At 41.0% G+C, this 72,089-nt stretch overlaps 1 long non-coding RNA gene across 2 annotated transcripts; it reads left to right on the top strand.

Annotated features, from left to right (window-relative positions):
- Positions 1–28,913: 28,913 nt before the first annotated feature.
- Positions 28,914–54,231, top strand: LOC129699656 (uncharacterized). Of its 2 annotated transcripts, none has more exons than XR_008723899.1 (3): positions 28,914–29,396; positions 48,110–48,177; positions 48,397–54,231. It is a non-coding gene; the product is annotated as an uncharacterized LOC129699656 (long non-coding RNA). The 2 variants fall into 2 exon arrangements; XR_008723900.1 differs by lacking the exon at positions 28,914–29,396 and adding an exon at positions 29,693–30,242.
- Positions 54,232–72,089: the final 17,858 nt, after the last annotated feature.

Below are 72,089 nucleotides of genomic sequence, written 5' to 3'. Positions count from 1 at the left end.
AACATGTTGCAACAATGTTGGGCAACAACAGACACAAGAGAGTTTGGATTATGTAGATCCTGGGGAGTGCTTACACAAGAGTGGTTCCCATGGCTAATTTTTTAGGCCACCTTTTCCAGTCAATATTTATCTCTCCATTAGCACTGTGAAAACAGATTACCATGTTGCTGATTGCAGGACTCTGCAGTGTGCAAATTTTCTAAGGGGCCTGTCCCACTTACGTGATTTTTTCGGCGACTGCCGGTACCCGTCGTATTCGCAGCAGGTCACCGAAAATTTTCAAAATGTTGAAAATCCAGCGATGACCAGAAAAAGGTACGACTCTTTGGGCGACTACTAACGACATTACAGGCATTACATGTCGATCTGCAGTTCCTTCCTACATATCTACAGTGCCCTCCATAATGTTTGGGACAAAAACCCATCATTAATTTATTTGCCTCCACAATTTGAGATTTGCAATAGAAAAAATCACATGTGGTGCACATTGTCAGATTTTATTAAAGGGTATTTTTATACATTTTGGTTTCATCAAGTAGCAATTACAACTGTGTTTGTACATAGTCCCCCCATTTCAGGGCACCATAATGTTTGGGACACATGGCTTCATAGGCGTTTGTAATTGCTCAGGTATGTTTAAATGCCTCCTTAATGCGGGTATAAGAGAGCTCTCAGCACCTAGTCTTTCCTCCAGTCTTTCCATCACCTTTGGAAACGTTTATTGCTGTTTATCAACATAGGACCAAGGTTGTGCCAATGAAAGTCAAAGAAGCCATTATGAGACTGAGAAACAAGAATAAAACTGGTAGAAACATCAGCCAAACCTTAGGCTTACCAAAATCAACTGTTGGGCACATCATTAAGAAGAAAGAGAGCACTGGTGAGCTTACTAATCGCAAAGGGACTGACAGGTCAAGGAAGACCTCCACAGCGGACGAAAGAAGAATTCCCCCTATAATAAAGAAAAAAACCCAAACACCTGTCCAACAGATCAGAAACACTCTTCAGGAGTCAGGTGTGGATTTGTCAATGACCACTGTCCGCAGAAGACTTCATGAACAGAAATACAGAGGCTGCATTGCAAGATGCAAACCACTGGTTAGTCACAAAAATAGGATGGCCAGGTTACAGTTTGCCAAGAAGTTCTTAAAAGAGCAACCACAGTTCTGGAAAATAGTCTTGTGGACAGATGAGACAAAGGTTAACTTATATCAGAGTGATGACAAGAGAAAATTATGGAGGAGAAAAGGAACTGCCCAAGATCCAATGCATACCACCACATCTGTGAAACACGGTGGTGGGGGTGTTATGGCCTGGGCATGTATGACTGCTGAAGGTAATGGCTCACTTATCTTTATTGATGATACAACTGCTGATGGTAGTAGCATAATGAATTCTGAAGTGTATAGACACATCCTGTCTGCTCAAGTACAAACAAATGCATCAAAACTTATTGGCCAACGGTTCATTATATAGCAAAGCAATGATCCCAAACATACTGCTCAAGCAACAAAGGAGTTTTTCAAAGCTAAAAATGGTCAATTCTTGAGTGGCCAAGTCAATCACTCGATCTGAACCCAATCGAGCATGCCTTTTATATGCCAAAGAGAAAAGTGAAGGGGACTAGCCCCCAAAATAACATAAGCTAAAGATGGTTGCAATACAGGCCTGGCAGAGCACCACCAGAGAAGACACTGGTGATGTCCATGAATCGCAGACTTCAAGCAGTCATTCCATGCAAAGGATATGCAACAAAACACTAAACATGACTACTTTCATTTACATGACATTGCTGTGTCTCAAACATTATGGTGCCCTGAAATGGGGGGACTATGTATAAACACTGCTGTAATTTCTACATGGTGAAACCAAAATGTATAAAAATGGCCTTTATTAAAATCTGACAATGTGCACTTTAACCACATGTGATTTTTTCTATTACAAATCTCAAATTATGTAGTACAGAGGCAAATAAATAAATAATGGGTCTTTGTCCCAAACATTATGGAGGGCACTGTATAACTGAGTACACCTCCAATATAATTCATTACCTTTAATGTAGCTTTGGACATCCTGAGATGATGATAAGTGCTCTTGAAAAGCTATTAGTTGTGTGGCCTGTTCAGGCACATAAACATTGTCATGACGGAGATGCACTTGTCTGCATGTGTGTGCATGTGGGCAAGGTAGTTCAGGTGGTGTTGAAGAGACCTATGAACAAATAGTTCTATGGTGTTCAATCACAAGGGGCAGCAGATGCTGGAATCTAGAGCAACAATCAATCTGCTAGATTAACTCAATGGGTTGACTGTAGGGTTGCCAACTTTCTCACTCCCAAATAAGGGACAAAAGGTCAAAATAAGGGACAAATTCCCGACAGCAATTCATTGATCGACTCGGCCGTGGCTGGGTGAATGATGAGAAGGCCCGGGTGCTGGACTGCACACAAAGCCCATCCGTGGACCAGCTGAGGAGTTTTGGCCCGGGCGCTGGGGGTGCATGACATCGTGCGCAAAGTCCAGCACCCCATCGAACTCATGAACCAATGATCGGCCATGAGAAGGAGGGGTGGCGGTGTCGACGGTAAGCGGAGGTCAGAAGGTCAGACAGCTGGCTGGCCTGCCGACCGACGGGGCCACAGGCGAGGCACTGCTGCTGCAATCCATGGACTACACTACGTCGGGACAGGTGAGGCGGAACCAGACGCGGTGCTCCGACCCGACAGTCCCCTCGACCCGAGTCGTAGCAGTCAAATACGGGACAAGGGCGGTCCAGATTACTTTGTGTGGCTGAATCAAATGGGGACTTTCTTGAGGAAAAGGTTTATTCAAAGCAGGAGAATTATTTGGCAAATTGGCTACAAAACTGGAACTGGAGAGGAAGGTCAGAAGTACTTACTCAAATTTAGGAAAGATGGAATTCTGTGTACCATTGGTGGGACAATTGTTACATCTATGGCTGAGGAATCCAGCACCGTTTTAAAACTGAGGGCCAAACTGGAAGCATGGTTAATAAAGTGGATAAATGCCTCAGATTACAGCTTGACATATATAAACACACGGAATGTGTGTATAATGAACAAATTAACCAGGAGAAGCAAGTGTGAGATGTTTCATATTGGTAGGAAGAGAAGTGATGCAGATAATAAAAGGATGTATCTATGTTGTGGGGTCACGGAGAAGCAAAATGGTTTATTTAACCTTCTACTATGATGGCAAATGAAACTATTCCCACCTGCCTGCAAGTAGTCCATATCCCTCTATGTGTCTGTCTAAATGCTTATGCCCCTCTGTCCTGGGCCTCCTCCACTGTAAGCGTGAGATCACACGCAAATTGGAGGAACAGCACCTCATAAGTCGCTTGGGCATCTTACAACCCAGCAGTATGAATATTGATTTCTCTAATTTCAAGTAACCCTTGACAATACATGATTAAAATCAATCCATTTACAGTGTATAGATACATGATAAATCTCACCTATTCCTTTTCTCCGGAGATGCTGCCTGACCCGCTGAGTTACCCCAGCATTTTGTGTCTAACTTTGGTGTAAACCAACATCTGCAGTTCCATCCGACATTAAATGTTGCTATCATATTTTCTTCTACCATCTTCCTGGCAGCACATTCCAGGAAACTCCCACTCTCCTTCTAATGTGCCTTGCACATCTCCTTTAAACTTTCCTCCCTCACCTTAAACCTATGCCCATTAATATTTGAGATTTCCTCCCCGAGAGAATTACTGATTCTCTACCCTATCGTTACCCCTTATAATTTTACATACTTCTATTCACCCCAGAGAAAACAACCCAAGTTTGATCAACCTCTCCTTATAGTTTACAGATTTGAATTCAAGTAAACTCTTTTCCATCCGTTCCAAGTGTGATGACCAGAACTGAAAACAATATTCCAAAGGTGGCCAAAGAAATGTTTTATACAGCTGCAACATGTCTTCCCAACATTTACACTCAATACCCTGTCTGACGAAGGCTAGCATGTCGCGCACCTTATTTACCACCCTAACCAACCATGTGGCCATATCCAGGGAGCTATGTTCTTGCACCCCAAGATCCCACTATACATCAATACTCCTAAGGGTCCTGCTATTTATTGTAATTTTTCTTACATTTGCCCCCCCCTCTACTGAAGTCTGAAGAAGGGTCTCGACTCATTTATCCCTTTTCTCCAGAGATGCTGCCTGACCTGTTGAGCTACTCCAGCTTTATGTGTCTGTTTTTGGTTTAAACCAGCATCTGCAGTTCCTTCTTACAATTATTATTGTCTCAACAACCTCTGCAATAATCACCCACATATCATTTCCCTTCCTGGTTTTCTGTGGCATTTCAATATTAGGTGAATACTTTGTTACTTCGATACTGGATTGGAGAGAGCCATGTTTTTATGCTTAACGCATTCCAATTTGGGAAGGAGAAGAAGAAGAAGAATTTGATGTACTTGGGGTGGGGGTTGGTAAATGGAATAGGAGAAGAAGAATAAACATAATTGAGAAGTGCCCTAACACGATGTCCACCTTTTCAATCATGTTGGAGACACATTAAGGACCTTAAATATTCCTCCTGGTGCCTAATGACATATAACAAACACTTTGACACTTCTTCCATAATTTCCATCCTATGCACAGTAATGGTCTGAATGCTCTTCAGTCTTAAGAAGGGTCCCAACCCAAAACATCACCTATTCAGGGATCTCAAGGGATGCTGCTTGACCACTTGAGTTACTCCAGCACTTAGTTTAGTTGAGTTTAGTTGAGTTGAGGAGTTTAATGTCATGTGTACCGAGGTACAGTGAAAAGTTTTTGTTGTGCGCTAACCAGTCAGCAGTTTAATGATTACAATTGAGCCATCCACAGTGTACAGATACATGATCAAGGGAGAAATGTGAATAATGTTTAGTGCAAGATAAAGTACAGTGAAGTCCGATTAAAGATAGTTCAATGGTCTCCAATGTGTCTTTTTTTGTAAACCAGCATCTGTGGTTCCTTGTTTCTGCCCAATAGTGATATATGGGTCACCCAGAGAGATGCAGATTTGCACCATACGTGTCGCCTGCATGATTTAAAGGGATATTCCCAAGCAGGTGCCGGGAAACCTAACAAGAAAGTCTCTTTATGATGGTTACTCACTGATCTCTCATTCAAGACCGTCACCCTGAAGTAAGGTCTTATTCTGCATTGTAACCTCCTTTACATCCATGTGAGAGAGCAGGGATGCTTTATAGTCATAGATTCATACAACGTGGAAACAGGCCCTTTGGCCCAACTTGCCTATGCCGACCAACATGCCCCATCTACACTAGTCCCACCTGCCTGTGTTTGGACCATATGATTCTAAACCAGCCCTCTCCATGTACTTGTCCAAATATCTTTTAATTGTTGTAATAGTACCGCCCTCAACTACCTCCGCTGGCAGCTCATGCTATACACCCACCACCCTTTGTGTGAAAATGTTGCCCATCAGGAACCTATTAAATAATTCCCCCCTCACTTTAAACCTATGTCCTCTGGCACCCCTCATCTTCCTGCGCTCCAAGGAATAAAACAATGGAATGAACCCTTGCTTCAAAGCATGATATCTCTGAAAGTGTAGCTCTCCATCACTGAAACATTGGCCTAAATTATTTTGTGCCTGAACTTTTAGAATTGAATATGATCCCAGGAATGAGTGGGTTAACTTATGATGAGCGTTTGATGGCCCTGGGCCTATATTCGCTGGAGTTTAGAAGAATGAGGAGGGAACCTCATTGAACTATACCGAATTATGAAAGGCTTGGATAGAGTGGATATTTCCACTAGTGGGAGAGTCTAGGACAAGAGGTCATAGCCTCAGAATTAAAGAATGTTCCTTTAGAAAGGATATGAGAAGGAATTTCTTCAGTCAGAAGATGGTGAATCTGTGGAATTCTTTGCCATATAAGGTTGTGGAGGTCGTCAATGGATATTTTACAAAGCAGAGTTAGATAGATTCTTGATTAGTGCAGGTGTCAGGACTTATGGGGAGAAGGCACGAGAGTGGGGTTAGGAGGGAGAGGTAGATCAGCCATGATTGAATTGCGGAGTAGACTTGATAGACCAAATGGCCTAATTCTGCTCCTATTACTTATGACCTTATGACCCTATAACTCTAACCTAGAAATGGTGAGGCATGAGTGGAGCACAGCAAGCCACCGTTAGCATAACTGAGAAACAGCAACTCTTGAGGACCTGCTTACGGTTTTAATATTATAAAAGATTTGAATACATAAACATTAAGAAAATGTTTCCAATTTGTGGAGAAAACAGGTATGCTGTCCCAATTATAACATAATAAATACAGCAAGAATTTCAGGAGAAATGTATCTATTCAGACAGCTTTAGATTTTACTTTAGACTTTAAAGATACAGTGCAGAAACTGGCCCATCTGCCCGCCGAGTCCACGCTGACCAACAATCATCCTGTACACTAACACTATCCCACACATTAGGGACAATTTATCATTCTTTACCAATGCCAATTATTCTACAAACCTGTACATCTTTGGAATGTGAGAGGGAAACCGGATCACCAGGAGAAAACCCACATGGTCATAAATTGATAGTATAAATTGATAGATGTTTAGTTTAGTTTAGTTTGGTATAGTTTAGATTAGTTTAGTTTGATTTGGTTTAGTTTAGTTTAGAGATACAGCGTGGAAAGAGGACTTTCACGCCACCGTCCGCACTGACCAGTGTTCCCCACACGCTAGGGGGATTTACGCTTATACAAAGCCATTTAACCTACAAATCTGCTTGTCTTTGGAGTGTGGGAGGAAACCAAAGATCTCGGAGAAACCCCACGTTGTCATGGGGAGAACGTACCATCTCTGTACAGACAAGCACCCGTAGTCGGGATCGAACCCAGGTCTCCGGCACTGCAAGCGCTGTAAGGCAACAACTCTACTACTGCACCACCGTGCCGCCCTGAAAGTAAGATTAAAGTAATTCCCACAGATCTGTTGGCCCAGAAGCCAATAGCCAAGTAATGGCAGGATTTTCATGCATAATTTTTAATCCAATTTTTAAGCAGAAATAAATTATGATAAATGGTCTTCTGTGTTTTAAGTTTCTATAATGATATAAATCATGCTGCAATTTATTGTATGGTTTGCTTGAGGCAATGGCAAAACAAAAATACCATGTGTACCTACTTTCTCTTCAAAAAAAAACCTTGCCATAAACAAAACAGTGAGGACTGCTGAACACCAACTCCATGGAAACCCAAGGGTATGGAAGTTTGAAGAAGGGTCCTGACCCAAAATGTTGCCTATCCATTCTCTCCCCAGATGCTGCTTGACACTCTGAGCTCCTCCAACACTTTTTGTTTTGTGAAGAGAATGAAAGTTTGTGAAGACACAATGACATTATTTACTAATAGTCGACATTGAATTAATACACATCTTTTAATTTTAAAGTAAATTTGGCTGAAAATGTTGAAAATACTCAGCAGGTCAGACAGCCAGAGGCAGTTTCAATTCTGCTAGTTCTGCTTTACTCTCCACACCCCAGCCGCAGTCAGTTATGGGTAGGTTTTGTAGCCTTAAGGAACACACGTCAGCCGAAGATCACTGTAAGCTTGGGTTGTCGAGTATTAGCTACGACTGTCGGAACCTGATAGACACATGACTTGTATTAGTCATTGTACTCTTTAAATAAGGCCCAACTGCATTGGGTCACTGTGCACACTCCGAATACCAAGCCAATAACCAAGCTTATCAACAGACTTCTATCCTCAAAGACATTGATCTTAGAAGCCTGTTAGACATCAATTGCCTTCAAACATATGAGGTTTGAAGATTCTTACTCAATCACCTATGATGAAGGCCAATTGAAACTACCAGAAATAAATGACATGGGAAAGAAGGAATTGAGTGAATGAATTGCAAAGGATGAAATGAAGCAGAGAAATTATGTTTTAAATATTTGTCACATTTCAGATAGGTTGGCCTAAGTATTTTGGCAAAGTTAAAACGTGAAAGGGAGTAAGTCAGTCAGTTGAAGGCTCATTGGTACAAACTATTTTTTAAATGTTTTATTTTTTTTTAGTATGGTTGTATAGTAAATCGAATTTCGCTGTACCTTAATTGGTACATGTGACAATAAACTGACCTTGAAACCTTGACCTTGAAATCTATTGTCCTAATTATAGTTATCTCTGGCTAAATTTCTACAAGACTTTATTTGCAGAGGTGCTCATTATTAGGTATAAAAGGACATAATGACAAGCACCATTCTTAAATCCCTAATCTCCAACTGGACCATATGGTTGAAAATAGACCAATAAATACGATGCTTTTTCTAAGCATTTTGATTCTGTTTAATGCCCAAACATCACTAAAGATGGTTAAATAGGTAAAACAAAATTCTGCAGAAAATGTTAACCCTTTAATTATTTAGAGTTTTGAGATACAGTGTGGAAATAACGCCAGTGGTCTGATTGGGTTTGGTCACGTTTTAACTTACTTTCTGAGTGGAAACTGATACTGAGGGGCTGTTAGACTACTAGAGGTGCTGCATTTTGAGTAAGGTGTTGAACTCAAGATCATTATCATTGCTAAAGTCGATGTGAGTGTTATCTAAAAAAACCCAGTAATATTTCAATTTTTATACTTAATTAGGTCCCATTTAGCATTTTCACAGAAGATCCAAGCATTTCTGTGCTTTGACTCCAATACCCCATACTCATCCACTTTGGATTAGAATTGACAACAATGAGATCCAATTATCAGCAGCAGGGCCCCACCCCAAAATGATATTTAGCGGATATAAGACTGGGGAACTAAGACATTTTCTAAATTATTCAGCCATCACTTGATCCAAAACTGGAGGGTTTACGAAGTCTGAATTTGACTGTCAATAAAGTACAAGAACATTGAAAAAAAAATCCCACCTCACCTTTAACACACTAATACATCAAACCCACCGGTGGACCACACAGGAGTATAGCATGGTCTCGCCTTCCTCCCACCCCCCCAACCCCCACACATACACCCAGACTGCCAGAGATTGGATACACGCAGACTGCAAAACCAACAGGATTCATAGGATTTTCTCCACTGAATGTTAGTCCATCAGTTATTATGTCTAAAAGAAAAACATAGATATTCTCCTTTGATTGCATCTAGTCCATTCACTGCAGTGAAACAATAAAATCAATATTATTCTAAATGGAATATTCTCTATCTGCACGTGGTTTGCAATTTTCTTTTCAATGGACATTCTTCACCTGTGTCCTGTATTCAAAGCTGACCAAACCCAAATTTTAACCATAAATTGACCATAAATTGACCATTGTTGGCTCGCAACAATAGCTTTTCACTGTACCTATTACACGTGACAATAAACTAAACTAAAATAAATTAATTTGTAAACTCCGTTTGATTTCAACTTTTTTGCAGACAGAAACCTTGAAATTGTTTCCGCTTTTGTTCAGATGCCACATTTAACGTTGGTTCTGAAAAATACTTCTGAAGATGAAAAAATGGTGTATTACCCCAGTTTGAGCTTCCGACTGACAGTGAGAGCAGAGGCTAGGGCGAGGTGCAAAACAGTCAATTTCATATCAAGCTTGGAAGTGGATTGTAGTGCATAATTCCAATTAAAAGAATAGCAGGAATAAATTGTTAAAGATGTACTCAGAAGCTATAAATTTGTTGCATTTATACATCAGAGGGAACTTTTAAGGGGGTGGTTATTCCTAGCTCCATTATTAACTTCACAAGTTTGTCCAATGTGCAGCTGAGCCACCCAGACTAGTCGCAGAGGAAGCTCCCAAACACAAATCCTCTGTCTGTGTTGAGTTAACTGATCGCAACCTGGGTGGCAGTTAAGTGCTGTAATTGGCTTAAATACCCCTGGGGTTATGAAGGGGTAAATCAGCCAGGTCATCAGTCCTGTTTATTACCCAGCAACGCCTGCTGTGGCTGATGTACAGACCTAGGTGAAGATAACTTCTGCTGTGCCGCCTCGTATGATTGATGAGTTTGTGATAATGATGATCAAGGCCCATGCATGCACACTAGTCACCTGGGAGAGGATGCCTGTGGAATTGTACCCAGCCCGCCGAAAATCACCATGGGGAAAAATTGAACGAAATGAGAACTTTCTATTTTCTTGGCATAAGACAAAAGGTTTCAGGGAAAAATTGATAGAGCTTGTTAATAAATTAGTGCAACTAACGTGTCTGATTATTTTTCATTATGTGCCATGTGTGTGCTTGCAGGCAAGTTTGTGTGCATGTTTGTGTTTATGTTCCCTGTTAGGCTGTAATTAATCTGAAAACCCTTTAAAGAATTTTAGGCAGTTGGTAAAACTCCGGCATATCAGGATATGTAAAATGAGGCCTGTTCTGTGTCACCTTAATTGCTGAATCATGTTCACAATTACTTATCCTCTAAATAAAATGTCAACACCATGAAGAATATTAGTTACCTCCTGCTTGTGGAAGAACTGTTGGTCAACTAGCCTTCTTACGCCAACTCTAGAAGTGCATTACTGCAGAGTCCAATTATTACATTTAACTACAAATAGCTATCCAACTTAATGAAAACCAAAAGGCAAAATTCATAGTTCGCCTCATGAATAATTTCAAATCTCTCATGTAATGACCTAATTTGGTCCGTATATTGATGCTATTAAATCACACTGACTAAAAAATGATGATGGTTGCCATAACTTTCCCAGTGTGGTGCTAAACAAATCAAACGCATATAGAATATCCCACAGGTGAGAGTCAGTAACACCGCAGTAATTTAATTGAAGGGTCCAGCTGATGCCATAAATTATGAGAATGGAGCTCAGCTCTGAGATCAAATTGCAGGCTTTTATATCAGGCAACATGACCACACTGCAGACGAGAGCCAGGCCTTCATGACCTGCCATTACGTCTGTGATTTTCTTCATGGTGAGTTTAGTGGTCTTAACTTACACTTTGAGAACATCTTTCACACCACAGCATCTCCCAAACTTCACATGAGGAGACCAAAGAGCAGCAAGCAGGAAACGGGGCAGGAATTAGATGCGAGGAAGACATGTTCACAACTAAGGTTTTAGGTGGCCTTTGGAAGTTGTGACAATAGATAGTTACGTGAAAGGTTTTGGGAGCATTCCTAAAAGGTCCTGGCTTCAGAGGTGAAAAACAGTGAGGTAGGATATACACAAGGTTACCGAGGTTAAAAGTCTTCATGCTCATTGTCGGTTCTTGTGCTATAAATTTATAACTAAATTCTTGTTTGTGACCCTTTAGCCTGCAAGCCCGCTTGTTGAGATAAAATGCAAAACATTGGCAATAGTGGAACAGGTATGTAACATGAAATGGGTACAGATCAGGGTGAGGGGAAGTGGGTGTGAAGGGTGTGCAGTACACACAGCAGCCATGCTGTGCCAGTGGGGTAGGGGAAACATGGTTAGGATGGTGTATAAGATACCACCTTACCTAGGTTTAAACCTAGAGGTATTCTCTGACACAGAGTGGAATTCTTTGCCAAAGAAGGCAGTGGAGGCCAATGCATTGGGTGTATTCAAGAGAGTGTGGCGGCTCCCAAGGGTCGTGCCATCATACTGTCGAACCCCTCGGCACGGGAGTGGTTCAGTCCGGAGGCGGCCCTTAGCCAGAGGGTTTAAAGGCAGGGGTTTGGGTGCCATCTTTCTCTTGTTTGGTCTTCCCTGCAACCGGGAGGAACATAATTAAAGGTGCCTCTCAAAACACTGGACTTCGTGCTTCCTTTTGAGACCCACGCACCACAAGAGTAAGATATAGCACTTAGGGCTAATGGAATCAAGGGATATGGGAAGAAAGCAGGAACAAGGTACTGATTTTGGATGATCAGCCATGATCATATTGAAGAGCCGAAAGGCCTATTCCTGCACCTATTTCCTGTGTTTCTATGTTTTTGTGTATTCAGTCATTCTCTAAAAGATGATAGCATCACTCAATGGCTCTTGATGTCCCAAACCCAGTTTACATTCCCTATCCAAGTTAATGTGACATCTTTGAGTGTTGAAGGAGCTGAACACATCCAGGTTAATAAAAAATATTCCATAGTGTCTTATGCCTGACTTGTGCCTGATGGTGGAGAGACATTGACAATAAAGGAATCAAATTCAAATTCAAATTCAATTGGGGTATCAGAAGGTTCAGGATACCCAGTTTCTAAAATAAAACATAAAGTATTGGATATTAAGTAGGACAGACTGCATACGTGCAGAAAGGAACAGAGTTAATGTTTCCAGTAAATTACGTTGTATCAGAAGATTCCGATCTTACGCTATACCCTTGGTTGTATTTGTGTGGAAGGCTTTTTCTACATCTTGCTTCATGTAGGTATAAGCTGATTCATTTGCTGAGGAGTTGTGAATATAATTGATAATTGGGCAATTAATGGCAAACACCCCCATCTCTGACCTGAAGATAGACAAACTGTTTTAAGCCTGATGACTGATGTTTTAGGTTGAGATATTTAAACTTTGCTGTGGTGCAAAAGAGAAGCTAATTTTGGCCTTCATGGCCATATGGAAGTAAAAACATAAATAGGACTTTCTTCTCGAAACCTGCTCGAAAGGTGCATGAGTGTTGGATCATGTTGGCAGCAACAATCTCTCCCTTCTAGTTCGGAATTCAGAGATACAGCATGGAAACAGGCCCTTCATTCCACCGAGTCCGTGATAACCATCAATCACCCGTTTTTACTTGTTCTATGTTATCCCACTTTCTCATCCACTTCCTACACACTAAGGCAATTTATAGGGGGGAATTAATCTACAAATCTGCATGTTGGAGGAAACCAGAGCACCCGGAAGAAACCCATACAGTCACAGGGAGAACGGTCAAACTCCAGAGGACAGGATCGATCCTGGGTCTATGGCATTGTGAGCAGCAGCTCTACCAGCTGCATCACTGTGCCTCCCTAGCTTATAACATCATTCTCTGCATAGAAACTGAGAAAATACTGGATGATAAAAGACCATGGCACATTGAACCATGGTACATTGAATTAATCTTCTTTCATCTCATATGATACAATGGTGAAGTTGGTCACTAATTGCAGCAATTGATCTTGATCAATCAGCCCCAGATATTCGGTGAGGCAAACCAGAGTGATAGAAAACTTTTGGACCCACAGCTTCAAATTCAACTCTTTCCCCAAGTAAACAATAGTTATTATACAAGCAACTCTGTGTATGTATACCACATTACAAAATATGATTTTCTGAACGGAATCTTATTTGTATTTGAATTAATTATCAGTATCTGTTTCTATTGTCTTCCTGAGGAGTCAGCTCCACTGATATGCCATTTTTAGTTTAGTTTAGTTTTAGTTTCATTTATTATTGTCACATGTGCCGAGATACATTGAAAAGCTTTATTTGTTGTCGGCTATCCAGTCTGTGGAAAGACTATACGTGGTTACAATCAAGCTGTCCACAGGGCACAGATACAGGATAAAAGGTATAACACTTAGTGCAGCCTGAAGTGTAGAAGGAGTCAATGGAAGAGAGATTGGTTTGTGTGATGATCTGGGCTGTGTCCCAATTTTCTGCAATTCCTTGTGGTCTTGGGCAGAGGTGTTCTCAAACCATGCTGTGAAGCATCCCCATAAAATCCTTTCTTTAGCACATCTGTAGAAGTTGGAGAGAGCTGTTGGACACATGCCGAACCACCAAAGCTAAGGAAGTAGAGGCATGTGCTTTCATGGCCATTGCTTCAAAGTGGGTGAGAAAATCTAGAAAATCACTAAACTTAGGGTGAAAAGGTCAGCCAGTTATGTCTGAAATGAGGAAGAATTTTCTTCCTGAAGTCATAGAGTTAGTCGTCATACAGCGTGGATACATGCTCTTCGGCACAATCTGCCCACGCCGACCAATATGCCCCATTTACACTGGTTCCACCTGCCTGCATTTGGCCCATATCCCAGTAAACCTATCCTATCCATGTACCTGTTTAAATGTTTTGTAAATATTGCAATGGCACCTGCCTCAACTACCTCATATGTCAGCTCCTTCCACACACCCACTACCCTTTGAGTGAAAATGTTAATAGTTAATCTTTAAAAATCTTTAAACTTTGTGTTTACCCGATCTATTCCTCTCAGAAGATCACCCCTCATCCTCCAGCGCTCCAAGCCTGTCTGATTGTCCAAGCCTGTTGAACCTCTCCCTGTAGCTCAGGCCCCCGAGTCCTGGCAAACTCATAAATCTTCTCTACACCTTTTCCAGCTTGACAACATCTTTCCTATTACATAGTGACCAAAACTGAACAAAAACTCCAAAAGTGGCCTCACCAACGTATTGTCTATCTGCAGCATGACCTCCCAAATGCTATACTCAATACTCTGACTGATGAAGGCCAATGTGCCAAAAGACTTTTTGTCAACCTTCTTGTGATGCCATATTCAAGGAACTGTGTACCTACACTCCTAGATCCCTCTGCTCTACTGTACTCCCCAGTGCCCAACAGTTCACTGTGTAGGCCCTGCCTATGTTAGATTTTTCAAAATGCAACACCTCACATAACTCTGTATTAAAATTCATCAACCAATCCTCAGTCCACCTGCTCATCTGATCAAGATCCAGCTGCAATTTTTTACAACCATCTTCACTATCTACAATATCACCCACTTTTGTGTCATCTGCAAACTTGCTAATCATGATCAAATAATGGATTTTTTTAGTTTAGTTCAGGGATACAGCACGGAAACAGGCCCTTAGGCCTACCAGATCCACGCCAACCAGTGATCCCTGCACATTAACACTATCCTACACCCACTAGGGATAATTTTTACATTTACCAAGTCAATTAACCTGCAAACCTGTACGTCTTTGGAGTGTGGGAGGAAACCGAAGATCTCGGAGAAAACCCAGGCAGGTCACGGGGGGAACATACCAACTCCGTACAGACAGTACCTGTAGTTGGGATTAAACCTGGGTCTCCAGTGCTGCCATCGCTATAGGGCAGCAGCTCTACTGCTGCGCCATCGTGACTGTGATGTAGATGATAAACAGCAATGGGCCAAGCACCGAACGCAAAGATTGTGATTCTTTGGAATTTGCTATCACAGAGACCTAAAGAATTTAAATACATTCAAAGTTGAGATAATTAGAATTTAGGACTGTATTAAGAATGATTAAGGGCGTCGGATAGGCAGTGGAGTTCGTCAACTATCAAATTAATGGCAATCTTCTTAAATGGCAGCGCTGGCTCATGGGGCTAAATAGCTATTATTGGTTCTATTCATAGTGTTCTGAACACCCTATGATACGATACGATGGAAAAAACATTAAATATATTTGAATGGCAATCAAAGTACTGCGGATGCTGGTAATCCAAAATAATATAAAAATGCTGGATACACTCAGCAAAGCAGGTAGCATCTGTGGAAAGAGAAACAGAGATTATGTTGTAGTCAAAAAGCCTTTGTCGGATTCAAACACTCCATTGAATGGAGGAGCCATTACTTGAATCAATGTTAGTTATGCTTGAAATGAATCTGTACACATAGGTCCATCGGCCAGTTTATTCAAGCCACAGAGCTCCATGATGTTTATTTTAACTGAAAAATAAAATAGACACTGAGAGAACATACCTTTAATTAGAGTTAGGACTTCAGCATACCCCATCAAAAAAAAAAAAAAAAAAGGATTATTTACAATGGTGCATCATTTGTTTTTTTTTTCCCCTCTGAAACTCACATTCCCAGTCCTGCTCGTTTGTTAAATGAATATAGATCCAAACCTTACACAGTGACCGATAATTAAACCACAACCTAATTGCCATCTAAATCTCAGTCTTCTTACACTCATTAGAAACCTGTTTTATTTCAACAACTCTCAAGTAAAATCAGACTTTCAGTCATCCATGTAGAGTTTTCCTCCTTGACATCTCTTAAGCTACCGATTGATTAAACAAAAGCGTTGAAATGTTCCAGCTATAACAGAACGATCCCCTAAGAAACAAAAGGCAAGGAAATTACGTAAATGAAAGAACGGTAAAACAATTCCACTGTTTTGAGATGTGATGGAGATTGAAGGAGGATAGGAGAAACTATAGGTGTTATTGCTATCAAATTCTATATTTCTATAATGTAATACTTTCACTTCTACTAATGTAATTGCAACTGCCTCAACTTATTCACATCGCATTAATGAGCAAGACAAAGTGAATTCTACCACACAGAGTCAAAGGCTTCGGCTACTGGAAAAAAAAATACCAAAACCTTTTCTGACATGATCCTGGTGCATTGAAATGATGTTCTTGAAAAGTGGATTAGATCTTTTTGTTTATGGAATTTGTCAGACAGTGTTTGGACACTCTGCTTGCACTAAATTACACACACACACACACTGGTTTCAATGGTTAAATTGTGACATGATATTGAAAGCTGAAGGCAAATTCACAGTCAAAATCAGACAACCATAAATTAGGATTAGATTAGGGAAATTTTAAGAGATTAAACTTTTCTTCACTAACGATGCATAATTAGCAGGATTTCAAGTCTAAATATTTGCAATGAAACAAGATGAAGTTGGAAACAAAATGAATATTTTGTGTGCTTCCAGAATATGGTTTTAGAAGATTTATTAATAACGTAAAAAATAAAACCTACCAATAATATTGTAGAATGTTTAATTTAACCATCTCTTTCTACTCATCTGAAATTAATTAACTCCATAGGGTTGTGTTGACAAAGACAAAGTTTACCGCAAGGCAGCAGCACAAGGTCCAGATAATCAAAAGGGCACATGTTGAATGAATACAATTTAGTTAAGGTTAATCCAGTGAAGATGATCCCTTACTGTTCTTAATTAGGTGATAGATTGAGGAATGGGAGAATAGGAAGTAAAAGAAAATGCTGTCCTGTCGGCTGCACGGGAATTTCTGATTCAATTTAACATAGTCTGTTTTCACACAAGCACATGGTTGCCATGGCCGAGAGATCTGCATCCTCCCAGTCTTTAAAAAAAAACTTGTTTATTGCAGAGCTTCCTGTTGAAGTAAATCAAAAATCTTGTCAAATAACTTGCCCTTATTATCGGTTTAGTGACATATTTCTGCTCAACTGTGGTATCTATTTCTGATTTATTAACACATGATCCCTGGTTTCCTGCCATTGATCAACCCTGACTAATACTGTGCTCAGCTGATGGCTTTAAAAGAAATTTGATCTCACAGGAAGAAGGAAAAACAAGTCCCATTTCTAGTATTTTGTTCAGAACAATGGAGAACCTGACATAAATATAAGATGTACATCTAGTTTAAAGAAAACTATACATATATCTTTGTTACTATTCTTCGGATTCTTACATTTTTCATCTTGGAAACATTCTCCGCTACAGATAAAACCCAGTGCAAATGGTAATACTTCAGATTCATCACTTAAGCCATTGTTTGTTCAATGTCAGTCACTTTCTGTAAATTGTATATAAATTTACACCCCACTGGTATAACATGGTTTCACCCCACTACTGACCAGCTGTCTGCCATTCAATATGTAGCTAAGTCATGGTCAAGGAGGTCACTGCTCACCAACATCTGGATTTGATCACTCTATACGTAACAGGGGCCTTCCGCATGCTTGACTGAACTGTGAAGTTTAATGCCCCAAGCCACCCTCAACCCAGTTGTTGCACCATCCTTTATATTTCACTGAAAGGAATCACCTCATATACTTTATGTGCTTGCTTATGTTAGATTAAACTTTTCCATCAACTTAGGGACATCTATTGAGGGATTCCAGGAAGAGCAGACCCAGAGAGGACTATTGCAGTTACAATTCTGTTCCTCAGGGGCATTCATAATTGATATGTACCAGCGATTGGATAAGAAATAAAAAAAAGCGATGTAATAGTGAACTGAAAATGAAATCTGGTCTCTTGAATGCTCCAAATTCATTGTTTATATTGCCTGCATTAATTTACTTGTATTTAAAGTTGGATACAAAAGATAGTTCTATAATATTAATGCTACATCACACATTTGTAATGTGGTTAAAGCTTTTTTTTAATACAAAACAAAATCAGCTTTGTAACTAATTCACTGAAAGGATGAATTGAACTATTAACATCACTCAGCAACTTCAGATTAGCTCCGGTCATCAACAAAATAGGCACCACATAATGGAATGCAGGATTTTGTATTAATGCCAGTAGATTTATCTTGTCAAATGATGGTGAAAGGAATTTTGCTGAAAAAAATTAATGAAGGGATATTTAAGTTTGTGTCGTTTTTTTGTACTGATCTTAATGATATCTAAAAAGTAACCCTCGGCCCTACTGAAAGGGAAGTTATTTATGCTTACCTAGTCCTCTGGGTCACGGACTGGGTCTGAAGGGGCAGATGAAGCAGCCAGGTCTTTGTGCATCCAAATGTCAGGATGTGTGACTTTGGCCAGAGGGGATTTCCTTCCCTACTTCCTACCCACTCGCATCTTCCCCTCTCCTCCGGAAAGCACCTGATTTCCACTTGGCATTTCCTCGCAGCAGGGCAGCTAGATTGGGAATTTGTTAAGTGGAATCCTGAATCCACTGCTTCCACACAGCATATTCTGTTCACTGTAACAGCTGGTTTGACTACTTCTTTACTGATATAAAACCCTGAAGCATCTCAGTTACCCATTAACAGAATGCATTCTTTTTCAACTAAATACCCTGGAATTTCCAATTTGAGACAGATGATTCACATTTAAGGAGCCTGAAGAATTAAAAGGTAATAAATATGGTTCAGGATGATGAAAGGGATCCAATTGCTTTAATTTTAAGCAAAAATCAAGATGCTTATTTCACCATAACTCTTGTGTCCCTTGATGAGTTATTTAGCATTTAAAAGCTTGGTTTCAATAAATTACAATCCCCATGATCTGGTTGTTTCTCTTGTTTAATCTCTAGGGAGCAATAGACCACCCCTTTGGGTTTGAGATCAAAAGACATCCAAAATGCCACCTATTTAAATGCTCCTGGTTGAAAGCATTTGAGGGGAAAAGAGTATAATGCTAAAGACAATGAAATAAAACACACATATCACCACAGGGGACAGCAATTCATCACATAAGATGCAACATGATTGCACTGCAGAGTGTTTCACACCACATGGGACATAATTTTGCAGGGAGCATCATATCACATCGACAGCTGGAACATCATCCCCAGTCACGAATATTAAGGTGCATTAAGGACCAGTCCCACCTCTAACGACCATAGGTGACCTCTCACGACCATACAGCCTGAATGGTCGTGAGAGGTCTATGTTAGTGAGAGGTCTCCAAAGAGTCGTAGCGCCTTTCTGGTCGCCGCTGAATTTTTAACATGTTGAAAATTTCGGCGACCTATCACGGGTGCCGGCCGTCGCCTGTAAAGGTCGCGTAAGTGGGACAGGCCCTATAAATTAACAGCAGTCCTAAAATATAACGTCACAGAGCTTGGTTCTGTTAGTTTCAAAGTACAAAGACCTCTAATCAGAATGACTGTGGACATCTTAAATATGAACATTTATGCTATTATAAATGGAAATAAAAAATTATCAGGCATTTTGAATGGTTATTTTTTTGTCAATATTGACTTTTTCCACACAGAGTGTTGTGAGTCTGTGGAATTCTCTGCCTCAGATGGTGGTGGAGGCCGGTTCTCTGGATACTTTCAAGGGAGAGCTTGATAGGGCTCTTAAAGACAGTGGAGTCTGGGGTTATGGGGAGAAGGCAGGAACTAGGTACTGATTGTGGATGATCAACCATGATCACATTGAATGGCGGTGTTGGCTCGAAGGGCCGAATGGCCTACTCCTGCACCTATTGTCTATTGTCTATTGTCTATAGAGTAAAATAAATCCAGGACCATTAAATAAAACTACTATTGATTCAGGGACATGGTCTCATCAAAAGTAATCTAAGCGAAATAAAACAATAAAGGGACCAATGTAAGTAAGAAACAGAAAATCTTTGGAAATGATTGGTTAATTCCTTAAGATTGTTTCAAAGGATGCAGGCAAGAACATTGTAGATGTCCTAGCCAGACATATAAAGCTGGAGTAACTCAGTGGGTCAGACAGCATCTCTGAAGAAAAGGAATAGGTGATGTTTTGGGTCGAGACCCTTCGGCTATAATATTCCAAAGATCTATCATTGAGTAACTTTCTTTAACTAGCAAAGTTGTCCATCTCATTCTTTTTGATCATGGAAATATAGTTTGCATCCATTGTTGCGAACTTACTGAATGACTTGTGAACAGATTGAGTGAATATGTTGAATGTTTTAGTTGGTCAGAGATGCAGCATGGATTTGTAAAGTAGAGTCCATTGTAGAGGTGACTATCATCATGGCAGGGAGGATGTTTATGCTTTAGTTACCTTTTAAGGCAGGTATCTAATTATTGAAAGATTGACTGAGCATCAAACATATAGCAGTGAAAAACGGCAAAAGTGCTTCTGAAAGGATTTGACCAGTGAATTGTGTAAGCGGCAATGAATTAGAACCTTGTATCTGTGATTAATTATACAGAGACCCATGCTGAACATATTGTAAACAATGGCATCTTTCTCAGCTGTCACGCCAAGGATATTTGCCTGCTTCAGGTCTTAAGAAGAAATGTAATGTCCCTCAAAGCAAAAACATCAATAATATAATACATCATAATAATATAATACCTCCATGTCTTAATTAAAATTAATTATTTTTTCTATCTATCTATCTATCTATCTATCTATCTATCTATCTATCTATCTATCTATCTATCTATCTATCTATCTATCTATCTATCTATCCATCTATCCATCTATCCATCTATCCATCTATCCATCTATCTATCTATCTATCTATCTATCTATCTATCTCACAAAATGCTGGAGTAACTCAGAGGGACAGGCAGCATCTCTGGCGGGAAAGAATGGGTGACATTTCGTGTTAAGATTCTTCTGAAGAAAGGGTCTTTCTTACATAAAACCAGCAAACTAACCTGGTTCTTCACATTGGTGTGGTGATCAGAAAGTGCATCAGCCTAGTTACTTTCTTAGGCATCTGAGAAGATTTGGCATATCCATAGGATTCTGCTGAACTTCCACAGATGTACTATAAAAACATTCTGATGGGATGTATCTCAGCCTGATCCGGCAACTCCACTGTTCTTGGCCTGCTGCTCTGTAGTGAGAGGTAAAAACAGCCCAGTTCATCACTAGCTCATCACTTCCTTCCATCCTCTGTCTTCACAGTGCCTTGCATCAGGAAGGCTAGAGGTATTGTTGGGGATGCCTGACACCCTCGGGTGCAGTCACAGGAGCATGAAAGCTCAGATGTCCAGACATAAGAAAAACTTCTTCTCACTGTTATCTGACTTGGGGCAGCATAGTGGCATAACTGGAGGAGCTGTTGCCTCATAGCAGCAGCGATCGGGGTTCGAATCTGACCTTGGGTGCTGTTTTCCCTGTGACTGCATGCTCGTTGTTCCTGTGACAGCATGGGCTTCCTTCCAACAGCATCACAAATACCCTCGGGAATGTAGGTTAATTGGCCTCAGTAAAATGCCCCTAATGTGTAGGGAGTGGATGAGAAAGTGTGATAATATAAAATTTGTGTGAATGGGTGATTGATGGTCGGTGTGGACTCGATGGGCCGAAGGGCTTGTTTCCATACTGTGTCACTCAACTAAACTAATCTAAACTAAACTAAACTGAACTAAACTAAAACATGGTTTTTGTATTGATTATTGTAGGTTTGACATTGTGGCTGTACATTTATTGTTTTAGTGCTTAAATAAGGGGCGGCACAGTGGCAAAATGGTAGAGTTACTGCCTTACAGAGCTCGAGACCCGGACTATGGGTTCTGTCTTATGGAGTTCGCACATTCTCTTGTGACCGCGTGGGTTTTCTCCTGGTGATCCGGTTTCCTCCCACATACCAAAGGCTTGGACTGCATGGGGCGAAGGGCCTGTTTACACACTGTATCTCTAAATAGCTAAACAATATATTCCTGGGGACCTTGACTTTCAGTGAGCAATTGCTTAGTGTCTGTGACCCCTTGGTCATCCTTGTGAGTAACTACAATATTCTAGATGTATTCCATCAGGAACGTTAAAATAACAGTGCCATTACCTTATTACACAAGATCAGAGGTAGGTGCAATTGTGAGTTTGTAGAGAATTTTCTGAAAGTCTTGCAGTGCATTGCATTATTATGAGAAGATGTTGTTCTCATGATGTGTTCCCATTTTAGTGCCCAACTTCAATGGCGTGGAAAATAAGGTCATAAGGAATAGGAGTAGAATTAGGCCATTCGGCCCATCAAGTCTACTCCGTTATTCAATCGTGGCTGATCTATCTCTTCCTCCTAACCCCATTCTCCTGCCTACTCCCCATAACACCTGACAACTGTACTAATCAAGAATCTATCTATCTCTGCCTTAAAAATATCTACTGACTGCCTCCACAGCCTTCTGTGGCAAAGAATTCCATAGATTCACCACCCTCTGACTAAATAAATGTCTCCTCATCTCCTTTCTAAAAGAAGGTCCTTTAATTCTGAGGCTATGATCTATAGTCCTAGATTCCCCCACTAGTGGAAACATCCTCCACATCCACTCTATCCAAGCCTTGTACTATTCTGTATGTTTCAATGTGGTCCCCCCTCACCCTTCTAAACTCCAGTGAGTACAAGCCCAGCGCCGACAAACGCTCATCATAGGTTGACCTACTCATTTCTGGGATCATTCTTGTAAACCTCCTCTGGACCCTCTCCAGAGCCAGCACATCCTTCCTCAGATATGGTGCCCAAAATTGCCCCACAACATTCCAAATGCGGGCTTACCAGCGCCTTGTAGAGCCTCAACATTACATCCCTGGTTTTTTATACAAGCCCTCTTGAAATAAATGCTAGCATTGAGTTTGCATTCTTTACTACTGATTCGACTTTCAGATTAATTTTTTGGGGATCCTGCACCAGCACTCACTCCCAAGTCCCTTTGCACCTCTGATTTCGGGATTCTCACAATGTTAAATCAACTTCTCACTTCATTGCTCTTCACATTTTATGCTTTTTGTTCCACATTCCAGCATCTGCATTCTTTTTGAGCTCATAAATTTTGAGGGTGTTATTGCATAGCTTGACAGAATAGATGTTGAGATATTTTCACCAGTGGGGGAGTCATGTACGAGGAACATAATTACAAAACAATTTGGTTTAGTTCAGGTTAGTTTAGTTTATTGGCATGTGCACAGTGAAATGCTTTTTGTTGCGTGCTATCCAATCAGTGGAAAAACTATACATGGTTACAATCAAGCCTTCCACGGTGTACAGATACATGATAACGGGAATAGCATTTGGTGCAAGATAAAGTCCAGTAAAGTCTGTTTAAAGATAGTCCGAGTGTTTCCAAAAATGTAGATAGTAGATCAGGACCACACTCAAGTTGTTGGTAGGATGGTTCTGTTGACTGATAACAACTGGGAAGAAACTGCCCCTGAATCTGGAGGTGTGCGTTTTCACAATTCTATACCTCTTGCCTGATGAGAGAGGGGAGAAGAGGGTGACTGGGGTGAGACCCGTCCGTGATTATGCTGGTGGCTTTGCTGAGGCAGCATGCATCGAGGAGCATCAACTTTCTTCTTTCAGAGGCCAGTGAATCTCTGGAAATCTCTGCCCCCTAGAGTGACGAAGGCCAGATCCTCATTCATATTTAAGGTGGTGATAGTTAAATATTAGAAAGATAGACGAATTGAGGGTTGTGTGAAACTGACCCCAAAATGGAGATGAGGCCAACACAGATTATGAACATACTGAATAGCAGGGGTAGACTTGAGGGGCTTGGTGGCATACTCCTGCTCCTATTTTCTCCTGTTCTTGTGTGTTCTTGTGTTCTGCTTTTCAATTGCTCTTGGTTTAATGAGATTAGGTGTGAGAATTTATTGTATCCTCAGCAGCTGCAGAATTAAACAACAGGGTAGCTCATTTACAGATACAGCTGCAAGAAATCCTCTTTACTCGATCAAAAATTAACAGTAAAAGTCCATTTTAGGTGACACGCACATACAGAATGTTCAAACTAACAACTGCATTCCAGGACCTTCATCCTAATCGGCAGAGTAAATTACTACATTTTAACTGGTATCTGTGATTAATTATACCAACTCTTGGCTGTGCACAATGCAAAACAATGTTTTCTTTCTTGGCATTCCCAAAATACTGGGCAAGCTCAGAACTGTAGAGCGTAAAGAAGGAATATACAGAGTGGATTAAGAAAGTAAATGCACTTACACAGCATGATGATAATACAACATAAAGATTGTTGTTGGAGTTGTAACCATTCATTAAGTCTGTAAATGTTTTAAATCATGGAAAGGAAAGCCATGGATACAAATTTATTGGTGTCACATAAATAGGTGTACGTCTAAGCAGTGTGGATGGAAGCATTAAAGTCCAACAAGGCACCAACAGATTTAAGTGAATGGACAAAACTGTGCTAATTGCATTTCAAGGAAGGCAACTATTACCTTAATAATTTTGATCTAAAGCGGAAAAAAAGGAGCACTTCCTCAATATAAATGCTCGAAGCATTAGAGATCCTAAGAAACTTGGCGGCCATGTGCATTTATTAAGAAAATGTCATTGACGTATATGGAGAATAACCAAAAAATGTTACTGGAATGCTTCTTGTTATATCTAGGGGAATGGATTCAAGGGAATAGGGGGTACGCTGCAGTTCTACGCAACAATTACCTATTTGTGCTCCTGCAGTTCTATTGCCGAATAGTGAAAGGCCTGGATAGAGTGGATGTGGAGAGGATGTTTTGACTAGTGGGAGAGTCCAGGACCAGAGGCCATAGCCTCATAATGAAAGGACGTACCTTTAGAAAGGAGATGAGGAGGATATTTCTTCAGTCAGAGTATGGTGAATCTGTGGAATTAATTGCCACAGATGGCTGTGGAGGCCAAGTCGATGGATATTTTTAAGACGGCGATTGATAGATTCTTGATCAGTGCAAGTGTCAGGGGTTATGGGGAGAAGGTAGGAGATTGGGGTTGAGAGGGAAAGATAGATTGGATGGCGGAGTAGACCTGATGGGGCTAAGAGCCAAATTCTGTTCCTATAACTAATGAATTTATGAACCTTGCTGATGTGAACAATTATAAGTACCACACTTTAGAAGGACATATTATCAAGTCAAGTTTATTTGTCACATACGCATACGAGATGTGCAGTGAAATGGAAAGTGGCAATGCCAGCGGAATGTGCAAAAAACTACAAAACAGAATAGAACAGAATCAGTAATTACATACTGGTGAGAAACCCCCCCAGCAATTTAAAAAAGACACAACACAACAGTAGTTTGGTACAGTAAGTTAGTCCCTGGTGAGATAAGAGTTTACAGTCCTAATGGCCTCTGGGAAAAAACTCTCATCCTCTCTGTTTTCACAGCATGACAGCGGAGGCGTTTGCCTGACTGTATCAGCCGGAATGGTCCGTTGCTGGGGTGGAAGGGGTCCCCCATAATGTTGCTGGCTCTGGATCTGCACCTTCTGATGTATGGTTCCTGCAGAGGGGCGAGTGTAGTTCCCATAGTGCGTTTGGCCAAACGCACTACTCTCTGCAGAGCCTTCTTGTCCCGGGCAGTTCCCAAACCAGATTGTGATGTTTCCGGACAAGATGTTTTCTACAGCTGCTGAGTATAAGCACTGGAGGATCCTCAGAGATACTCTGAATTTCCACAGCTGCCTGAGGTGGTAAAGGCGCTGCCTTGCCTTACTCACCAGTGTGGTAGCGTGTGTTGTCCATGTCAGATCCACAGTGATGTGGATTCCCAGGTATTTAAAGCAGCTCACCCTATCCACAGTATCCCCATTTATCTTCAATGTTGTGCCTTCCTAAAGTCCACAACCAGCTCCTTAGTTTTTTTGACATTCAAGAGGAGGCTGTTGTCCTGATACCAGAGTGCCAGATCAGCCACCTCCTCCCGGTAGGCCTTCTCATCGTTATCGGAGATCAGGTCCACCACCACAGTGTCATCAGCAAACTTGATTATAGAGTTGGAGATGAACCTAGCCGCACAGTCATGTGTGTACAGGGAGTACAGTAGGGGGCTGAGGACGCAACCCAGGGGAAATCCTGTGCTCAGGCTGAGAGTCTTTGATGTAATTCCTCCCATCTTGACTACCTGGGGCCAGGCGGTGAATCTATCAGTGGAGCAATTGGATCTCTGTTACATTATGAAGAGTAATTGTTAAAACCAGAATTGATTTTATAGAAGATTTGCAAAAATCAGGGAAAACAGATAAGATCAATACAGAGAAACTGGGCTGATTGTTGGGTCTAAGACAGTGAAGAAGCTGCTAGAGCTGCTGCTTAACATTGCTAGAGACCCAGGTACAATCCTGATCTTGGGTGCTGTCTGTGTGGAGTTTATACATTCTCACTGTGACCACGTAGGTTTCCTCTGGGTGCTCCTGTATCCTCCCACACCCCAAACACGTGCAGGTTTATAAGTTGATTGGCTTCCGTAAAACAAAAAAAAATCTCCAAAACATGTAGGGAGTTGAAGAGAAAGTAGGATAACATAGAACGAGTGTGAATAGGTCACCAATGGTCAGCCTGGATTCTGTTTCCATGCTGCATTTCTAAACTGAAGATGATGATGTCTAAACGTTAGAATTAGGCTTTTCATGATTGAAGTTAGAATGTAATTTGGCTTACAAAGGATGTAAGAAATTAAGAACTCTTTGACCATTTCCAAGCAATGATAGATAATTTAAAAACATAGATTGATTTTTTTTTGGTTATCATAAGTATTAAGAATATAATGCAGGGTTGCTGGATGTTACAAGCACCACTGCTGGGAAGTCAACCTTGTACCATTTAAGGTTGTACAAATATGCCTTTAGTCAAACATACTTGAATAAAGGCATCAAAGGTAATGCTAAGTTTGCCGAAGAGACAAAGACGTGTACAAAAATTATGGAGAGTCCATAAGAAGGCACAAAGAAATAGGTTAAATAGACGAGCAAAGATCTCGGACATGGAGCCTTACAGAGGAAAATTTTAAATTGTCTCTATTGACAAGAAAGCATTAAAAATGACATATTATTCCAAGTGAAAGGACAGCTCTGAGGAGAGAAATGTGGGCATTCTAGTGCATGAGCACAGTAGTCTTGCATGCAAATATAACAAATAATTAGGAGAGCTAACGGAATGATCCTGTTTATTTCTCGGGAAATTTAATAAGAAAATCGGGAGGTTGGGCTTTATTTATATTGGTGGGACCACACCTGGAGTACTTGTCTGCTCTGGATCTTTGGCTAGTTTGCCATAGAAACATAGAAAATAAGTGCAGGAGTAGGCCATTCGGCCCTTCGAGCCAGCACTGCTATTCTAAATGGTCTACCCTTTATTTTTAAACTGTGACCCCTGGTTCTAGACTCCCCCAAATACATCATTTGCAGGATGGTTCTTCACTTCTACCGTCCTTTGTGGAATTACTTCCTGACCTCAGCCATGAAAGGCCTGTTACGCAAATTGATATTTTAAATCTGTGAGCAACTTAACTGAGTGACGGGATGTGCTAGAGCAAGCCTTGCCCCCTGATCAGCCTCTCAAAGGCATTAACAGGGGGCAAAGCCCCATTCCCAGCTTTGCCATTTCAGATCTGCCAATGTTTGTTTATAACTCTGAATGTCTCTGACAGAAATGTTAAAGTGCAATTAGAAATGATACCAAAAAAATAAATTCTTAAGATTACTATGTTTTTTAAATTAAAAAATAAATAATATTAATGCAACAAATTAAAAATGCATCAAATAATTAAAAATTATGAAAAATTAGGGTGAGACAGTTGCATAGCGGTAGAGCTGCTGCCAGAGCCTCAGGTTTGATCCTGACATGGGTGCTGTCTGACCAGAGTTTGTATGATTTCCCTATGACCATGTGGGTTTTCTCCAGGTGCTCCAGTTTCGGTAAAATTATTAATTGTCCCTAGTGTGTAGGATCGTGCTAGTGTACGGGGGTGATTGCTGGTTGGCGTGGAATCGGAAGGCCAACGGGCTCGTTTCCATGCTGCATCTCTAAAGTCTAAATGATTAAAATACCTTGTTTTCATTTACCTCTAACACACAGAATAAAATTGCTATTGAACTTAAGATAGACACAAATTGCTGGAATAACTCAGCGGGTCAGGCAGCATCTCTGGAGAAAAGGCGCAGGTGGTGCTTTGGGTCAGAACCCTTCCTGAGACTTGCTATTGAACGTAATAGGCATGTGGCTCCTGCACTGATTGTAATCTGGTGAAGGAACTGAGAGCATTCCCAAGTACAGTATATGAGTTGGGGAATCTCAACAAGATCCATCACTGCTGCTTATTTATGTGGCATAACACCGCCACGGAATTGCTGGTGGATATCAGCCGGTAACTTAATGTCAGGACAGCCGGTATTTATTGTCAAAATCTATGCCATTATGTAGCGGCTTCCATCTCTCAGATAAAAAGCAACTCATGGACAGGTGTCAATACTCCTCTTGAGTCAAGTGCTTAGAAGTGTGAAAGAATGCCTTGCAATCTGATTCTCTAACCAACCCACGACTCCAACCTAGGTCAAAGGCCCTGGGGTCCACCAGACATCTAACCTGACAGTCAAAGAAGACATCAGAATGTCAGCACATGGGGAGTGATGCACAGGGGTGGGGAACTTGTTCACCAGCTTTAACTCCAAAGAATTAAAGATTTAGAGCCATCACCGTGCTGCCCATTTCAACACATGTCCATTTACACAATAACAAAATCTTTTTTCGTATTCTCATTGTGAAAACTTCTCAGCTTTTAGCAGAATGCGAACAGTTCACCTTCCATCCGGATAAAGACCACGGTGAAAAAAAAAAAAAAAAAAAGGGCCGCAACAGGGAACATTTTTTTTCATTTCTTTATTGAATAATTCCTGCACAAAAATACTTATGTTTCTGATGGGGGGTGCTAAGTTTGTCCAGGACTCTCCCAATGATGAAGCTATTTGACTAAGTCCATTCAACAGTCAATCAACAAAGTGAAATCGAGCCGGTGTCATCTTCCACACACAGGGCAAGAGGGACTCAGGCTGAGGCATGCAAGGCTAAAATGAAACTTGAGACAGGTCTTTACCAATCCTCTTATGTCTTTGCGCATGGGCTGTTTTGTCACTCAGGGACTGACAAATTATTCATCTCAGCAACACATAACAAGATGGTTGTCAATCACAGCAGAGTCTATTTTTGATGAGATTACACAAGCCAGGCAGATGCATTACTCAAAAGGTAGTTCCACTGATGTGTGAATATGACTCCGATTTCTACCACAGCCCTGCCAGATGGTTTTCAGTCTGTGAAATTTCAAGTTAAAAGAGAACGCTCGTCTATTGAAAAAAACAAAATCTACAAATGTGAGTCGCTCAGAATTTGCAATTCCTTCTTTTGTTTTATATTTCCTGTTCAATTAGCACCAGTCCATCAATCTTCTTTTTAATATTATGAAGCTGCTTCACTGGAAACAGATCTGTGAAGCAATGTAAATATGCTAACGTTAAATTACAAATTATTATACGAAGACTTCAAGAAACTGATGATCCTGTCTTTTCACTTCAAATGAAATTGTAACATTATCGGCGCTTTTTTTGTGACAGTACGTGTTGGTACAGCGTACCGGCACCTCTATAAAGGTAAAAACTATATTAATGTACAGCAGTCAACTATGAACTGTTATGTGCATGCTGGCACCTTTTTGTCTACTAAAAAAACACTGAACTTCATAATGTATTTTTGTTAACACTAATGAGATGTGTCCACTGTTTTAAAGATTCACTGTGAATGCCATTGGTTGCGGTTGATATCTGTGCTCTACCACTTTTGAAAATGGTAACCAGATTGGAGTATATAATGTTCAACCAATCCAGCATCGGTGAGGAGAGCCTGGCTGGATAACACAGCGTGTGATTGAGTGTTGGCTATTGCATTTCATTTCAGTGACAGATCTGTGCTACTCTTGTAGCCAGGCAAGCAACTGTCAAATGCTGCAAGAACAGTAAAAGTACAAAGCAGAGGATCAAATTGCAGCCAAAACTCTGAATGAATATTGATAATGAGCTTGGCTGTAACTAAACTAAGCAAAGCTGGCTAGTTGGAAGACAGAAACAGCAGTATGTTCGGGGTAGCTTTTACAGTAATTGTTCTCACCTCCATTTCTGATGTACAAAGTGGAGAATTCTGCATGCCTTTAACAGAAACCGAGTGTAAGTGATATTTTTTTCTTTGAGAATGGATGTAATTACACCAAATCTATTTCTCAGTTGATTCACTCTTGGAGAAGGATAAGAGCAAAGTAGCTGATAATTAATCTACAAATTAATTACAATAAATAATTAGTGTGTAGATGAACTGTTAGCAGGTGTGATTGTAGTTTGACAAAGTACAACATGCAGGCACCAAAGTCAGGCAAGGGAACAGCTACTTTTCGAATAGGATAATTTGTCCTGCATAATACATACAGAGCAATATATTGTTATTGTTATAAAGGTAGCAATAGTTATCTACATATATTGTCAATGCTATCAATCAACATTTGCATGCAGTGTAAAATTATATAGGTCGTTCATTATTTATAAAATACATATATACATGGTGAACAGCTATAAATCTGGTTGAACATAAAATTACTTTTATAATCTTTGCCAAAATACCACCACAAAATAAACTAGACTTAACAGCTCAACAGTATGTGCCCCTGATACCAATAAACATAATAAATGGCTTCTACAGCACCCTTTGTTTACAATGAACCTCACATCATGAAGTTCAATTATATATATCCATGAATAAACACATACATTACTCAACACCAATTATAATCTAAGGCTTAAAATATAGATCAATATCCTATCAACTTTTGGAATAATTGCAATTATGTTTTTAAAAATTGTCCCCAGATCATCTCAAAATTAGCAATCCCTATTTATTTTTTTCCTTAATGCTTCCCATCTTCTTATCCTTACACATGATTTAACACATTACAGCTCTCACTGTGGCTCCCTCTGAACACTGGACTTATCCCTTTCTCCTCTTACCCTATCAACACAAGGGAGTCATTGCCTCTGACCTTCCCTCTCTGCATAGTTAGCAGTGTTCACTGCTCAGCCAACATGGCTCTCAGCCTGTCGTGCTGAACATAGGCCATGTGTACTATTCAGGCATCAGTACGTGCAAACCTGAGATGACATCATGTCTAGGATGTTCATACTCTTTAAATGGCATGCCCACATCTACACAGCCCTCCCTCTAGATACCCAGCTCAAAATGTGCCAGATTCAGACCACTTAGCAACTCTTTGCACAGTTAACATTTTGAAGACACAACACCCCTTTCAAGGGCATCGGAGATGTCCTAATTCTTCAGGGAACGGGGGTTCCCCTCTTCAGCCATAGATGAGGCTCTCACCAGGGTCTCTTCTATACCCCGTGATTCTACTCTCTCTCCCCATCCACCCACTCGTACCAAGGGCAGAGTCCCCCTTGTCCTCACCTTCCACCCCACCAGCCGTCACTGCAAGGTGACTTGGATAGGCTGGGTGAGTGGGCAAATGTTTGGCAGATGCAGTTTAATGTGGATAAATGTGAGGTTATCCATTTTGGTGGCAAAAACGGGAAAGCAGATTATTATCTAAATGGTGGCCGATTGGGAAAAGGGGGAGATGCAGCGAGACCTGGGTGTCATGGTACACCAGTCATTGAAGGTAGGCATGCAGGTGCAGCAGGCAGTAAAGAAAGCGAATGGCATGTTGGCTTTCATAGCAAGAGGATTTGAGTATAGGAGCAGGGAGGTTCTACTGCAGTTGTATAGGGTCTTGGTGAGACCACACCTGGAGTATTGCGTGCAGTTTTGGTCTCCAAATCTGAGGAAGGACATTATTGCCATAGAGGGAGTGCAGAGAAGATTCGCCAGACTGATTCCTGGGATGTCAGGACTGTCTTATGTAGAAAGACTGGATAGACTTGGTTTATACTCTCTAGAATTTAGGAGATTGAGAGGGGATCTTATAGAAACTTACAAAATCTTAAGGGGTTGGACAGGCTAGACGCAGGAAGATTGTTCCCGATGTTGGGGAAGTCCAGGACAAGGGGTCACAGCTTAAGGATAAGGGGGAAATCCTTTAACACCGAGATAAGGAGAACTTGTTTCACACAGAGAGTGGTGAATCTCTGGAACTCTCTGCCACAGAGGGTAGTTGAGGCCAGTTCATTGGCTATATTTAAGAGGGAGTTAGATGTGGCCCTTGTGGCCAAGGGGATCAGAGGGTATGGAGAGAAGGCAGGTACGGGATACTGAGTTGGATGATCAGCCATGATCATATTAAATGGCGGTGCAGGCTCGAAGGGCCGATTCGGCCTACTCCTGCACCTAATTTCTATGTTTCTATGTTTCTATGTCACGTACAACAAATAATCCTCCGTCATTTTCGCCACCTCCAACGTGACCCCACCACTCGCCACATCTTCCCATCTCCTCCCCTGTGTGCTTTCCGCAGAGACCGCTCCATCCGTAACTCCCTGGTCAATTTGTCCCTTCCCACCCGTACTACCCCCTCTCCTGGCACTTTCCCTTGCAACTGCAAGAAATGCTACACTTGTCGCTTTACCTGCCCTTGACTCCATCCAAGGACCCAAGCAGTCTTTCCAGGTGCGGCAGAGGTTCACCTGGACCTCCTCCAACCTCATCTATTGCATCGTCTGCGCTAGATGTCAGCTGCTCTACATTGGTGAGACCAAGCATAGGCTTGGCGATCGCTTTGCCGAACACCTCCGCTCGGTTCGTAATATCCAACCTGATCTCCCGGTGGCTCAGCACTTCAACTCCCCCTCCCATTCCGAATCCGACCTTTCTGTCCTGGGCATCCTCCAAGGCCAGAGTGAAGACCACCTCATATTTCGAGATTGGAGGAGCAGCACCTCATATTTCGCTTGGGCAGTTTGCACCCCAGCGGCATGAACATTAACGTCTCTAATTTCAGGTAGTCCTTACTATCCCCTCCGCTTCTCAGTCTGAAGAAGGGTTTCGGCTCGAAACATTGCCTATTTCCTTCGCTCCATAGATGTTGCCTCACCCGCTGAGTTTCTCCAGCATTTTTGTCTACCTTCGATTTTCCAGCATCTGTAGTTCCTTCTTAAGCATAACCCCTTCCAAGGACTGGGATAGCCTCTCCCACCAAAATAACTTCAACAGGAATTTGCATGTTCCCCCTCTGACCATGTGGGTTTTTTCCAGGCGCTCTGGTTTCCTCCCACATTCAAAAGACATGCAGGATTGTTGATTAATTGGCTTCTGCAAATGGTCCCTAGTGTGTAGGATGGAACTAATGTGCTGGTGATAATTGGACATGCAGACTCGGTGGGCTGAAGGGCCTGTCTCCATGCTGTATTTCTAAATTAAACTAAGTTCTGTGTATAGTATTGGTCTCCTTTTATAAGGAAGTTAATACTCTGCATTCACTTCGGTGAAGGCTTAAGGGCCTGTCCCACTTTCCCGAGTTATTCACGAATTCTCCTGAGTTATTCATGAATTCTCCCGAGTTTTCAAACTCGCAGAATGTTCGTAACGAGTCCGCAGGAGTCCGTGGATATATCTTAGCAGCTCTTTACGCCAGCCGTATGTACTCGGGGCATCAGCTAAGTCGGGGCGTTTTTTCCAGCCTGATTAAAAATGTCCACGAGTAAATAAATAGCCCCGAGTACCTACGGCTGGTATAATGAGCCGCTACGATATATCCACGGACTCGTACGGATTCATTATGAACCTTCTGCGAGTTTGAAAACTCAGGAGAATTCGTAAATAACTCGGGAAAGTGGGACAGGCCCTTTACTAGACTGATCAAAACACAAAGTGCTCGAGCAATTGAATGGATCAGGCACCATCTGGAGAGGGAATGGACAGGTGATGAGTTGAGTTGGGATCTTTCTTTGGATATTTGCAATGGGTGGATTATCTCATGGGGAAAGTTGGGCATGCTAAGCTTACATCCACTGGTGCTGAAAGGATTGAGGGAGACTTGATTGATACAAGAACCTGAGGGGTCTTAACTGGGTGGATGTTTACTCTAGAATCTAGAACTAGATTTTTCCTCTAAATTAAGGGATTGTCCATTTAAAGCAGACCTGATAGACATGGAATGCTGGAGTAACTCAGCAGGATAGGCAGCATCTCTGGAGAGAAGAAATGTGTGATGTTTCGGGTCGAGACCCTGCTTCAGACTCGACCCGACTTGAAAAGTCATCCATTGCTTCTATCCAGAGATGCTGCCTGTCCCGCTGAGGTACTCTAGCATTTTGTGTCTATCTTCAGCGTAAATCCTTCCTACATAAAGCAGAGTTGAGGCAGACATACTTGATAAGGACGGTGAAATGTTACCAGGGTTAAATGGTTATGTGGAATTTAGATTACAATCAAATTAATCATGAGCTTATGGTTAATCATGATTTCATATGTATATTTGCCTGTACAGATCTCTGTCTTGAATATATTCAGTGGCTGAACCTGCATAGCCCTGAACCTGGGTAGGGTTCACTCTGCTCTGAATAGATAAATTTCTTCTCAACTCAGTTGATCTCTTATATTGATACTATGACCCCTGATTCTGGACATCCCAATTAATCAAAGCACCCTCCTTGCATTTACAATACTTTTAAGAATTCACCTCAACATGCTACTTGCCATTGCACGACAGCCATTGGATGTCCATTATTGAATTGTTTAGTAATCTCTTGTGAGTACAGTCTTCACATACTTGGACTGAACCTCTGATTCTCCTCCTCTCTGGACCCTAGTCAAAAGGCCGAAGCCATGCACTTAGTTTAAGATGGCTCTCCACTGGGACTTTGTCCCTATACACTCAAAGTCAACAAGGATGGGCAACTTTCCCAACACTCACCTTTTGAGGGACATGCGTGTGAGCTGAAAGTAGACCACTCCGCCTTTACAATCACTGTGGATTTATTCCGTGCATGCACCCATGGTCCTGTCTTGATCACAACTATGTTTAATTTAGTTTATTATCATGCGTACCAAGGTACGGTGAAAAGTTGTTTTTGCCTGCTAACCAGCCGGTCAAAGGACTATACATTATTAAAATCAGCTGTCCAAAGTGTACAGAAACAAGATAAAGGGTATCATCTTTAGTGCAAGATAAAGTCCAGTAAAGTCTGATTAAAGATAATTCAAAGGCCTCCAATGGGGTAGATGAGAGGTCAGGACCACTCACTGTCGGTGAGAAGATGGTTCAGTTGCCCAATAGCAGCCAGGAAGAAGCTGTCCCTGTATCTGGAGGTATGCATTTTCACACTTCTGTAACTCTTGCCTGAATGGAGAGGGGAGATGAGGGAGTGAATGGGGTGAGACTCGTCTGTGATTATGCTGGTGGCCTAGCCGAGGTAGCGTGGTGAAAATGAAGTCAATGAAAAGTTTGGGTGATGGTCTGGGCTGCCTCCACAATCCTCTGCAATTTCTTGCGGTCTTGGATTCAAACTGATCCCTAATGGCAGATAGTGCACCTCACAAAATTCTCTGGCCACACTGAATTAAAATGTCACATCAAAATCCGAACAATCCACAAGCTATGTTTGTTAGTACCTCATATGGGTCCAAACCTATTCTTGCCAATGCCTTTCCCACTGAGTTACTCCAGCATTTTGTGTCTATCTTCAGTGTATACTGGCATCTGCAATTCCCTTCCTCTCTTCACATTTGGCTATGTTGCTCTGTTCTCTCTCTGAACCTTGCTATATTAATTTGATCTCAGAAATATCTCTACCGGTTGCATGGGCAGAGCAGACGGCAAGGATCTCTCATTCCTTTCCAGCTCACCCACATGTGCAGTGCATCCACCACTTGCCATCATTACAGCTCTATTTAGACAATCCCATTTTCTTTTCTCTTGAACACTTGGGAGATTAGTGCAGGGGTTCCCAACCTTTTTTGTCCCGTTTACCCCTGGCAACTTTAATAGCACATAACAATGTTATTTCACTTAGCTATGAACAGATACCGGTTTACCAGAACCAAACACAGTTAGACAATGAGAAAAAATATGTACAAATCCAGAATCAACAAATTTACCCCCTGGGTAGGCAAAATGTACCTCATGGGGGTAAATTTATCCCGGGTTGGGAACCCTTGGATTAGTGCATTACTTGCTCAGCAATAATATCACAAACCCTAATGCTTGTGTGGCACATATTAAAGACTGGAAAAATATCCAGATTAGACATCAAGCATCAAGTATTGATGGCCAACAGCCAAGCATCAAGTATTGATGGCCAACAGCATCCAATAAACTGCAGTGGATGATGCAACAATATATCCAGGGTCATACCATATGGTATATCCAGATCTCAAGCCCACACATAAAGCACAATCCACATTAAACTCACATGGCACAATGTGATCATAATTGGCGTTCGGCCTTGTTGTTTATCTGAACAAGATTCCAGGGTAGCAAGGATCCTCCTGACTTGAAGGAATATGGGTCATTCAGCACCTCTGCCCTCATCTGCTCACCTCATCTGCCATCTCTTGGTCTGTGTTATTCCCCTGTCCCTTTCCCCAACCATCCCTCTCTCCTTGGCCATGACTCCATGGTGTCGATCACAGGATCACATGGATGGTGGGGGTTGCAATTCACGTGGTCCCTGCTATTGTGCATGTGCTACTTTTTGTGGAGTCAAATACGCTGGACTCCAGTAACACAGGCATTTTGACAAAAAGGTCCCTCTTGCCATGCAATAAGAAAGTGATGAAATTGCTTGCTGTGTAAAGAACTCATCAACTCCCTTTGGGCATGTAAAGTGATTGATACAGTTGATGCCTCTCCAGGGAGCCTGAAATGAGACTGAGGCCGACCTGTGCAATGATTGGACCCACCATGCCTATCTCAAGAGACTGGCTAGAACATACAGCATAAATCTTTTGCTGCTTCCCTGGTGAATTGAAATGCCAACTTGCTCTGACAAGTCCATGAATGTTCACCATTACTGTACATTTGGTTGGCTGGGTACTCTTTCCTGTACAAACAGCTATGCAAGAGACTGTCTCCAGGATTAGGAAGCTGCATCCAGTCAGTTGGAAGCAGTTCCAGGAATTTCAAAGACTGTTGTTTAAAAAAACTCAAGGATACAAATTAATCTACAACAATAACAGGAGATTGGAGGCAAGATCCATGGTTTTCCTATAAACATCAAGCTACTTTTAGCATCTAGGTCTCTACTTGTCGATTGATGATAAAGTACATCTTTTCCCAGTGAAAGCAATGAGTTCCCAGAGAGGTATAGGCATAAACCATAAGATATAGGAGCAGAATTAGGGAATTTGGTCCATCGAGTCTATTCCATCACTCGATCATGGCTGATCGATGGGTCATATTTTGAAGAGGAGAATAGAGGGATGTGAAATTGGACAATAAGTATGTTTTAGTTTTAGATTTAGAGATACAGACCCTTCAGCCCACCGAGACCACGCTGACCAGCGATCGTCCTCACACTAGTTCCATTCTACACATTAGGGACAATTTATACAAGCCAATTAACCAACAAGTGTGCATGTCTTTGGAACATGGAAGGAAACAGGAGCACCTAGAGGAAACCAATGCATCACATGGAGAACCTGTAGTCATGATTGAACACGGGTCTCTAGCGCTGTAAAGCTGCAACTCTACCGCTGCGCCACTGTGCGGCCCTTCTTCATATGATGGATGCGTTGTACTCTACTTGCTGGGAAATGAACTGCCAGTCCTCAGAGATGAAAATACACCTGCCAGATGGTTTTGGTGGAATTCTCGGCATCAGACACAGAGCTGAGAAAAGGATGAAAAAGCAGGTGCAGGTCAATTCCACGAAACTTACTGGTCTCTAAAGCGAGCTTCAAACAGTGGAGCTCTCGGATGTGACTGTCCTTCCAGAAATAAACAGAGCTCCGGAATAGTCTTTCACACAATGGAAGTGACATAGTTTATCTGTCCATCGTATTTGCCAATCTTAAAATAGAATCAGATGTCTTAATATCATTTAATTAGATAGGGGTTCCAAGGACGAAATATTTCATTTTTAAATATAAGATTCTTAATGGGCAAAATCAACATTGTAACAGATGTGACTTTAAGTTTATTTTGATGTAAATAAAATCTTGGCATATCTGATCATGACAAGAATTAGCAAACAGGCTCCGCTGCAGGAGTTGCTGAATCCCGTTGATTTAAGTGGCTTCTTTGGATAAAGACTAGGAGGAGAAAGAACCCAACAAATCAATACAAGAAAGGCAGAATGTTAATACAAAGAACTGCAGGTACTGGTTTACAACAGAAGATACAAAGGCTGGAGTAACTCAACGGATCAGGAAGCATCCCTGGGGATAGTGGATAGATGACGTTTCGGGTCGGGACCCTTCTTCAGACTCTTCTTCTACCGCAAGAAAGGCAAACTTGGGTTTACACAGAGCTATTAACACCCTGTTCAGAGTATCCCAAAGTGCTTTTCGAACAATGAAGTCAAGTGAGGTAAGAGTGTATTATTGTGCCTGAAATTGAACAGGAACAACGAAATTATTACTTGCAGCAGCACAACAGATATGTAAACATCATAGTCTGTAAACACCATAGTAAACAACAAAAAATACTAAATATATAACATATTTCTATTTGAAATCAAAGTATCTTTGAGGAAAAATGTTGTCCAATTTGTTCATTGTGAGTAGGAATGAAACAAGAGCTGAATAATCTCTTTAAGTGACGTTAACTGAGAGGTAATCATTGGCCAAGGCAACCACAAGTCCTTTTTCAAAATAGTGCCTTGGAATCTTGAGATCCCATCAAAATGATGGTATCGTAAATAATGTAGCACTCCCTCAGTAGAGCGTTGAGCCCCATCTGTGTTTGAGTGGTTTTGAATGCACAAACATCTGACCCAAAGACAAGTTTGTTACCAAATGAGCAATGTCAGCCACTCCTGTCATGTTTCTCTAATCCGCAGCCGTTTTGCCTGAGGCCCCAACAATACCCAACTGGGTTAAAGAGAAACATTACCTTTGTTTAGTGCTTGGTTTCAGGAATGATTGATCCTACTGACAATGTAATCAACTCCCTCAGGTATCAATCATCTTCGTTTAGTACTGAAGGTTCGAGGCCTGCAAAAGGTTCAGACATATTCCCCGAAGACGCAGGTTCCACTGAGACATAACACAGATAAAAAGGGCAGAATTCCCCTTGGAAACAAAGGAACTACCACGACATATCCTTTAGTTAGATTTGAGTGGATGGAGGAAGATCATCAGAAATCAAAAGCCTGGGATAAAATCCCTGCAAAATCACATTGTGTACCAAGACAAATTAGGGCGTCTTTTTCTTCAGCATTAGGAATGTAGCAGCCTGGAAACATCAGGGAGACCTCACACAGTTTAGGCTATGAAACCTAGAACTTGCTTTGTACCTTAAAAAGCATGTTGTAATGGCAACATGAGTGGTTTGTGTAAGTTTGGCTTGTAGACCCGGTACATCCAGTTCAGAGCATCATATGCATTAAATATGCCATTGCACAGAAAATGCATACAAAGAGCTTTCCTCAACTGCCCCTGATACATTGCCTACAAAAATACTGAGGGTTGTTTGATATATAGGCCTGGAGTCTGACCGTAAATGCCTAGTCAAGGAGCAGAGGCACGCTATGGTTCTCCAGCATTATTGCAGCCAGTGCCTTGAATATTGGACCAGTTTAGACTGACACAGGAGTCATGAGCTCACTCAGCTGAATGGTGATTGTTGGCCGAAGAAAGGTCAAATAAGGTAGAGGGCATTCGGCACACCGAGTCCATGCCAACCAGCGATCCCCGTACACTAACACTATCCTACACTAGATAGATAGATAGATAGATAGATAGATAGATAGATAGATAGATAGATAGATAGATAGATAGATAGATAGATAGATAGATAGATAGATAGATAGATAGATAGATCCTTTATTGTCATTCAGACCTTTCGGTCTGGACTATTTACAATTTTATCACGATAATTAGCCTACAAACCCGTACGCCTTTGGAGTGTAGGAGAAAACAGGAGCATCCGGAGAACGTACCAACTTCATACAGGTCTCGGGGAGAACGTACCAACTTCATACAGACAGCACTCGAGGCAGAATCAAACCCAGGCCTCTGACACTGTAAGGCAGCAATTCTACTGCTGTGCCAGCTTGCCACCTCACAGCATGGAAACAGGCCTTTTGACCCAACTTGTCCATGCCAACAAAGATGCACCATCCTACCTGCCCACGTTTAAGTCATATGCCACTAAAATATGATTAATACAACAGTGGTTTGTACTCTCATTTGACTTTATTTTTAATTTTAATTTTTTTTCTTTCACTGTAAAATGTTTTTGAACATCAGAGACATTGAGAAAGATTGAGTAAATAAAGAACTGCAGATGCTGGTTTCCAAAAAAGCACCACCACTTATTTCCCCTCTATCCTGTGTAACCACCGGGATGTGCACCCATTTCCCACTGCCCTTCGACCTTTATTCCTTCCTCTGGCTTCACAATTCACACTTCTATCCTTATCTTGCATGCTTTGTATTTTCTTTTCTGGCCTTTGTCTAAACATCTGCCTGTCAAAATACCCCATGATCTGTATCAACCTATAACTCACCAGGGTTTGTCCTGCCTCTCCTCTTTCTCAGCTTTCACTTCCAAACCCCACCCTCACAATCAGTCTGAAGAAGGACCCAACCCGAGACATCACCTCGTCATCTATCCAGTTTCTCCAGAGATGTTGCCTGACCCACAGTTACTCCACCACATTGTGTTGCTTTTTTTCAGAAAAAATTTGACAAATGGCAAAACTGAAGATAGAGTTTTCCAATCTATCAAAGCTTCACGGGCCACCCACATCACTTGATTGCATATGTTTAGGCTGTGCAGGTCCCAAGGGTCTGGCAAAAATCATCTTGGACAGTAACATCGGCTTTATAAATCCGGAGAATGTAGGTTCGTAACAATTGGAAATGCAAGCAGTAGGGATGGCAGCAGGCCATGCAGAACTATATCAGGGCCAATCCTTCTCTATTTCCCTATTCTTGGCCAATGCAGATATGCTAAATGACACAAAATATGGTACGCCAGCTTATTGGCACACGCTGTTCCAAAACATCAGCCACCAATATTTTCCTCAAACAAAGTTTCTACTTGAGCCCACAAAAATATGGAAGATGTGTCTATTGTAATCATCCACTTTTGTAGGGGAATCAAGAACCAGAGGACATGGGTTTCATGTGAGAGGGATCAGAATGAATAGTAACCTGAAGGACAACACCTTCACTCAGAGGGTGGTGGGTATATGGAACGAATTGCCATAGGAGGAGGTTGAGGCAGGTACTAACAGCGTTTAGATGAAACTTGGACTGATACATGGATTGGAAAGGCTTAGAGGGATAGGGGCCAAACAGAGTCAAATGGAACTAGCTTAGATGGGGCATCTTGGTCAGCATGGATGAGTTAGGCAGAAGGGCCTGTTTCCATGCCGTGTGACTCACTGACACAATGCATATTTTTACCTCATAGGTTGAATGGGTTCAAGAAGGGTGACTATGATTGCTTTCAGAGGTGACAAGGGATGAGCAGTAAATGCCAACCTTGATACCCACATGCTGTGAATAAATTAAATCAATATAAATCCCTTTGCATGACAGACTTTAAATGGTAGAATGAGTCTGGAGAAGAATTAATTGCACTGAAGAATCTAAAGTGCACAGTTGCCACTAAATTAAACCTGCTGTTTGAAGAATTGCTCTTAAGTAGTTTTTCCTATACTTAGGTATTTTAGAAAATGTTTTAGACCATTAATTTTGGAGCCATTTCAGCTTGGCAATAACATTTTGTGTCTATCCTATAATTAACAGGAATTGTAGTAATTTTGAATGTTTTAAATTCCTTTGCAGATCTGAACTTCAGAATCATGCCATCGACTTAATTTGATCATCCAAGTCCATTTCACTGTGATTCAATTGGTGTACATGTGTAATTTAAAAATATTCCCATCATATTGATCTTATTTTCCCCAATGCATTTATGAATATGTCTTCCTACCTAAATCAAGCTTAGTTTAGAGATATAGCAAGGAAACAGGCTCATTGGCCCACTCAGTCCACGCCGACCATCAATCACCTGCTCATGTTAGCTCTTGATTTCACATCCTACACACTGGGGGCAATTTACAGAAGCTAATTAACTTACAAAGTTGTATGTCTTTGGACTGTGGGAGAAAACCTGAGCATCCGGAGATAACCCACACAGTCTCAGGGAGAATGTACAAACTCAACACAGACAGCACCCAAGGTCAGGATGGAACCCGGGTCTCTGGTACTGGGAGGCAGCAGTTCTACTGCTGTGACACCCGAAATGTTGTTTTCTCTTTGTGCACAATTATGAACAGTGAACATTTCAAGCTCCACTACCATGTGGATTGTGACAGTATAGCCCCACACTATCCTCACCCAACTCCCACACATGGATCTTTTCCGCAGATGTCACTGAGGATCAGAGACAGCAACCTCGTCTTGTTTTCCACTCCTTAGCCTAGTGCAGCTGGAACTTCTTGCCTCAATGCCACTGCTGTCCTCCATGAGATAACTAATGAAGCACAAATCAAGAACAGAACTGATCCATGTGGTTGGGGTGGAAGATTGCAACCATCACGTGGTCCGCCCTGTTTCGACGAATGCAATTAACCCAGCGTGCACGATCAAATAAGATCAATTAGAACAAGTTGCCCTACAACTTTAGGCTGTGCACGCCATACTCAAGAAGAAGATCCATGTAGGCCAGTTTTGTGGTTCCTTCCTTGCCATTGGATGAACAATGGGCCAAAAGCTTTCACTCTCGAGTTAAAAGCATATATATTTTCCTTTGACCTCATAGCAGGGAACTTTATAACAATTTGCATCAAAAAATCTTCTTGTTAGTTGGCAGCCACTGAGGATTCCTCAGCAGAGCATCCCTGGCACCTGTTGTTCACTGCTGGACAATAAGTGTCAGGGAATTGAAAGCAGGCACTTGGCTTTAAAAGTAGCCTGACCCAATTAAGGGTTGGAAGTTTTTCAGGAATTCCTGGAATGAAAGGCTTTGGTCCCCAAAATTTGGCACTGATGTACCTATTGATTAAAATTTGAAAATGCCATCTCTAAATTTTGTAATTGATCCAAATCTGCTCAATATGATCAAATTTCCACTTGAAACGATGTTAAAATCTCAAAGTAGGAAAGCAGGGTTGCAGTAAGATTTGTGCTTTGGCTGGTAATTACTCAAAATCCTACTTTATCTGGAGTAAATCATGCAATCAATCACTTCTCCCAAACTCACACCAGTTCCAAGATTGCTTCATCCACATGTGTGATCCAAGTTGGGGAATTTGACATTTTCCATGCCAAACGCATCACTAATCGTGCATCCCACCCGCATGGATATAACTTGGAGTAAAACTCGGAAGCAAGAACTGCAGAGAAACTGGAGAGAATCGAATACTTTTATATAAAGCAATAAAAAGCGAACTGCAGATGCTGGTCTATACCAAAGATAGACACGAAATGCTGGGGTAACTCAGCATTGTTGAAGAAAATGGATAGTTAATGTTCCGGGTCAGGATGTCTTCCTCAGACATCAAATATCTGGAAATATACTAAAATATATTCTACAATATATAACAATATATAAAAGGACATTAGAATCATACCGTTTGCTGTTTTTGCTATCCCATATCTAAAGGGATTTGATATTGGTTGATGCGTCTGGGTAACTCCAGAACTGACTGAAGGCAGCTCGCACATCTTACAAAGTCTTCAGAGGCCGCTGTAATTAACTGGACATGTTTTCCTTTGCATTTAGCTGCTCATCAGTGGTTACTCTGCTGAAAGAACTTCTTAAGGGCCAGTCCCACTTACGTGTCCTTGGCACGAAAATTACGTGACCTCGTGGTCGCGTTGAGCCACGATGGTCCTGCGAAGGTCGGGCACAATTACATGTGTACGCACAGCTGTCTGGAGCGCCTGACGTCATTTGAAGATGGACACAAAGCTGGAGTAACTCAGCAGGACCGGCAGCATCTCCGGAGAAGCAATGGGTGACGTTTCGTGTCGAGACTCTTCTTCAGTCTGAAAAGAAGGGTCTTGACCTGAAATGTCACCCATGGCATCTCTCCAGAGATGCTGCCGGTCCCGCTGAGTTACTCCTGCATTTTGTGTCTATCTTCAATTTTCTTGGCCCCGCTCTGGGAGTAGATATGGGGGCGGAGACGGACCACAATGGCTGTGAGCCCCAGGCCGAGCTCAGCGATTATTGGCCTGCTTCAGCTGCCGTTGAAGGTGAGACGTTCCGTCATGCCAGGGTCTTGGGCCTGTCCCACTTTGGCCGTCAGTTCCGTGACAGGCCGTTGGTGTGCAAAGATTGTGGGGCTGGAAACTGGAAGTATCCTGAGCTAATTCTGCCTTCACCATCATCTATTGCGACAAGTGATGGCTTCCACTGATTGTTGCCGGAAGCTTGTGTCCATTTCAGCACGGACGATGACAGCAAGGTCAACATTTGTAACAAGATGGACACGAAAAGAAGAAGACCTCTGTAAATCAACATAACCAGTCCACTACTAAACATTGTTAGCAGCAAAACTGGTGGTAAGATTGGCTTCTCACACTGATAGCAGCTGAGTGCAGTACAATGAAAGCCCAAAACACCAACATTGCTGTGAGAATGCGTCTTTAAAAAACAGACTCTGTTGCCTGCACCAATTTGCTGACACCATCTATGTACGTCTGTGAGGTGAGGAGACTTGGTCATTGGGTGCAATATGCTGCATAACCTACCTGACCAAAGCTAAAATCCAGCATTGGTGATGAAGCAGCAAGCAGATCACGACCCTGAAGGACATGAGACAGAGCCTAGAGAGCAGGAGGCGCAAATGGGAGGCTCTCAGGGGCAATCCTTAATGAATGGTATCTCCCATCTCCCACCAGAACAAAAGGCCATCTGCTTGGCCTATAATGGACTCCCTCATAAGTTGATGATTTCAGTCAGGAGTTGTTTGAACCATACACCCCTAAAGCTACCCAAGTGGCCATCTGCACACTAATATCCTTAAAACCAACACAATGCATATGTAACCTGCCTTGACTGCACCTTTCCTATAACATGGTGCCCAAAACGGAACACAATACTCTAAACTGTGGACTTATATAACTGCAACATGACCTTCCCAAACTCTATACATTATGGTATTATTGTTTACCTCCCCTAAATTTAGCCATCAATGGATGATTCCTAAATCCTACAACTTTAATGCGTTAATATAAAAAGTCGCTGTCTTCCTTGATCTGTGCAACCTAGTTTAAGAACCCTGATCTCCACCCAAAATGTACTTTCCTTGGATCATTCCATGTTGAAAGTATAAACATTGATGGAGATCAAGAACTCTTTGGACTGATGTTCAACATTGCAGTGTGCAGGAAGATGCATTGCAGGGCTAACATTTCAAAACCAATGAAGTTCCGATCATTCAACAATGAGAAATATTTTACAAGATTTTATTGGGCTTCACTTTCGGACTATTCCAAGGTCCATTATGGGACACAACATAATTGCACCTGATCATTCTAGTCACACTTGCCTGCACAAACTATCACTTCTCACCAATGATTCTTTACCTACTCCTCGTACTTTCAATCCCCTGCAACATTGAACTAATGCCATATCACCATGCAATCTCACTGATGTTTCTTTGAACATTTCCAAGCTAATAATTCACAATCTCCTGACAGAAAAATCAAATTCTCCTCATCTCAGAGATAAATTACAAACTATTTTCCTGAGATTATATTTTGCAATTGTGGAATCTGTTATGTTGTCTATATATTACATTGGTCAGTACACTGTCGAGAGTTAGGCTTATAGATGGTCATTTACATAGAGATGAATTATCTACGTATAATCTACACCATATCAGTTTTACATTTTGATTTGAATATACCATTGTGTTCCTTGCTGTGGTCCATCTTTCTTCTCTCAGTAATATTGAGGGCATTTAAACACTCTTACTCATGCCAAGTAATCTTCATTCCTCTACTAACTGACTCTGCATTAATCAATGCTTCCATTTTAACATTTGTGACTTGCTTTGCAGATCATCCAACTCCCAATCTCTGTAATCTCCCCATTCCTGGCAACCCTTTGATATACCAGAGTTTTGAAAAATCTGATCAATTGGTCATCCCCAAGTTTGATTACACTCTTAATAGTAGCCCAAGCTTCGCTTGCCAGGCCATAAGATGCAGAATTGCTCACCTAAATCTTTTTGAATCATATCTTGTCTTTTGTTCTTTCAGGTGTTTGGTCAAACTTTTAATAATTTTTCCTTCTGTGGCTTAGCAACCGTTATTTGTTGATAATACTCCTGTGAAGGCTCAAAAGGTAGTTTGCTATATTAAAAGTTCTCTACATTTTAAATAGAAATTTTACTTAAAAAAATCAATCATGCATTCTCTGGTGTGCTATTTTTCATTTTCTGCAATTATCTGAATACAAATATTGAAACTGTTAAAACTATTAATAATTGATTCTGAAAAGGATGCACAGGAATTAAAAGCTTTTAAATTGAGTAATTTGCTATGTGTTTAAATTAGATAAGCATGTAGAATTCAATATCTTACATTTTAAAGAGGTATAATCATATAAATAATCAACCCAATTGATTATCTTCTAAACATATGCTCAATTAATTTAAAATTCAATAAAACAATTAGGATAGAAGTTCAAATGAAATATTAGTCAGGAAGATTACTATTGTCTTATCAAATACTCAAATGTGTTTCTAAATGGTGCTATTTAGTTTGATTTGCATAGGAACCTTTAATTACCAAATAGTACAATGTGTTTAATTGACAAAACAATTAAATAATTGGATGGTAAGGCTCAAAGAAGGGCAAATATTGGGTTTTATGCAATCAGGTCAATTGTTTTCTGAAGTAGGAAAGATAGTTTATTGTTCGCTTCCTTTTCCCACCTTGTTATTAATATTTTTGTTCCATCTCAGTTTTTAACATCTTTAAATGATTGAAGGCACTGCCACAAAAGTCAGCCAGTGTCTTCAAAGACCCATGCACCCTGGCCATTCTCTCATTTTACTCCTGCCATTGGGACGATGGTATACAGTAAGAGACTGAAAACCATGACCTACAAATTCAAGAACAGCTTCTTCCCAATAACAATCAGGCTAGTGAATACTACAAATACCAACTAAACTTTGAAATACACCATTCCTTCTCTCCTCGGATGCAGCCTGTCCCGCTGAGTTACTCCAGCATTTAGTATCTATCTTCGAACTACAAGCTGTTTAGGTGGCACTAGGGACTAAGGGCTTTTCTTTTGTTTACACTAATATTATTTTTAAACATTTATTAAACTTACTTTGTTTGTTTTATTATGTTTATCTACTGAGTACTGTGTTTACTGACCTGTTATGCTGCTGGAAGCACAAATTTAATTGTTCCGTTTCGGTACATATGACAATTGAATACCCCTGACTCTTGATCTTTATTTAAGGTAATTATCAACCACTATCGTTGAAATTTAGCCCAAGAGATGTAAAAAGAATTTCATGAACTACAGGGAAATTGTTAGTGACAGCTTCACACATCAGTGCATTTTCAGTTTGACCACACAATGCCCTGCTAATACAGCTGTTTAGGAGGCTGATATTTCAATTTTTAAGTAAATTTGCTATCCAACCACTGAAAGCTCATTCATCAAAATATCAAACTTGAACACTGATTAAAAACACAGGAAATCGTAAAATGGACCGAAGTCCCAACTTCTGAGAAAAATTAAAGAAACCAGAGGTACTCTTGAAATCCCAGGTGAAAGTTGCCAGGAAGAAAATCACATGCATTCATCAATGATGATGAGATTTTCAAAGTACGTCAAAGGTACTCAGTTGACGAGAAAAATTCATCCTGTCAAAGATTCATTTTGACTTACTGCAAACCCTGTTACCTGGCTTTTCTGTAACGTTTCAACAATTCCATCCTGCAGGCCTTCAAAGAAAAAAATCAAGATGTTTGCCAAGGAGCAAATATTGAAAAGAAAACAGTTTATTATACGTAAGTGATTCAACCTGTGATGACATGTTTCATATCCAGTTTGATTATACAAAAGAGATATTGCAGTTAAAATAATTATACATTGAATCTGTACAACTTGTCTGAATAAATGACTGAGAAACAATTCCTTGTATGGATCGTCTCTAACTTGAAGTTTTTCTGGTCTTGATGGGAAAGCAATTTACTCCTTTTCATTGCCTTTTTCTGTTTTCTTTAAAGCTGGCTTCTCTTTCCCCGATATGGCTGAAATCTGAAGAAAGGTCTCGACCCGAAATGTCACCTATCCAAATTCTCAAGAAATGCTGCCTGACCCACTGAGTGATTCCAGCAACTTGTGTGCATTTGATGGCTGATATCTTCTTTGGTAATTTTGTATTTTTAAGAGCATGCCAAACAAACTTTTGTTCGCATTTGCCTTCGTCATTCTGCAACTAACCATGAACAATTTGAGAGTTATTATTACACTTCCTTAAAAATCATTTGCTACTTGATTATTACTTGATTGGTAATTGTTCATTTTATAAATTTGGCATCTGTCATTCATGACACCGTTATAACAATGCAGCAAAGAAGCTCCGCGTGGGTTCAGAAGTTGATAGAGGGTGTGATCCTGATAAGGTCAGTTAATCAAATCAATAGCATTGTGTCCCAGTGCATCTTCACCAAGACACTGACAACTATTTTAGTGGAGGATGCACCTAATCTTGTTGGTGCAATGGGTATGCACAGTGTTGCAGCGATAGAGTTTCTGCCATACAGCACCAGAGATCTGGGTTCAATCCTAACTACGGGTGCTGTCTGTATGGAGTTTGCACAGAGTTTGTACTATCTCCGTTAGCGTGTGGATTTTCTCTGGGTGCTCTGTTTTCCTCCCACACTCCAAAGACGTACAGATTTGTAGGTTAATTGACTTCTGTAGAATGTAATTTGTCCCTAGTGTGTCGGATACTGCTAGTGTAAGGGATGATCGCTGGTGCGCCGAATGGCCTGCTTCAATGCTGTATCTCTAACGTGAGGATGCAATGAGCAATCAAGTTCAAGTTCAAGTTCAGTTTATTGTCATGTGTCCCTGTATAGGACAATGAAATTCTTGCTTTGCTTCAGCACACAGAACATAGTAGGCATTTACTACAAAACAGATAAGCGTGTCCATATACCATAATATAAATATATACACACAAATAAATAAACTGATACAGTGCAAATAACAGATAATGGGTTATTAATAATCAGAGTTTTGTCCGAGCCAGGTTTAATAGCCTGATGGCTGTGGGGAAGTAGCTATTCCTGAACCTGGTTGTTGCAGTCTTCAGGCTCCTGTACCTTCTACCTGAAGGTAGCAGGGAGATGAGCGTGTGGCCAGGATGATGTGGGTCTTTGATGATACTGCCAGCCTTTTTGAGGCAGTGATTGCGATAAATCCCCTCGATGGAAGGAAGGTCAGAGCCGATGATAGACTGGGCAGTGTTTACTGCTTTTTGTCCAATCAATTTTGTCCAATCCAATCATGAAACATGAGAGCAGCTGACCAGGGTAGGATCTCACCTTGCATTGGATGAGATGAGCCTAAAGATTGTAAGGAACAGGCTGAGGAGCACGTGGTCCCTTGATGCTCCGCTTTGCTATTTTCCAGATTAAGATGCAATTAAACCACAATTTGCCTGATCCCAATATGCTCTTCATATTCCTCGAATCTTAAATTAAATTGGTCTCAGCGTTAAATATACTGTATTACTGAACACCCAGAGACCTCTGAAGTACAGAATTCCAAAGAGTTATAGGTAAAGAAATTTCTCTTCTTCTCTTTTAAAATGTTGTTTCCTTAACGTGAGACAATACAACTAGTCCTTCCTCAACATGAGACCCTACACTCTAGTTCCAGACACCAGCTGGAAGAGAATCCTAGAATCCTAGAATCATACAACACAGTAACCAACCCTTTGGCTTCAACAAGTCACGATCTGTCAAGAAGTTATCAAGATTAACTCGACACTCATCCTATTTTATTCTTCCCATGTTCCCATCAACTTCCCCCTGGATTATAACACTCACCTACACACTAGGAGCTATTAAGAATAAGAGCCTAAGAATGTAGGAGCATGCATAGGCCACTCAGCTCCTCAAATCTATCTTGCCCTTCATGGGTGATCTGCCCCAGGTCATATCTCCCAGTTCACCATATTCCACAATTTGTTAATCTTTCAAACAAATTATTCATTTTCTCTTTAAATATCCCAAATTGAGTGAATTATAGTGATTCACCACCCTCAGCGAGAAGAAGTTCTGGAATGGTCATATAAAATTGGAAGCCTCAATTTTATATGACCATCCTCTTACCTAGTAACTATATCTCCTTTCACAACTTTCACAAGTGGGATTATTTCACCGTCTAACCCGCCATGTCCCCTCAGAATCTTACAGTTAGTTTAGTTTAGTTTAGTTTACAGATACAACATGGAAACAGGCCCTTCAGCCCACTGAGTTTGCGCCAACCAACAATCATCTGTACACTACTTCTATCTTATGCACGAGGGACAATTTACAGAGGCAAATTAACCGACAAACCTGCACGTCTTTGGATTGTGGGAGGAAATCGGAGCACCCAGAGAATATCTACGCGGTCACACAGAGAATAAACAAACTCCGTAAAGAATTTACCCGTAGCCTGGATCAAACCAACGTCACCTACGCTGTAAGGCAGCAACTGTACTGCTGTGCCACTGTGCCACCCTGTTTCAATAAGATCACACCTCACTCTTCTAATCTCCAAAATATGGATCCAATATCTTTAGTCACTTATGATCGGACAAACCTCTCATTCCATCAATTTTCAAATTAATATCTTTTGAACCACCTCTCAATGTCAGTATATCCTTTCTTACACAAGAAAACCAAGGAGGTGATGGTATTGCAGGTGTGATCAGGTCATCTACCAACCCACATGTCTTTGGGATGTGGGATGTCTGTTTCTAACCGGAAGCCTGGCAGTGGTTGAGCAGCCACAAGCTCAGCATCAGTTGGCCTCTGTGAACACACAGACTAGCTTCTAACACTTTTGAAAGGTATAAAACCATCATAGCGATTTCTTAAAGCACGGGTGTCCCAATTTCACAATATGTTTTGTGGACAGCCAAAATGGAAGCACCCACTTAAAACATCATAAATGGATGAAATCCATTCTCTAGATGGAAGTCTCATGTTCTCAGGTTAAGTTTGAGAATCAATATTCAGGCGAGGAGGTGAAGAGGGAGAAGAAGAAATGGCATTAAGTATAGGCCAGTCTGTGCATGATTGAAGGAAAAATCACATTTAAGGGTGACACTATCCAATTAATTTCTGTCCGTTTTTCTGGTGAGGTGGTGATAGAAATCTTGCAGTTAATAACTTGCCCAAGCTGTGATGTGGAGAATGCTCAGGCTAGGAACAAAGAGTCATAGAGCCATAGAGTCATACTGCATCGAAAACAGGCCCTTCAGCCCAACTTGCCCACACCAACCAACATATCCCATCTGCACTAGTCCCATTTGCTTGCATTTGTCCCATATCCCTCTAAACCTATCTTTTCCACATACCTGTCTATATTTTTCTTAAATGTTGTGCTGCCTCAACTACCTGCTCCAGCACCCCGTTCCGTCCACCCACCACCCTTGGTGTATAAAAAGTTATGCCTGGGGTACCTATTAAATCTTTCCCCCCTCACTTTAAACCTATGCCTTCTGGTTCTCGATTCCCATACTTTGGGCAAGAGATTCTGTGCGCTTACCAAATCTATTCCACTCATGGTTTCGTACACCTCTTTAAGATCACCCTATTTCCCCCTGCACTCCAAGGAATAGAATCCTAGCCAGCTCAACCTTTCCCTACATCTTAGACCTGGCAACATCCTCGCCAATCTTCTCTGCACCATTTACACCCTTGCAATCCTCAAAATATAATGGGGGAAGAAAAATTGCAAATTATTTAGTTATTACAAGATAAAGTAACAGATTGTGAGAAAGAAATGGGATTATAGCCTTACGAGGAAATAATTGCATATTATCTCCTAAAATTTGGAAAATAATGTTCTGAAATATAATCCAGATACAAATATTCCAATAGAAACAGCTGTTGAAAAATCACAAACAATTATGTCTCTGCAAATCACTTCATATTGAACTAATATTCACTATTACGCATGAATGATCTTGATCATCTACTTATTTTTAAAGAATGGATGTGGTTAACAAATATTTATCAATTATATTCTTGGTAAAATAGATTTCACCACTAAGATTTGCATTGCAACCCTAATTAAGAGTAGGATAAGGTTAATGTTTTTGAAATTACCATTAAAAACATACAATTTAAAAAAAATATGGAGTAGAAAGCATGCTCCAGAAATGCATATATTATTATTGTGGTTACCTGAAGTGCATGGTATCCAATTTATACATGTTAAACACTCATTACAACTGGAAGAGAAGCCAATGATTACATATAAAAGCATAAAACAATTATAGATTATAATCACAATGCATAGTCAATGTCATGTCATTGGTTCATACGTAAATCTCTAAAGACTTCATCGATCTTTTCATTTTGTTGCTTCATTTTATTAGCCAATAATTTTTGCAAATTTTTAAAAAGCGACATGAAAATTTGATGTGATCACATTGTCATATATTTAAATATAGCATAACTAAAGACTGCAAAGCTTTCAAACTTTTGACCCATTCTCTCATTTTGATCTCGCAACATCTTTTCTGTTTTTTTGTAAATAGTGAAATGTTCATCCCATCCTTGTCAACTTAAGAAGATAGCTGTATATTTTGGTAACCAAAACATTTCCTGATTAATGGCAGCCACTCACCAACCCCTTGACCTGACTGATGACAGCTAGCAAAAATAATGTTGTTATTATTTAAAACAAAGTACTACAAGATTCGTAGGAATCTCCATAGATTGCTTCTTAGGTGTTTTAAAACAACCGGATAAAATGGAATCTCTACCTCAAGGTTTAGACTGGCGAAGGAAATTGTTATTTTTTATCCATCAGGACAGCTTTTAGTGGATAGTTCTAATGCACAAGGTGTTTTCAGGAGTACACTAGCACTTGAAGTTCTTTGGCTGCCTTCATCAGTGTCAACTAATGTTTACACATGTACTCATCACACCATAACCTGCAGAGCAAAGAATCAGTGCAATATACCATATATCCCATTGGAAGTAAAACCACATAATAGTTGGAAAGATAAAGATCAGTGGCACCCATCTCCCAGATACATTTTAGCACTGAGTAATTTCCTGCCTTCTTCACAGTATGACCAAAATGCAATAGGATAAATAAACTTAAACCTACTCATCACCTTAATATCATTCTGTCACATTAATGAACGAGGCTCGAACATTTGTCAGTACAAACAATATATCCGACAAGGAAAGAATTTTACAGAAACTAGTTCCAGGAAGAATGAAATTGAATTAAATCACGATGTTATGAAAAAAGCATAGTCAAAAATTAACTTTTACTGTGCAGAAAAACTGGAAGTAGTTAGGTGAAGTTCTTCTCGGATAATTATCCTAATCAGAAGAGATAAGATGCTATCATTTCTTAAATATAATTACTTACAGTTGTCCTACCATGGTGATCCCCAGCTATGGAACATAGCAAATAGCTAACATTAAGTTAGTAGCTAAAGTTCTGAACAACAGATTGCTAGAAAAGAATTCCAATATATGTAATTATTTTTCTATCCAATTTCTTAGGAGTTGGAACACCTGAGTTACTGCTAGATATTAGATATTATCTTTGTACTTACCCTTTGCATCAAATCCCTAAATTATTCATCCATTTAAATGAAGTGGCTGCCAACTGCAGTACCACTAAATTATTGTATTTATGGAACAATTACAGCAGGACTGATTCTAATCAAATTTCACAGTAGGAGTATAGTAACATATAGACTGGATTTTACAATGTAAGTAGTATTCTTTATCAGCCCTAACATTTTGTGCTTGGCACTAGCAATGACATTTCTTACATTGGCTGCAAGATGTCTCTGATGTGCAATTTTTCTTTAAATAAACAGATCCTTCACTGGATCAACCAGGAGACCATGGCTGTGGAGCTAGCTGATCATATCTATGAAGGATCACATGTCTACTGTGCATGAAGTGCTGAATAGAAGAGTGTAGCAGGTTAGAAGAGTGCAGACAGGTGTTGGCTGCAACCTTCATTTAGGTGGCCTCATTTCCAACACTTCTAATAAAGTCTGATGTTTTACACAATCAGCAGTCTTGGCCATTGACCCAGATGTCTAAGCTATTTGAGTTGGAGGATGTTGCTAAGTAAAGAGCAACCAAAATTTTATGAAAATGTATTAAATGTTGAGATATTTATGACGAGCCAATATCCAAGACCCTCCTTTGCACTGAGTCTCTAAGATTCTAAAAGTCTGATGAGGGGTCTCGGCCCGAAGCATCTCCTATCCATATTCTCCAGAGATGCTGCCTGACCTGCTAAGTCCCTCCAGCACTTTTGTAGATATTCTTTATACAGAAGCATCATGCATATCACAAAACAAACGTGTAAACTGGAATCAGGCCATCAGTAGAGAAAGGAACACATAGAGAAAATTGTACACCAGACAGGCAAAAGGTAACAATCATACATTGACTTCTACTTCTGAAATTAGGTTCCATTGAGTTCAACAGAAAATGTGCTAGGGGATTAATTGTAACTACTGAATAAACAGGTCCAGGAGCTTGATGACCCTTAGGAAACGAATGGCAAAGATATTTTGAGTCCCTGATCTCATTTAAATCAAAGCTGAGAGATATAACCATATAAACCATATAACCATATAACAATTACAGCACGGAAACAGGCCACCTCGACCCTTCTAGTCTGTGCCGAACACATATTCTCCCCTAGTCCCATATACCTGCGCTCAGACCATAACCTTCCATTCCCTTCCCATCCATATAACTATCCAATTTATTTTTAAATGATAAAAACAAACCTGCCTCCACCACCTTCACTGGAAGCTCATTCCACACAGCCACCACTCTCTGAGTAAAGAAGTTCCCCCTCATGTTACCCCTAAACTTCAGTCCCTTAATTCTCAAGTCATGTCCCCTTGTTTGAATCTTCCCTACTCTCAGTGGGAAAAGCTTTCCAACGTCAACTCTGTTTATCCCTCTCATCATTTTAAAAACCTCTATCGTCCCCCCTTAACCTTCTGCACTCCAAAGAATAAAGCCCTAACTTGTTCAACCTTTCTCTGTAACTTAGTTGCTGAAACCCAGGCAACATTCTAGTAAATCTCCTCTGTACTCTCTCTATTTTGTTGACATCCTTCCTATAATTAGGCGACCAAAATTGTACACCATACTCCAGAATTGGCCTCACCAATGCCTTGTACAATTTTAACATTACATCCCAACTTCTATACTCAATGCTCTGATTTATAAAGGCCAGCACACCAAAAGCTTTCTTTACCACCCTATCTACATGAGATTCCACTTTCAGGGAATTGTGCACAGTTATTCCCAGATCCCTCTGTTCACATACATTCTTCAATTCCCTACCATTTACCATGTACGTCCTATTTTGATTTGTCCTGCCAAGATGTAGCACCTCACACTTATCAGCATTAAACTCCATCTGCCATCTTTCAGCCCACTCTTCCAACTGGCATAAATCTCTCTGTAGACTTTGAAACTCTACTTCATTACCCGCAACCCCACCTATTTTAGTATCATCTGCATACTTACTAATCCAATTTACCACACCATCATCCAGATCATTGATGTACATGACAAACAACAGTGGACCCAACACAGATCCCTGTGGCACCCCACTAGTCACTGGCCTCCAACCTGACAAACAACCATCCACCATTACTCTCTGGCATCTCCCATTCGGCCACTGTTGAATCCATCTTGCTACTCCGCCATTAATACCCAACCATTGAACCTTCTTAACCAACCTTCCATGAGGAACCTTGTCAAAGGCCTTACTGAAGTCCATATACACAACATCCACTGCTTTACCCTCATCAATTTCCCGAGTAACATCTTCAAAAAATTCAAGAAGATTAGTCAAACATGACCTTCCAGGCACAAATCCATGTTGACTGTTCCTAATCAGACCCTGTTTATCCAGATGCTTATATATATTATCTCTAAGTATTCTTTCCATTAATTTGCCCACCACTGACGTCAAACTAACAGGTCTATAATTGCTAGGTTTACTCTTAGACACCTTTTTAAACAATGGAACAACATGCGCAGTACGCCAATCCCCCGGCACTATTCCCGTTTCTAATGACACTTGAAATATTTCTGCCATAGCCCCTGCTATTTCTACACTAACTTCCCTCATTGTCCTAGGGAATATCCTGTCCGGACCTGGAGACTTATCCACTTTTATATTTCTCAAAAGTGTCAGTACTTCCTCTTCTTTGAATCTCATAGTTTCCATAGCTACTCTGCTTGTTTCCCTTACCTCACATAATTCAATATCCTTCTCCTTGGTGAATACCGAAGAAAAGAAACTGTTCAATATCTCCCCCATCTCTTTTGGCTCTGCAGATAGTTGTCCACTCTGACTCTCTAATGGACCAATTTTATCCCTCGTTATCCTTTTGCTATTAATATAGCGGTAGAAACCCTTTGGATTTACTTTTACCTTACTTGCCAAAGCAACCTCATATCTTCTTTGATATGAGCTGAGAAATTCTTCTTTTATTTTCCAAAAGCCAATTCAGATAAGGGGAAGGGATATGGAGGTGTGAGAAGAGGCAAGCATTCAAATTACTAGTGTTCCAGATATCTAGGTCCAGTGGAGTTCTCCTGCTCATAGTAACAAAAATAACATAAAACAATGTTCAACGTCGTCCATTGTCAATAAATATATCAAGGACAACCCCAAAATGCTGGAGTAACTCAGCGGGCCAGGCAACAATCCTGCAGAATATGGATATGCGATGTTTCAGGTTAGGACCCTTCTTCCTAAAGAAGCCATCTATCGTGTTCTCCAGGGATGCTGCCTGACCTGCTGAGTTACTCCAGCATTTTTGTGTTTTTCCCTGATATTTATTTGTTCATTTACATAGTTCATGCAGGAGACAAGATCATTTCATGTATACTCTACTTTAATTTTTTTTTTAATGAGTCCATTACAAGATTGGATAGAAGATTGGCTTACACATGCCTAAGTATTCACCCGTTTTGCTTCAAAGTGGTTGAATAAAATCCTTGTTCCTTGTCCTCTGCCAGAACTACATTGTAAACAGCTAACAAAATACATGCAGGAACGGAAGATGTCTCCTTGGGGAACTATTTGGCATCCCATCAGCATCTCACCTCAATAAATCAGATAAAATTTGGCACCTTAATGTGCTGATGATAGTAACACTTTTGATAAACTGAGCGAAATTTGAAGTTGTTCCGAGGCTTCACGGCTCATATGCATGGTTTTGAATACATTTTGCCTATGGTGTAGGAAGACAGAGACATTCCATTGCCAGCCCCAGATCAGGTTATGTGCCTTCCCCATTTATGTGACATTCATCATGAGTGGGAGTTTGGCTATATCCTATCTCCAACAGTAAATAGTTAAAGTATTAAAATCCAGTAAAGCATCTCAAGTTACAAATGTGTAAGAAAATAATAAATCATTGTCATAAATCAATGTCTGCAAACATAATAGCCCTGGTGTTAATAGGATTTTCAATAGAATAGCACAGAACACGTGCAAGTCAACACCAAGGGTTTGACACCAGTTGTGCTCCAGGGCACACTGCTGTGCATAAATATAAGCATTACTTGGCCATGTCACATAAAGAACTGAATGATTTATCCTTATCTAGATCTGATGAGTTGTTGGGTGATTAATAATAACCCAGCTGGGATGCCAGAGGTGGAGATGTAAATGAAAAAAGCATGCACAAAGCAGCAAATGAGCTTTATTTCCCTTCTTCACACCTTGTCGACCACTAACCTAGACTTGATGGTTGGGTAATGGTACAGGGTTCAAGACAGAATCTCGGTAATGCACCCATACTGTCCAACTGTACTTCATAGTTCAGCCTCCTCATCACAGCAATTAAACGTAAATGCCAGTCAAGGGTAATTCCGTCATACCTCAGGTAAGGAGATCAAAACTGTAAGCAACATTTTTGTAAGGATGGCTAAAGGGTATAAGGCAAGGCTGGCAGGTTTAGGGTACCCTGGTTGATGAGCGATATTCAGATTCCTGTAAAAAAAAAAGAAGGGGCATAGGTCAGATATAGGCAGCTGAGATCAAGTGAATCCCCTGAAGAATGCAAATCATATGGGAATGTACAGAAGTGGGAAATCAGAAGGACAAAAAAAGACATGAGATAGCTCTGGCAGACAAGATAAAGGAAAATCCTAAGAGATTCTACAGCCATATTAAGAACAAAAGAAGAACAAGAGAACAGATACCCTTAAGAATGCTATTGAGCATCTATGTGTTGAGCCACAGGAGATGGACCAGATAGTCAATGAGTACTTATTGGGGGCCATAGTAATGGTATTGAGGGAAATGAGTAGTGATATGTTGCACCATATCCAAATTACAAAAGAGGTGCTAGTAGTCTTAAAGAATCTCAAGGTGGATAAATTTGCAGGGAACTGAACGTATTCTTGGACATTATGGGGACAGAGGGAGAGGGGTAGAGGGAGAGGGAGGGAGAGGGAGAGGGAGAGGGAGAGGGAGAGGGAGAGGGAGCGGGAGAAAGAGAGAAAGAGAGTCATGTGGCATGGAAACAGGCCCATCAGCCCAACTTGCCCACACCGGCCAACATGTCCCATCTACACCAGTCTCACCTGCCTGTGTTTGGCCCATATCCCTCTAAACCTATCTTATCCATGTTCCTGTCAAAATATTTCTTAAGCAAAGGAAAACATTGTTGAACTCTGACAGACATATTTGCATTGTCTTTGGTCATATGGGGAGATACCAGACTGGAGCATGGCTAATGTTGTACCATTATTTAAGATGGGCTAAATGGGCAAGGCAGGGAACTACGGTGAGCCTCTCATCAGTGGAGGGTAAGTTACTGGAGGGAATTCTGATGGACAGGATCTATCACTATTTTGATATGTAAGGGTTGACTAGTCAAGTCATCAAGTCAATTTTATTTCTATAGCACATTTAAAAACAACTCTCATTGACCAAAGTGCTTTACATTAGTGCAGGTACTAACGTGCTACAAACAGTGGTACATAGATCAACAATACATACATAAATACATACATACAGAGGACCTCAAGAAAGGCTTGTGAGTAGAAAAAAAGTTTTAAGTCTAGACTTAAAAGAGTCAATGGAGGGGGCAGTTCTGATGGGAAGAGGGATGCTGTTTCATAGTCTTGGTGCTGCAACCGCAAAAGCGCAGTCGCCCCTGAGCTTATGCCTAGACCGCGGGATGGCCAGTAACCCCAAGTCAGCCGACCTGAGGGACCTGGAGGTGGTGTGGTGGATTAGCAGATGTTTGATGTAGGTGGGGGCAAGTCTGTTAAGGCTTCGTATACATAAAGAAGGAGCTAGAAATTGACTCGGAACGGCACTGGGAGCAGTGGAGAGAGGCCAGAATCGGGGTGATGTGGTCCCTTTTTCAGGTGACCGTCAGGAGTCTCACTGCTGCGTTTTGGACCAATTGCAGGCAGGATAGGGAAGATTGGCTAATGCCAGTGTAAAGGGAGTTGCAGTAATCTAGGCGGGAGGAGATAAATGAGTGGGTGATCTTTTCGAGGTCGTCAAATTGTTTTATTTTAGCTATTGTCCGAAGCTGGAAGAAGCTAGCTTTTACCACGGCATTGAATTTTTTGTCAAATTTTAACGCGGAGTCAAATATCACGCCAAGGTTTTTGACGTGAGGTTTGAGTAATGGGGTAAGGCTTCCAAGGCTGCAGCTATCATTTTGATGGAGTCCGAGGGGCCGAGTAGGATGACCTCAGACTTGTTCTCATTTAGTTGGAAGGAGTTCTGGGCCATCCAACACTTTATATCCTCGAGGCAGTGGATAAGGTTAAGTAGATTTGATCGGCTGTTGGGTTTCACGGGGAGATAGAGTTGTGTATCGTCTGCATAGCAGTGGAAGGAAATGCCGTGCCTTTGAATCAATTGGCCTAAGGGGAGCATATACAGGGAGAAGAGAATGGGACCTAGGATGGGGCCTTGTGGAACCCCGCAGCAAAGGCTAACTGGGGAGGAGAAAGAGCTGCCTATGTTTGTAGAGAAAATCCTATCTTTGAGGTATGAGACGAACCAGCTCAAGGCAGTGCCATCAATACCAACCCCATACCGGAGACGGTCAATTAGAATGGTGTGGTCGACAGTATCAAATGCTGCGCTGAGGTCAAGAAGGAGCAGGATTGCACAGTCGCCGGAGTCAATGGTGAGAAGTAGGTCGTTATGTACCTTCAACAAGGCAGACTCTGTGCTGTGGTGGGCCCTGAAACCTGATTGCAAAGTTTCCATTATGGTATTTTGGTGTAGGTAAGGCATAAGTTGATTTAAAATTACCTTTTCAAGGACTTTTGAAAGGAAAGGCAGTTTGGAAATAGGTCTGTAGTTGCTAGGCAAGGTGAGGTCTAGGTTATGTTTTTTCAAGAGGGCTAGACCACGCGTGCTTGAAGCAGGTTGGAACAGTGCCAGTTACCAGAGAACTGTTGATGATAGCGAGGATGCTGGGACTGGCTATTGCAATGACATCTTTCAGAAGAGCAGAGTGGACAACGGTGAGGGGGCAGGTAGCAGGTTTCATAGTGGTGACCAGCTTTACAAGGGAGGGTAGAGTAACGGGTTGGAAACAGTCTAATTTAGAAGAACAGACCAATGAGAAAGCTAGGTCACAGATGGGAGAGGAAATATTCGTTCTGATGTTCTTAACTTTGCTGTTGAAAAAAGGAGTAGTAAATTCTTCACACTTAGCAGGGGAGCCAGCTAAGCTGGTACTGGGGGCAGGACATATGACAGAGGTAATGGTACTAAAAAGGACGGAGTTGTGGGCGTTTTGGGAAATAAAGTTGGTAAAGTATTGTGTTCGTGCAGACTTTAATACTACATGGTATTTGAGAAGATTGTTTCTCAGAAGTTCAAAGAAAATTTGAAGCATTGGATTTCTGTTCTGACTTTCTGCACTCAATAATTTCTGTATTACAAATTGGGAGACCAGACGATACCACCAGGTCGAGTGTATGGCCAAGTTTGTGCGTGGGTCCAGTGGTAAGTAGGGTCAGATTGAAGGACTCAACCAGGTTCATAAATTCACTCACAAGAGGCTTAGTGAGACAGCAGACATGAATGTTAAAGTCACCAAGAATCGGTCAACATTTGGGCAACAAGCTAGCAATAAGATCCATTAAAAGCGGACAGATTAGACCAACTATAATTAGTTGATGTTCAAAACTCGAGAAATGATCAGCGTTCAGGAGGCAGCAGTAGAAATGTTTCTTAAACACAGTGGCTAGGCCCCCACCCCGACCTAGGCCCCCACCCCGACCAGAGAGCCTGGGCGAGCTGAAAAGGTTACAGTTATCAGGACAGAGTTCCATGAGTGGAGCAAGCTCACTAGGATTAAGCCAGGTTTCTGTGACCAGTAGGAAGTCCAATCCACGTGCGGTGAAGAAGTCGTTGAGGATGAAGGTTTTGTTCAGCAAGGATCTCGCGTTGATCAGGGCCACTTTAGCAGGGACTGCAGGTAAGTTGTGGTCCGGTAGCGGCTCCCACGCCAGTGGGCGGAGGTTCAGGGAGACCACGCCGCTGCGTTTCACACATGGCCTGGCTGGGACCCTGCGGGCTGACAGACTGGGAAGATCAACCGGAGAGAGGCATACCTGGGCTCGAGGGACCGCCGATGGATGGATGGAGCGTTAGGGCCGACCAGATCCGTCTTCACAGTGCTGGGCGAGGTAAGCGAGGTAAGCTGATGTTGAACAGGCGCGGGCGAGAGTCTTCAACCTCTCCAGGGTGCCCACACGTTTACTCTGCCACCTGGCTTGGTGGGTGCGGTGGCGGCCGCAAGGCCGAGCCCGTACACCTACCGGGAGCCGAGTAAGGAGTGAGCGATAGGGGAAGCTATGTCCGGGGCTTTGTCTGGGGCCTCGGATGAAGAATTCGACGACAGAGGCTCGGATGTCCAGGAGTGTTTGGTGTTTGTAGACCAGGATTGACTGCAGGCCATACGGGCGGTTGAGGTTGAGGTTGAGGTTGCTTTGTCCGGGGCTTTGTCCAGATGGGAGACGACCGGCAGCCAAACACAACGGCGCGGATATCTTGAAAAACCTGGAAAAACTAAGGATAGTCAGCATGGCTTTGAGAATGGGAAATCATGTCTCCTCATGCTGAGAGAGTTTTTGAAGAGGTAACCAAGAGAATTGGCAGGGTTATAGCCGCTGACCATATGTAGCTAATACAGTTAGTAAATTTGCAAATGTCGCCAAAATCCTACATGCTAGGGACAGTTTCCAATTTTTACCGAAGCCAATTAACCTACAAACCTGTACATCTACAGAATGTGGAAGGAAACTGGAACTCCCGGAGAAAACCCATGTGGACACAAGGAGAACATAGGCTCTGTACGGAGAGCACCCGTAAAATGGTCCATGTTTTCCATGGTTTGCCCTGAAACTTTATTATCAGAAGGCAGTGTTTCAGGCAGTGGAAATAGAATGGATGGGGACCTTTGCTTTTCGAATGGTGATTGTAAAACCCACCCCCTCATATATGCTTTAGTCAATGAGTCAACAGTGGTTTATTGCTTGGATTAGTCATTTGGTTGATATGTGACAACCTTCATGACAGCTGCAATTATTTTTTTTGATATGATCCAAGATATTGTCAACATCAGCAGGTGAGCACATGAAGAAGTCTTGTAAAAAGGAAGCAATATGTCCCCATTCTGTTTGTTACCATGTAAGAGGATCTGTCATGATTCACAGTATTGTCCAACTTAGTTAACCACTGTTGAATGAGTGAGAGCCACCCACATGTTTTGACATCGGACATTTGATATAGGGATGCCATATATTTGAGGGGACTTAGTCATTTGCTGTTTAATAAGCTCATAGGTCACATTGTTATTTTCTTAGTTTTATGTGGTAAGACTTAATAACACAGGAGCACAATACTCACTAACAGAAGTAACATTGCACCAGGCGATGCCTGCATGAATTGAACAGCAAGTTTTTGTAGGAAAGAAAATGTGGTCTTGACCTCTGATCTGATGGGTTTTAGTGTATGCAGACGAGGTTTATAGTCTAGGTCAATTGCCACCCATTGTCCATTTAAAAAGATCTTCAAAATTCTTTAATCATTGACATGATTATGAGGGAAATATAACCGGGACATTTTTATTGGATTAAGATGATGTTTTTCAGTACTGTGTGTTTTTAAATCAGATTAAATCCTGCTATCAATCATTTCCTGATGAGTTTGCGCCAAATGAGCAAAACTGGATGAGGCTCTTACAGTCACGATCTATGTTTGTGTTGCTGATGTTTTCCAGGTGTCAGGTGTCAAGGGTCATTCACTGCAAATTTAAACCCATGCAGATGCAACTTGGGAGCACAGATTTCAACATGAAGACCGTCTCAGGAGAAGAAAAAAAGCACATTGGCTAAGATTAAGAGCATGCACAACTCAAGATTTAAAGGTATACTATTCTGGTATTGGGAAACTTGACAGGTCAGATCCAGAAATGGCTGAGTGTTCAAACAGTTATATGAATGAAATCTCTGCCTCCAGTGAGAGAGTCTAGGACCAGAGGTCGTAGCTTCAGAATAAAAGGATGTATCTTTAGGAAGGAAATCTTTAGGAGGAAGAATGTATTAGTCAGATGGTAGTGAATCTCGAATTCATTGCCACAGATGGCTGTGCAGGCCAGGTCAATGGATATTTTTAAGACAGAGATTTACAGATGCTTGATTAGTACAGGTGTTAGGAGTAATGGAGAGAAGACAGGAGAATGGGGTTAGGAGGGAGAGATAGGTCAGACATGATTGAATGGCAGCGCAGACTTGATAAGCCGAATGGCCTAATTCTGCTCCTATAAATTATGAACATGAATTTATAAACGTATGAACTCTGTAGGTGTAGAAACTCTATGGTTATGGCATTTGCAGACCACCAAGTATTTGGATTCAGCCCTGATGCACCTGGTCCTTCGTGATTAGCCGGCCACACCTATTTTGTGCTGTACGACTCCATGGCTGTGAATCTCTATGCTTTGTTGCTTGGAGTCAATAGTCAATGGTTATGTCACAATCTCTATGACAACTGCACTGAATTTGACCTTTGACCTAATCTGGGATCTTTGATTTATGACCCATCCTAGGGCCTCTGGGTAATAGAGTTTTATCAGCAGAGTTAGTACTGAAGCATTCATTCTATCAGCAGGTCAGCCGTTAAATAACACAACAAAACAAAGTTTGTCGTCTCAAACTAACTTTTTGATTTGGATTGGTTTACTATCATTGTCATGTGTACCAATGCATGGTGAAAAGCTTTTGTTCGCATGCTATCCAAATAAATCAGATTGTACTATACTATACATGATGAATCAAGCCATATAGAAGTACAACAGGTGATGCAAAAAAAAAAATAGCAGAGTGACAGTAGCAGAGTGACAATAGCATAGCACAAAAAACAGTTTTACAGCATTGTAGCAGTACAGTTGCAAGGAGAAAAGTCCAGCGTCCGTAATGAGGTAGGTTGGAAGATTGGATTCAACATGATCCCACCATCAATGTAAACTATGTTTACATATTCTGTTGTGTTGCCACAAGTAAGAATTTCTTTGTTCTTGTCTGGGACATATGACAATAAAACACTATTGACTCTTGACTCTTGACTCATCCCTCCTGCTTCCCTTTCTGCATTTGGCAGGGACCACTTACTTCATGAGTCTGTGAGCCATTCTCCCATACCAGGCCACCACTCTCTATCCCATACATCTGCAGGATTTACAACATCTGTCCATTCAATCTTTCCCATCCCACCATCCAGGGATCCAAGAAATAATTGCAGGGGAAGTAGTGATTCATTCGCAATTCTTCTAGTTGACTCTACTGTGTTCATTTTTCATCACATGGCCTTCTCTGCATCAGAGATAACAAACACAGACTGGGTAACACATTGCTGCACATTGCATCTGTGCTCTGCTGGTATGAGTGACCCTAAGCTTTGGGTTGTCTGTCATTTGTATTCCTCATCCCCTTTCCTCCCCAACTTCCTGCACTGTTATGACAAGGACCAAGGTCATGTCAAAATTATTTTATCTTGGCTTCTCTGCAGGATTCAGTATTGAATTCTTCAAACTTCAGATAACTTGCTTTTTCTTTCTGCTTGTGTCAGGAATGGCCATTTGTGCTTGCCATTCCTTTCTCCAATCTTTTTTTCCTACTACAGTATTTGGATATTCTGGCTTGATCAGCACATCTGCCCAGGCCCGACTATAAAACATCACTGGACTTCACAACGTTAGCAATACATTGCGTAGAATGCAAACTTAACTGTCCATTCACCGGTGAAATAATTGCAACCTGAATAACCCCCAGCTGCTCCTCACAGCCAGAATTGTTGCTTGCATACTTGTTGCTGTACTGTAACATAATTCTTCACAGAATTAATCGTTCTAGAAATGTTTAAGTGTAGTTCAAACGTGACAAGGTGTGGATTGTCCCTGGTTTTTTTTTTAATGTAGCTGCTACCCAAGCTTCCTAACATAACTGTGTCAAAGAACATAATGGCTGACAACTGCTCAAATCTGGACTAATCATTATCCCATTTATAGTATTACGGGAGCAGCACCACGCATTAGAAGTAGTTAATTACAACATTAGAGGTAGTAGGATATCTGAAACACAGATTAGTTTTACTGTAAAGATGCTGTTGCAATAAGGGTAACTCTTGGTGGACTGGAAGTAAAATACATTATTCACTAAAAGACTGATTTACTTTTGCATATTTTTGACTTTCAGAAATTGGATAAAGGCAGAGGAAATGTAAATTGCTTTGTTATGAAGTACATTGGCCGAAGGTTTGAAATGTGAGAGATTTTGTGTGTATGAAAAAGACAGGTGTAAGATGACTATTTGTTATCAACTTCTATGTAATGGCCAACCATTCTTTCTCCTGCTCCAAGTTGTGAAATCAGGTTATGCAGTGGCCATGTTCTCAGCCTGTAGACTATAGCGAGAACATGGAAGCGACCATTTCATAACCGCCTTCATTCCTAAATTCTCAATGCAGTCAAAATAATGGGACTGCCATGAGAAATCTAGGTTTAGTGCTCCCGGCAGACTTAATTAAAACATCTCAAAGTATTAAGAAGATCACAAGATGGGCAGGGAAAGGCCATTCTTTTGCAGGATCATACTGAATGGTTTCCACAGCATGTATCTGCTACTAGGGATACTTGTTGCCACTCACGTACTAATTAGGATTGATTTTTTTTGTTGGAATTAATTGCATTAGACAATAGACAATAGGTGCAGGAGTAGGCCATTTGGCCCTTCAAGCAATGTGATCATGGCTGATCATCCACAATCAGTACCCCGTTCCTGCCTTCTCACCATATCCCCTGACTCCACTGTCTTTAAGAGCTCTATCTAACTATCTTGAAAGCATCCAGAGAAATGGCATACACTACCTTCTGAGGCAGAGAATTCCACAGATTCACAATTCTCTGGGTGAAAAAGTTTTTCCTCATCTCCTTTCTAAATGGCCTACCCCTTATTCTTAAACTGTGGCCCCTGGTTGAGCTGACCATCGAAAAATAATTAGATTCTTGAGAATAAAATGTGTGTGCAGCTATTTTGTAGCAGCTATTTACAATATATATTAATGATTTGGATGAGGGAATTGAATGCAACATCTCCAAGTTTGCGGATGACACTAAGCAGGGGGCAGTGTTAGCTGTGAGGAGGATGCTAGGAGGCTGCAAGGTGACTTGTATAGGCTGGGTGAGTGGGCAAATGTATGGCAAATGCAGTATAATGTGGATAAATGTGAGGTTATCCACTTTGGTGGCAAAAACAGGAAAGCAGACTATTATCTAAATGGTGGCCAATTAGGAAAAGGGGAGATGCAACGAGACCAGTGTGTCATGGTACACCAGTCATTGAAAGTAGGCATGCAGATGCAGCAGGCAGTGAAGAAAGCGAATGGTATGTTAGCATTCATAGCAAAAGGATTTGAGTATAGGAGCAGGGAGGTTCTACTGCAGTTGTACAGGGTCTTGGTGAGACCACACCTGGAGTATTGCGTACTGTTTTGGTCTCCAAATCTGAGGAAGAACATTATTGCCATAGAGGGAGTGCAGAGAAGGTTCACCAGACTGATTCCTGGGATGTCAGGACTTTCATATGAAGAAAGACTGGATAGGCTCGGCTTGTACTCACTAGAATTTAGGAGATTGAGGGGGATCTTATAGAAACTTACAAAATTTTTAAGGGGTTGGACAGGCTAGATGCAGGAAGATTGTTCCCGATGTTGGGGAAGTCCAGGACAAGGGGTCACAGCTTAAGGATAGAGGGGAAATCCTTTAAGACCGAGAGGAGAAAAACATTTTTCACACAGAGAGTGGTGAATCTCTGGAACTCTCTGCCACAGAAGGTAGTTGAGGCCAGTTCATTGGCTATATTTAAGAGTTAGATGTGGCCCTTGTGGCTAAAGGGATCAGGGGGTATGGAGGGAAGGCAGGTACGGGATACTGAGTTGGATGATCAGCCATGATCATATTGAATGGCGATGCAGGCTCGAAGGGCCGAATGGCCTACTCCTGTACCTATTTTCTATGTATCTATGTATCTATGTTTGAGGTGACATCAATGACTTTATAGATTCTGTTTAAATCTGGCCTTTAAACAAGTGGTAAATCAAAGTGAATCCAGTTCATGGATTATTCTGGAGGAAATGTAGAGCCACACCACCATGATTCAAGTAAATGCCATGTCGGTTTTAGATTGCATCTGCTTCTGGTAGAAAGTCAGTAACTGTAGAATCCAAGTGACAAATGAGGATCTGATTTTGATTTCAGTCATTTACCTCATGCGATGCCATTACTTGAGGCTCTGTGAAAGATCATACTATAATCCACAGAAAGGATTGGGTGTTGCTTTTGAGTTCCATAATAGGTTTCTATACAAATATGAAACTTGCTACTACCTGTTGACTTCTACTTTATAGTAAATCAAGAAATCACATACGATACACAAATGAATACCTTGTTAAAAAATGGGAATCAGATCTTTGTTTATGAAATGTATACAAGTGATGACAAAGGATCATTGTTGCAAAGCATAAGCCTCTGGCAAGGAAATGCTTGTTTAGCAATTACAGCACAATAATCTGTTCCAAGTTCTGTTCTGAAACATTTTGAAAGGCAGCATGTGTTTGCTTTATTAAAATGTTAGATGATTTCCCTAGGCATTAATCTGTATCAAAAACTATAAACATGCTTTTCTATTAAATATTTTAGAACTACTCTTGCGTGTTACACCCTCATTATTTACATTTCATTTGCTCCCAATATTAACTTATTTTTTTAATTTAATAGTTGGATTGAAAATTTGTATTTTGTTTAATTCACTTAGCTAAATATTCCTTCTAACATATTAAAATAGATTTATTGGTGCAAAACTGCATTGAATTTCTATTTAGCAATTTCCCCACCTCAACTAATCATATCTCATGAGGTCAATGAAAGTAAACTTAGATCCTTATTTGGCATTTGATCTGCAGTTATTACTTTCCCCCATAAGCACAGGCTCTTTAAAGACTGCATTCCTGGTTTTATTACTTATACATTAAAAGTATTAATTGTTCATGAAATCAGAGAAACATACAGCTCAGAAACAGGCCCTTTTGGCCCCCAACGCCCATGCCAACCATGTTGGCTATGCTAATGCCATTTGTCCATATTAGATCTGTATCTCTCTGCATCTTTCTTATATAAGTATGAATGTCTTTTAAATATTATAATTGTATCAACATCCACCACCTCCTTTGACAGCTTGTTCCAGATATTTACCACCCACTATGTGAAAAACCCACCTCTCAGACCTACTTTAAATTTCTCTAGTCTCATTTAAAACCTGCACTTGCACCCTTTAGTTCTTTACTCCCCTGTCCTGGGCTAAATATTCTGATTTTTTATCCTATCTATGCCCACATAATTTTCCAACCCTCTATATGGTTGCCCCTTGTCTTCCCGTGATAATCCCAACTGATCCAAGATTATCAATTGCTGTTCCATTTAAAAAGGGAAATTTGCAAGATCCAGATTGAATTAGTTGAGTTTAGTTGAGTTTAGTTTAGTTTAATTTAGTTTAGTTTAGTTTAGTTTAGTTTAGTTTAGTTTAGTTTAGTTTAGTTTAGTTTAGTTTAGTTTAGTTTAGTTTAGTTTAGAGATACAGCATGGAAACAAGCCGTTCAGCCCAACATATGACTAGTGTAGGAAGGAACTGCAGATACTTGTTTAATCTGAAGATAGACACAAAAAGATAGACACAATAACTCTGGACAGGAGGCAGCATCTCTGGAGAGAAGGAATGGGTGATGTTATGGGTCAAGACCCTTCTTCAGACTGAAGGAGGGTCTTAACCCGAAATGTCACCTGTACACTAGTTCTATGTTATCACAGTTTCACATTTTACAGGGACAATTTACAGAAGCCAATTAATGTATAAAGTTTGGGAGGAAACCGGAGCACCCAGAGAAAACCCACATGGTCACAGGAAGAACATACAAACTCTGTACAGACAGCATCCATAGCCAGGATCGAACCCGGGTGTCTGGCACCATAAGGCAGCAACTCTACCACTGCGCCACTGTGCTGCCATAGTTGGCGCCCAGCACGGAGGCAGAGATAGCAGTAGACCTACAAATGAGGACAGAACACCTGGTTTTTGAAAGAGATAGGCTTTAATCCATAGAGAACAGACTGAGCCATCTGAAAATTGGCTCAGTGACTTGACAACAGGCTGAAAGCACATTATAAACCAAAGTGAAAATAGGTAATTTGCTTCCCATGCCTGCTGTATCATCTCAAGTGCACTTTCATATCCAATTCCCAAAAGCATTAATTTCCTTATCAATCCCATCTTTATGACTAAACGGCTGAGCATCCACATCCTTCTGGGGATAACTAAAGAAATGTCTCCTCAAAAATCCACAGGGTTTCTTTTAGAATCTAGGGAATTTTGTAATATCAAAGACAATTTATCTGTAGTTATCACTAAAAAACTGTGTGGTGTAAATGGGGATTTGTCATGTTTCATCTCACTAATTTATCCATTACTTTTCCTTTACTTTAACTTAATCACCCTCATTTGATCCATCACGCCCCTCAATTTCTATTATGATCTTTGTGTCTTTTACTACAAAGACGCAACATTTTAACATCGCTGCTATTTTCTTGTCCACTGATAATTTCTCCTGCCTTGACTAGGGATTTATATTTATTCCTCTTATATATATATATATATAAGATATATATATATATATTCACAGCAGATAATGAATTATTTATTTGAATGTTTGCCATTGCTCTGCCGTTTTTATATTTTCTCTCTAATTCCCCAATTTACCCCAAATAATATATCTTCCTATTGAACTTTTTTTTTACAAGATTTATGATCCTATTACTCTCAATATAAAATTCTATCAGTCTCCAAAGACTTGTTCAATACAGGGTAACTAGTAAAAAGTGTAACAGAGCATAACACTTGCTTAAAATATTCTGGAAATATTCAGCAGGTCAAGCAGTGCCTTTAGAGTCATATAGTCATAGGGCCATAAAGTTGTACAGCACAGAAAATGGCCATTTGACCTTTCACATCCATGCTGAGCTTTTTGCCCATCGACGCTCATTCCATTTGTCCACACTAGGTCTGAGACTTTCTTTGCCTAGCCTCTTTAAATACCTGTATACACGTCTCTTAAGCATGGTGATTGTATCTGACTCCACCGTCTACTCGGGCAATAAGTTCCAGTTATCAACCACTTGCTGTGTAAAAAAACATTTTTCTCATGTCACCTTTAAAACTCCTTCCTCTCATCTTAAACCCCCATCCACTTGTTTTAATACCCTTACCATGGGAGAAAGATTTTGACTATCTACACTATCTATGTTTGTAATAATTCAAGTCACCTTGCAACCTCCTTTGCTCCAGGCAAAACATGCCTAGCCTATCTAATTTCTCCACTTGACAGGAGTCCTCTAACCCAATTAATATCCAGATGAATCTCCGCTAAACTCTCTCCAGAGGTTAGGTTAATTACAAGGTTCGAACATATAAGGGTGATGAAAATAAAAGCTTTTTGGTACATTGGCCTTCATCAGTCATAGCACTGCGTATAGAAGTTGGGGCATTATATTACATTTGTAACAGACATGGGTGAGGCCACATTCGGAGTACTGTGTTCAGTTTTGGTCACCCTACTGTAGGAAGGATGCCATTAACCCGGCTTGAGTGCACTTTAGGATGTTACTAGACAGCGCCTGAGGTGAGGATTGAACTCGGGTTTCTATCGCTGCGATGCAGCAGCTCCACCAGCTGTGCCATGGTGCTGCCTTGTTCAAGAGGTTTGTTCTCCTCTGCCTGCGCATGATCCATATCCCTCCATATCCATGAATCTATTTAAAAGCCATTTAAAGGCCACTATCGTAACTGCCCCAGCCACCGCTCATGGCAGAGTGTTTCAGGAGAAAGCACATTCCCAAGGAACAGTCAGTGATGGCTAATAAATGCTGGCCTTGCCAGTGACACCCTTAAAAAAAGAACGTATTTATACACATAATTGCAAGAATAGTGATCTAACTAATGCAACTGCAGACCATTTAAAGTATAATCTTTTCCTCACATCTCTGCCGGTACTTATATTCATCATTTTGACA

Source organism: Leucoraja erinacea, chromosome 8 (assembly GCF_028641065.1).
Source record: "Leucoraja erinacea ecotype New England chromosome 8, Leri_hhj_1, whole genome shotgun sequence".
Taxonomy (NCBI): Eukaryota; Metazoa; Chordata; class Chondrichthyes; order Rajiformes; family Rajidae; genus Leucoraja; species Leucoraja erinaceus.
The sequence above is the reverse complement of the archived record's forward strand: the minus strand, read 5'-3'. Positions and strand labels throughout refer to the sequence as shown.